This window comes from Theobroma cacao, chromosome 3 (assembly GCF_053813885.1).
Source record: "Theobroma cacao isolate CCN51 chromosome 3, ASM5381388v1, whole genome shotgun sequence".
NCBI lineage: Eukaryota > Viridiplantae > Streptophyta > Magnoliopsida > Malvales > Malvaceae > Theobroma > Theobroma cacao.
The window spans coordinates 34,433,800-34,504,433 of record NC_142641.1 but is presented as its reverse complement, the minus strand read 5'-3'; the positions used below and the strand labels follow the sequence as shown (position 1 = coordinate 34,504,433).

General features: G+C 35.1%; 5 protein-coding genes and 2 pseudogenes across 31 annotated transcripts in view; 3 read left to right on the top strand and 4 right to left on the bottom strand.

The window, feature by feature from the left end:
- The first annotated feature begins 20,126 nt into the window (after window positions 1-20,126).
- On the top strand, window positions 20,127-23,078 carry OBP4 (OBF binding protein 4). 5 transcript variants are annotated; one of them, XM_018118325.2, is made up of 2 exons: window positions 20,127-21,329; window positions 21,867-23,078. In XM_018118325.2, the coding sequence occupies exons 1-2, from the start codon at window positions 20,338-20,340 to the stop codon at window positions 22,018-22,020; spliced, it is 1,146 nt and encodes a 381-aa protein (XP_017973814.2). In that variant the 5' UTR covers window positions 20,127-20,337; the 3' UTR covers window positions 22,021-23,078. The 5 variants fall into 5 exon arrangements, with proteins under 5 accessions (XP_017973814.2, XP_088660873.1, XP_017973816.2 ...); XM_088804747.1 differs by lacking the exon at window positions 21,867-23,078 and adding an exon at window positions 21,551-21,737; XM_018118327.2 differs by having other exon boundaries at window positions 20,128-21,329; window positions 21,827-21,969.
- A 2,305-nt stretch (window positions 23,079-25,383) lies between these two features.
- On the bottom strand, window positions 25,384-31,008 carry LOC18604899 (uncharacterized). 17 transcript variants are annotated; one of them, XR_016025074.1, is made up of 8 exons: window positions 30,586-30,915; window positions 29,232-29,298; window positions 29,066-29,146; window positions 28,631-28,706; window positions 27,722-28,269; window positions 26,187-26,547; window positions 25,941-26,038; window positions 25,384-25,840 (listed from the first exon to the last, which is right to left on the bottom strand). XR_016025074.1 is itself a non-coding variant. In XM_088804207.1 (8 exons), coding segments are annotated over exons 5-8 (1,068 nt in total). In that variant the 5' UTR covers window positions 28,268-28,269; window positions 28,631-28,706; window positions 29,066-29,146; window positions 29,232-29,298; window positions 30,586-30,903; the 3' UTR covers window positions 25,384-25,838. The 17 variants fall into 17 exon arrangements, 16 of the variants coding, with proteins under 16 accessions (XP_088660333.1, XP_088660327.1, XP_088660331.1 ...); XM_088804207.1 differs by having other exon boundaries at window positions 26,126-26,547; window positions 30,586-30,903; XM_088804201.1 differs by lacking the exon at window positions 25,384-25,840 and adding an exon at window positions 30,993-31,008 and having other exon boundaries at window positions 25,930-26,038; window positions 26,126-26,547; window positions 30,586-30,628.
- Window positions 31,009-33,060: 2,052 nt separating this feature from the next.
- Window positions 33,061-36,555, top strand: MPB2C (movement protein binding protein 2C). Of its 2 annotated transcripts, none has more exons than XM_007037591.3 (5): window positions 33,061-33,416; window positions 33,625-33,708; window positions 34,694-35,038; window positions 35,605-35,823; window positions 36,165-36,555. In XM_007037591.3, exons 1-5 carry the CDS (start codon window positions 33,198-33,200, stop codon window positions 36,351-36,353), a joined length of 1,056 nt encoding a protein of 351 aa, XP_007037653.2. In that variant the 5' UTR covers window positions 33,061-33,197; the 3' UTR covers window positions 36,354-36,555. The 2 variants fall into 2 exon arrangements, with proteins under 2 accessions (XP_007037653.2, XP_007037654.2); XM_007037592.3 differs by having other exon boundaries at window positions 33,072-33,416; window positions 34,691-35,038.
- A 641-nt stretch (window positions 36,556-37,196) lies between these two features.
- On the bottom strand, window positions 37,197-39,023 carry BASL (breaking of asymmetry in the stomatal lineage). Its single transcript, XM_018118271.2, has 5 exons — window positions 38,801-39,023; window positions 38,196-38,533; window positions 37,974-38,072; window positions 37,496-37,662; window positions 37,197-37,395 (listed from the first exon to the last, which is right to left on the bottom strand). Exons 1-5 carry the CDS (start codon window positions 38,886-38,888, stop codon window positions 37,287-37,289), a joined length of 801 nt encoding a protein of 266 aa, XP_017973760.1. The 5' UTR covers window positions 38,889-39,023; the 3' UTR covers window positions 37,197-37,286.
- Window positions 39,024-39,134: 111 nt separating this feature from the next.
- Window positions 39,135-40,176, bottom strand: LOC18604896 (dirigent protein 22 pseudogene; annotated as a pseudogene).
- A 130-nt stretch (window positions 40,177-40,306) lies between these two features.
- LOC18604895 (D-aminoacyl-tRNA deacylase-like) lies at window positions 40,307-44,363 on the bottom strand (annotated as a pseudogene). Its single transcript, XR_016025276.1, has 9 exons — window positions 44,202-44,363; window positions 43,906-44,091; window positions 43,672-43,815; window positions 43,303-43,366; window positions 43,128-43,180; window positions 42,456-42,511; window positions 41,814-41,888; window positions 41,404-41,591; window positions 40,307-40,607 (listed from the first exon to the last, which is right to left on the bottom strand). The product of XR_016025276.1 is annotated as a D-aminoacyl-tRNA deacylase-like (transcript).
- Window positions 44,364-63,450: 19,087 nt separating this feature from the next.
- Window positions 63,451-70,634, top strand: part of LOC18604891 (UBQ, helicase-c and DEAD-like helicase domain-containing protein) — a 10,405-nt gene continuing 3,221 nt past the window's right edge. For 4 of the 5 annotated variants that reach the window (XR_016025494.1, XR_016025495.1, XM_018118263.2 and 1 more), the window contains exons 1-20: window positions 63,451-63,676; window positions 63,767-64,441; window positions 64,794-64,905; window positions 65,012-65,109; window positions 65,781-65,939; window positions 66,363-66,434; window positions 66,672-66,794; window positions 66,874-67,023; window positions 67,106-67,237; window positions 67,348-67,427; window positions 67,598-67,692; window positions 67,771-67,838; window positions 68,265-68,366; window positions 68,458-68,516; window positions 68,626-68,733; window positions 68,840-68,915; window positions 69,443-69,579; window positions 69,664-69,823; window positions 69,922-70,101; window positions 70,187-70,303. Coding sequence is in view for 3 of the 5 variants with exons in the window: in XM_018118263.2 (XP_017973752.2) it covers window positions 63,530-63,676; window positions 63,767-64,441; window positions 64,794-64,905; window positions 65,012-65,109; window positions 65,781-65,939; window positions 66,363-66,434; window positions 66,672-66,794; window positions 66,874-67,023; window positions 67,106-67,237; window positions 67,348-67,427; window positions 67,598-67,692; window positions 67,771-67,838; window positions 68,265-68,366; window positions 68,458-68,516; window positions 68,626-68,733; window positions 68,840-68,915; window positions 69,443-69,579; window positions 69,664-69,823; window positions 69,922-70,101; window positions 70,187-70,303 (2,850 nt within the window). In the remaining 2 variants the exon portion in view is untranslated. The remainder of the gene's footprint in view (window positions 63,677-63,766; window positions 64,442-64,793; window positions 64,906-65,011; window positions 65,110-65,780; window positions 65,940-66,362; window positions 66,435-66,671; window positions 66,795-66,873; window positions 67,024-67,105; window positions 67,238-67,347; window positions 67,428-67,597; window positions 67,693-67,770; window positions 67,839-68,264; window positions 68,367-68,457; window positions 68,517-68,625; window positions 68,734-68,839; window positions 68,916-69,442; window positions 69,580-69,663; window positions 69,824-69,921; window positions 70,102-70,186; window positions 70,304-70,634) is intronic. The other variant, XM_007037583.3, reaches the window with a different exon arrangement.

Below are 70,634 nucleotides of genomic sequence, written 5' to 3'. Positions count from 1 at the left end.
TAATTTGGGAAATGAAGAAAATAAGAAAGAAGTTAGAATTGGTATGACGTTGGTGTCAATAGAAAAAGAAAAACTAATAAAGCTACTCCATGAATATGTAGATGTGTTTGCATGGTCTTATCAAGATATGCCAGGACTCAATACAGACATTGTAGCCCATAAATTGCCTTTGAAACCTGAATGCAAACCGATTAAGCAAAAGTTGAGAAGAATGAAACCTGAAATGCTGTTGAAAATTAAAGAAGAAGTGAAAAAGCAGTTCGATGCAGGATTCTTGGAAGTAGCTAAGTACCCTGAATGGGTTGCAAATATTGTCCCAGTTCCTAAGAAAGACGGGAAAGTGAGAATGTGTGTGGATTATCGAGACTTGAATAGAGCTAGCCCAAAAGATAATTTTCCTCTTCCCCACATTGACACCCTTGTTGACAATACTGCCCGCCATTCCATGTTTTCCTTTATGGATGGCTTTTCAGGGTATAACCAAATTAAGATGGCACCAGAGGATAGAGAGAAAACTACCTTCATAACTATGTGGGGGACCTTTTGTTATAAGGTAATGCCATTTGGTTTGAAGAATGCCGGGGTAACTTATCAGCGAGCTATGGTGACTCTCTTCCATGATATGATGCACAAAGAGGTTGAGGTGTATGTGAACGATATGATTGTAAAAGCTCGCAAAACAGAGGACCATGCGACCAATCTTGAAAGATTATTTAAGAGGTTACGAAAATTTCAGCTCAGATTAAATCCGGCAAAATGCACTTTTGGAGTCACTTCAGGAAAGCTACTGGGTTTCATCGTCAGTGAAAGAGGAATAGAAGTTGACCCGGATAAGGTTCAAGCAATTCGTGATTTACCTCCTCCCAAGACGCAAAAAGAAGTTAGAGGATTTTTGAGGAGATTAAATTATATAGCCCGGTTCATATCACAGCTCACACTCAAATGTGACCCGATCTTCAAACTCCTTCGCAAACATAATCCGGGGGCATGGAATGAGGAGTGCCAAGTTGCTTTTAACAAGGTTAAAGAATATTTGTTGAGTCCGCCAGTATTGATACCACCTGTGGTCGGGAGACCCCTCCTCTTATACTTGATGATAAATGAAGGATCCATGGGATGTGTGTTAGGACAACATGATGAAACTGGTAAGAAAGAAAGGGCAATTTACTACTTGAGTAAAAAGTTCACTAAATACGAGTCCAAGTATTCCTCGTTGGAAAAGATGTGTTGTGCTTTAGCATGGACGACGCATCGACTCAGGCAATACATGCTATATCATACCACTTGGCTCATTGCGAAGTTGGATCCGATTAAATACATCTTCGAGAAACCTTCCTTATCAGGTAGAGTGGCAAGATGGCAAGTGTTATTGTCTGAATATGATATTGTATATGTGTCCCAAAAAGCTATCAAAGGAAGTGCAATCGCAGATTTTCTTGCAGAAAGGGTGGAAGAGGATTATGAACCAATGGAGTTTGAGTTTCCAGATGAGGATTTGATGTCAATATGTCAAACAAGTGGGGAGGAATTAAAGAAAGAGAATTGGAAGATGTTTTTCGATGGAGCTTCGAATGCCTTGGGGCATGGCATAGGGGTCGTGTTAGTGTCACCAGAAGGAGATCATTATCCCGTCATAGCTAAACTCAACTTCTATTGCACCAATAATGTAGCTGAATATGAAGCTTGTGTCATGGGTCTTCAAGCAGCAATCGAGAGGAAAATTCACATTTTGGAAGTGTATGGGGACTCTGCTTTGGTTATTTATCAGTTGCGAGGTGAATGGGAGACACGTGACTCGAAGTTAGTCCGGTATCACAAGTATGTTTCAAAGCTGATTGAAAATTTTGATAAAATTTGCTTCACCCATTTGCCTCGAGAGGAGAACCAAATGGCCGATGCATTAGCCACGCTGGCGGCAATGTTCAAAGTTGGTACCAACGTCAAGATCCAACCCATCATTATTAATCTTCAAGAGTGCCCCGCACACTGCTCTAGTGTAGAAGAAGAAATAGACGGGAAACCGTGGTACCATGATATTGTGCATTATCTCAAATTTCAGCAGTACCCAGATCAAAGCTCAGAAAATGATAAGAAAACCATTAGAAGGATGGCAATGAATTTCTTGTTGGATGGGAACATCTTATATAAGAGAAGTAGGGATCAAACGCTTTTGAGATGCGTGGATTCAACCGAAGCTCGGAGAATAGTCGAGGAAGTTCACGAAGGAGTTTGTGGAGCACATGCAAGTGGACATAAGTTGGCAAGACAGGTCATGAGGGCAGGGTATTACTGGCTCACGTTGGAAACGGATTGTATAGATTTCGCTCGAAAGTGTCACAAGTGTCAGATATATGCGGACAGAATCCACACCCCTGCTAATTCACTGCATGTATTGACATCACCATGGCCATTCTCAATATGGGGCATGGATGTGATTGGGTTGATAACCCCGAAGGCATCAAATGGGCATCGATTTATTCTGGTGGCAATTGACTACTTCACTAAGTAGGTAGAAGCAGCATCTTATGCCAATGTGACCCAGAAAGTGGTATGTAAGTTCATCCAAAAGGAAATAGTATGCCGCTATGGTCTCCCGGAAAGGATCATCACGGATAACGCTAGTAACCTCAATGGTTCGATGATGAAAGAGGTTTGTGCCAAGTTCAAGATCAAGCATCACAATTCAACGCCTTATCGCCCAAAGATGAATGGAATGGTGGAAGCAGCCAACAAGAACATCAAAAAGATAATTGAAAAGATGACAGATATATACAAAGATTGGCATGAGAAGTTACTTTTTGCTTTACATGCTTATCGCACAACAGTCCGAACTTCCACGGGAGCTACACCGTTCTCTTTGATGTATGGGATGGAAGCAGTTTTGCCAATTGAAGTAGAAATTCCTTCCCTTCGGGTCTTTAAAGAAGTACAATTGGAAGAAGCCGAATGGGTTAATGCTCGTTATGAGCAATTGAATCTCATAGAAGAAAAAAGGTTGACGGCACTTTGCCATGGGCAGTTATATCAAAAGAGAATGATGAGGGCATATGACAAGAAGGCACATTCTTGACAGTTTCGAGAATGAGAATTAGTATTGAAAAGAATTCTCCCGAACCAGCATGATCCTCGCGGGAAATGGACACCGAATTGGGAAGGACCATTTGTGGTGAAGAAAGCTTTTTCAAGAGGAGCACTAATTTTGGCGGAGATGGACGGAAAGGAGTTTTCCAACCCGGTGAATGCCGATGCTGTCAAGAAATATTTTGCATAAAAAAAAAAGAAAGAAGAAAAAGAAAATTTTCAAGTTGAAAACCGGAAAAGGCGGCTTGAATCTGGGAGATGTGTTTAGGGCGAAAATCCGAAAGGGCGGTCTAGACACAAAAGAAGTCCAAGTACTACAAAAGCTTAACACAAAAAGGGTGAAGATCATGATTCGAGATGTTCATACAAAAGACAAGGGAGCTGACAAATGTGCCTATTTCAGGATAAAATTTTGAGACTACTGTTAATATCTATCGAAACAATCATTAAGAAAGGACTGTATCCCCTTTGTATTAATCAATTTTCCCCTGTTCCTTGTCATTATACTTGATTGTAGAAACTTCACTTTTTTCTAATGAAAAGTAGCCTTTTGCTCCCAACAATGCCCTCATTTCCATTCTGCCAAAAGAGGAGATATGAGTACATTGCATTGCATTTGTCATAAAATCAGAATGATACTTAATAAAGAGCATGATAAAGTAAGAAATGTTTGCAATATTTTGAAAAAGGATCGTAATTGACAGGGAATGAAATGGAGTCTAATAAGAGAAAGAAAAGAATGAAATTAGCAATAGAATGGAGCAGAGTAAAAATGTGAAGAATGATTGGACCATGCATACGATAGAGGAAGAAAATAGTTATGAGCAATGAATTAGGGAAGACGAGAGATCGGAAGTGTGATCGATTCATCCCCCATTAATCAAAGAAAAGGCTCTAAGAAAACACAAAAAAAAAGGGAAACTGATGAAGATGAATTGACATGTTCAAAATTTTAAAACAATTGAAAAAGAGGGAAATTCATCTTTAAAATCATATGAATTTCAGATGAGGAATTGATTATTTTTCACTATTTCAAAAAAAGAAAAAAAAGTTTCGTTGCCTCAGTTTTGAGGAGTTCATTTTAAAGTTTCGGTGCCTCAATTTTGAGGGATTCATTTTTTAAAGTCTCGTTGCCTCAGTTTTGAGGAGTTCATTTTTAAAGTCTCGTCGCCTCAGTTTTGAGGAGTTCATTTTTAAAGTGTCATTGCCTCAGCTTTGAGGAGCTCACTTTTAAAAATTCTCATTGCCTCAGTTTTGAGGAGTTCATTTTAAAAACCTTGTGGCCTAAGTTTTGAGGAATTTATTTTTAAAAATATATATATATATAATAAAAATTGGTAAGATAATTAAAGAATTTAGTCAAATACAGTGTCTACGTCTTTGCACTATTTCGAATTTTCGAAAAGCTCAAAGAGGGGCAGCTGTAGACACTAAATTATAAACAAAAAAAAAAATGAATGAATTAAAAAATATATAATAAAATTTAAAAAAAAAATGAAAAAGAAAGGAGAGAGGTACGACTGGCAAGGTGAGGACGCACCCTGCCAGGCACCTCTCTCACCTGCCAGACGCGAAAAATTCGCGTCTGGCAGGGTAGTGGAACTTGCCCTCTGGTGCCCAGGGACAAAGCAGTGGAGCGTGCCCCCTCCAGAGCCTAGGAACCGGGTATAAAGGGGAGGGGGCACTGTAGCATTTAGAGGAAGGAAACGGGGGAGAAAAATCGGAGATCCGGCAGGCCAAAGCAACAAAGCAACCTGCAAGCAAAAAAGGGAGTCCGCCAGGTGGGGCCTCCCATTTCGCCTTACGCCATTTCTTGATCAGAGCCATTGGCTTTCTCTTCAAACCTCTCTGAAACCTTCGGCGAGCACGAGCGGGGAAGAGCTTGACGAGCTCATCAGTGGACATATCCAAGAGAGCGTCGAGATCGACACCTCTGAAACTGAACTTCTTGAATGTTCTCTTCTTCGGTATCCTTGGGGCAGCAACATCGGCAATCGCATCCGCCCTGGCTAGAGACGAAGCAGTGAACAGCACAAAAATTCCTAAGCCGCGGGAGTGAGGGAGATAGAGTATGCAGATTGGCGCCAAGGATCTGCTGCTGGCCCAAGGGAAAGAAGAGTTGAGCGGAGGAATAGAGAGAGAAGCGGCTGCCGACGCAAGGGAAGGAATAGTGAGCCTAGTGTCACGGCATCAGATCCGGTGAGAGGCGGACGGCAAGAACCTTAGATCCCATCGCCGGTGAAGGGGGTGGAGAGAAGAAAGAGAGCAAGAGGGAACAAAAAATGGAGATTATTTTTTTAGAGAAAAAGGCAACATAATAGTCAGGAACAAGAAGAACAGAGAGGAAAGGACGAAAACCATACCTCAGTGCAAAAAGAGGCTCCAAACGACACCGTTCAAGAGAGGATAAAGTCATTTCTTCAGCTACCCATGGTGCGCATGGCAAAAGGGTGCAGTGGGTTGTGATCCTTCCATCCGGGCTACCATCTAATTCCAAGTGAGGTAAAAAATCATATTTCTTTCATAATTTATTGTGTTTTGTATGAATTGGGTTTATTGTGGTGATTGATGATATATGGCAAAGTTAAATCATTTTAGTATAATGCTTTAAAATCTTCAAATAGCATTCTGTAAGTAGGGAAATTAGCGTGAGCAAAAGTGTAAAGATGCAAAGGGATAGAATGACAAGAATTTCATTTTAAAGATGATTAGTTAAAAACAAAAACAAAAAAAGTGAAATAGGTAAGAATAAAAATAGAATGTTTCATAATATAAAAAATGTAAAAAAAATGGAGATAGATAAGAATATAGGAGTGTATATATATATATATATATATATATATATATATATATATATATATATATATATGTTTAAATGTATAATAAGTAATAATAAAATTATGAAGAGGTAGATATTTGGTTACAAAGGTAAATGAAAAAATAAATAAATATATAACAAAACAAAGAAATACATCTAATTGCCAAAACTAAATATATATAATATGTATACATGTAAAATGTAATGGAATAAGATCGGTAAAATGACAAACAAATCAAAGGAGATAATTTTACGTAAGATGTAGAGTTGATAAAAATGGGATGAGATAATAGATTATTTAATATAGATAAAGAATCATTTAACTTGGTGCCGATGATGGGATAATCGATTGGGATGCGAGAAGTCGTAATCCCGAGCTTATGTTCCCTAGGCTCGGAATCCTAATCAAGGCTCCACCAGTACGATGGGAGGGCCTCGATTTCAAGATTTCGAAATTCTTAATAAATAAAAAGTTTGACTATACCAAAAAAATTACTTGATAAAAATAATAAATAAATAATAAATAATAAATAAATAATAAATAATAAATGATAAAAAATAATAATAATTCAAACATATAATAAATAATTAATTTGTGAAAATACAATATACATGACATTAAATAAATAAAATAATAAAATAATAAAAAACAACTAATTTAAAATTAAGCATTGAATATTAAATGGCATAAACTATAAAAAATGTAAAAAATAAAATAAAAAAATAGTAATAAATATATATATATATATATATATATATATATATATATATAATAAGATATTAGACATTAGGTTTGAATAAAAGATTGCTTATGAAAAATGTAATAATAAAAATATAAAAATAGTATAATAAAAAATATATAATTTTTGTTCACTAAAATAACATAGAATTATAAGCAATTTGTCTAAGTACAAATGGAAAACATAAGAACTTAGAACAAAAAATGTAAAGTATAAAAAAAATAATAATAAGAAATAAGAATAGAAAATATGATAATAAAATATATAATAAAATAAAAATAATTAATAATAACAAAAAACATAGATAATTGCATTAGCATAGCATATATGTATTGCATCATACATATCATTGCATATAAATATTTCTGTTTTCGAGTTTAAGCCCTGATGATGGGATCTTCCGGAGATCCTGCGAATGCGGGTATTTCTCGAAAAGTTCCTTAGGTGAAAAGATGTCCTCGGGTCCCACCAGTATGATGGGAGGGCTCGAGAACCATCTTTAATAAAAGGTTTTTGCCCGAATTAGGTTCATTATGCACAAAAATATTATTTTAAAAAGAAAACGTACGATGACCCCGATGACGGGAATTATTCGTCTAATTTACGAAGGCGAGTTTCTGGGATAATTCCCTAGGTGAGAGAATATCCCGAGTCCCACCAGTATGATGGGCGGATTTGGGAAAATATCCTCGATAAAAGGTTATTCGTCCGACATTTTTATCTCACGCCATGCACTTCATCTCGCCACCCATTTGCATTCCATTTTAAGTTAAATAGGAGATAAAATAAGAGAATAATAATTAAGGAAATATAGTGAAATTAAAAATTAAAGCCCAATAGGATAATCTAAAAATGGTACCGTTCATAGAACGGGCGTCCCAGGGGTGCTAATCCTTCCCTGGGCGTAACCGTACTCCCAAACCTAGAGCTAAAAAATCGCAGACCGGTTTAAGGTTCTTTTCGGTGGACTTAAAATTAATTTAAGTTTTCATCGATTAGAATCGAGCCATAAGGTGGCCAATCACACCCAGTAAAAAAGATTGGTGGCGACTCCTAGTTTAATTTTTTAGTGAGTTTTTCACGTTAGTGTCTGGCGGTCGGGTTCCCGGACCCGCACGTTACGACAACTGAAAGCAATGAAAAGTTGAAAGTGTGGAAAGATTGTTTTGAAGGAATTAAGTTTTAATTCAAAAATTTTAACTGATGAAATGGAGTGGTTGAGCAAAAGTGTTGTTGGAAGGTTCTGGAGTATTATGTTCTTCAAAGAAATCTAAGATAATCTCTATTTTGGAGGCATTAGTGTTTAAGTTCACCTGTTTGATTGATCAATGTCGACCTATGAACATTTGGTGACAAAGAAAAGATGCATGTCTTATTGAAAGATTATCATGTTGTTTTCTATGTATGGTATGATCTTTTTATTCTTTGCTCTGGTAATGTGATGAAGAACAAGGTTTGTGTGTGAGTTAAACTAGAAGAAGTTCTTTTACATTTATCGCATGAGAGTTTCTTTCGATTTATTAGAGATAGTGGAGGAAATTTTGTAAAGATAGAGAAGTCCACATCTATAAAGGAGATATATAATTTTGCCAAATTTTGATTGAAGTTTAGAGTAAATCATTGGTCCCTTTCTCTATTTGCATTAATGAAAATGGTAGATCAACTATGTTTGAGTTTCCATTATGAATATAAAAGACAATTGGAGTCTGATTCAAGTGAATGAAGTACGAGAGATGAGGGAAAACTCTAATGACTCTTCGAAATCTTTTGTGAATGAAGTATAATGGATGAGGTGAGAACTCCAATGACTCTTTACATTCCTCTATGAATGAAGTTTAGAAAATAAGAACTCCGATGATTCCTCAAATTCTGAGCGAAATTTAAACATGGAGTTGGAAGTTTTGGTCATAGAGAAGAATCTTACTAGTGTGATACAAGGTTTCGAATGTGACCCTTGGATTGTATTAGGATCTCAATAGCTGCACTCGGTGATAGGTATCTCATTATTAGAAGAGAGCAAATTGAAGATTCAATTATGTTAAAGTCAATTGCTCTGCAATCTTGACGGGTTTAGGGGTTGAATTCAAGTAATCAAGTGGATTCAAATCCTTGTGAAGTTAGGCTTTCTTTGGATTTCTCAACCCACTTTTCCAAGAACCTTAACGTGGTCTTATTGATGAGGGTAAAGTTATTTTGAGAGGGGTTGTTCAATAGAAGCCTAGGAAATGAGTGATTGTAGAGAAATTAAAGTGTAAGAAAACAACATTTGCTATGAGAATGAGAATGAATTTAAGAAGAGAAATAATGGAAGTATTGTATAAAGAAAGCAAAAATGAGGTGTGTAATTTTGGTGTTTCACCATCGGATGTGAACAATAAACATCGAATGCAATAATTTTCAAAGAGGAGAAAACAACTTTGGAAGTCGGTGTTAATTTAGGATTGGTGTTCAATAAGGACAAAGAATCAATGGTAAGGTATTTAAGGAGTTAAAGGAGAAAGATCAACAAGAGTCACTTGCTTAAGTGACTTTAGCTGCAGCTTGTGTTTTTGGGGTATGTGGCTTAAGGATAATTCTACTGCTTTGGATATTGTACGAAAACCATCAATTGCTATGGCTCCATTGTTGTTGAAAAAAGTTAAACCTACAATTGAGTGGATTAAACCTCCTATGGATGCATGAAATTTAATATTAATGGAGCTGTTAAACACTGTCCGAGGGAAAAAGGTATCGATAGTGCATTGAGAGATAATAATGGGAATATCAAGATTTTCTTTTCTTAATCTATTCACTCTGCAGATTCTAATCTTGTTGAAATGCATGCTTTAAAGGAAACCTTTCTTTTTTTAGCAGCTTTTTCTTAGGTTGGAACTCATGAACTTATTGTGGAATCAAATTCCTCTAATGTTGTTAAATGGATAAACAATCCTCTTCTTGCTCCATGGAAAATGATAAGTATCTTATGCTTGATTAATAGTTTAAAAAGCACGTTCCTCAAATGGAAAGTGATTCACACTCCAAGATCAACGAATCAACTTGCTGATCGTTTGGCCAAAGATGGGGTTAAAGAATTAGATGATCTCGTTAAGGTTTTTGGCTAATCCTATTCATTTTATGCTTTGTCATTGTTGCTTATGGACTACTTTTCTTTGTGTGCTTATTGAGTTTTCTTTTTCTAGTTTGTCTTCTACTATGTCTGGTATGTTTGTTATTGTTTCTTTTGTTTGCTGCTATTGTTGTTTGTCGAATTGTATATTGTGTGCGGTTGCTCTTATTTTTGTTAGCATCTTGTTTTGCTTTTTGGCTGATAGATCTTTATGGTTGCTATAGTAATTTTTGTTGGAGCTTAATCTGTTAAGCTCTTTTTTCTCTTATACAATTTTATGAGTTTATTCTTTTCTAGAGAGACTCATATGCTTATAAATTCCTTGCCATTCAAAAAAAAGTGTTTTCATATAAAGCTTTTATATGGAATGTGAGGGGTTTAAGTAGGAGAGAAAAGAAAATTGCACTGTAAAAACTTGTTGCTAGGGTACCAAAGATGTTGTTTTTATAGGAAACAAAATTGCAATTCACGAATGTGAGATTTTATGAAATTTTTCGAGGGAATGATGGACTTTAAAGGAAATTTTCAAGGTCTAATGATGTATCAAGTTGGTTTATTAGTATCTAGTTGGATTCTTTATTTGTTTTATAATTTTGCATGGTGTCTAAATGTTACATTTTACTTACTGAAATTGTGAGGAAATAAGATACAAGGTGTGGATTTGTAAGTGTTTATGTTTTAGATGATGATGGTGAGAGACAAAAGTTATGGAAAGAGTTAACTGGTACTTTTAAATGTAAAGTTATGCCATGATGTTGAAGAGGAATTTCAATGAAGTGAAAAATATGGAGGAAAAGGTGGGTAATTCATTGCATTGCAAAGTTATATTATATTTTTTTGAGTTCATGGAAAGTGTGGAGTTGATAAACTTTCCAATGGTGGGTGGTAGATTCATTTGGTGCAATCAAAGAATTGAACCATCTTATAGAATAATGGGCAAATTCCTTTTGATTGCTGAGTATTTGGAAAATAATCAAAACTTGATGCAGAAATGTTTGCCCAAATTTTTACATGATCACAACCTTAATTCTTTGGAAGAAGAAATGGCAAATTGGACTCCAAAACTTTTTTTTATTCTTTAATCACTGATTAGAAAATGATAGTTTCCAAGTTACTATGAGAAAGTTTTGGAGGCAATAGTGTTAAGGGGTTCCATAAAAGCAAGTATCTAGTTAAGATTCAAGTAGTGGCAAAAGCAAATACTCAACATTGATCAATTTTCGAATATGCAAACTAGAAAAGGAGATACAGAAGTTAGTTGTTGATATGCAAAGGGACATGTTCAATGAGGAAAAAAGATTGTTAATTGTGTGCAAGAAAATTGAACTTTGTCATTGGAAAAAGCTAAAGAATGGTCTTGGCAATAAAAATTAAGGGTTAAGTGGTTATTGGAAGGAAATAAAAATAAAAAAATTCTTATATTTGATGGCATCAACTAGGAAAAAGACTAATTATATTGAAAGAGTTATAATTCAAGTGAAGGAAGTTGATAGTCGTGCAATTTTTAAAGAAAAGGTGACCAAACACTTTGAATCATTTTATAGCCAAAAGATTGCTATCAAGCTAAAAGAATTCAATTGCACCTTTAAAACTCTTAAAGACTAAAATGCTAGATTTTAGAGAGATCTGTTTTAGAAATTAAAGTGTGGAGACCATTTCAAAATGTGATGGTAATAGAGCGACAGGATCTGATGGGTTTAATCTCAACTTTTTCAAAAATCAATAAGTAAGGATTAGAGGTGAATGATGAATTTCATGCATGAGTTTTTTAAGTCTAGTTCTTTTAATGATTCATTAGTTCAATCTTTATCACTGTAATTACAAAGTGTGTTGGACGTATAAGTTTTATAGAGAATATCCATAAGATCCTTGTTAAAGTCTTGGCAAATCGTTTGACTTGTGCTAGAAAAAGCTATTAAGTGTAATCAGTTTTCTTTTATTAAAGTCAGGTAAATTATAGATTGCTCTTTAATTGCTAATAAAGTCACTAATTCTATGAAGAAAGATAGGTTCGGGGATTATTCTTTAAAATTGATTTTGAAAAAGCTTATAATAGTGTCGATTGGAACCTTCTTGAGTTAGTCATGTGTAAAATGAGGTTTGAGAATAAGTGGTATATGTGGATGAGGGCATGTATCTTTTCAACCTCTATCTCAGTGTATGTTAATGGTGCCTCTACTAGACAATTTAGAATCAAGAGAAGACTTAACAAGGTTGTCCTTTGTCTCCTTTACTTCTAATTTTGTCATGGAGGCTTTTAGTGTCCTTATGAATAAAGTTGTCTCTATAGGTTTATAAAGGTATTAACATTAAAAGTAATGGCTTTGAGGTATCTCATTTTAAATATGAAGATGATACTATCATATTTTGCAAACCTAAATTGAAGTGTTGTTTGAATGTCAAAAAAATCTTAATGTGTTTTCATGTTATATTGCGATTAAAAACTAATTATTAGAAAAGTAGATTATTTGATAGTGGGGTGGAGCAACAAGCATGGGCAAACCCCAATTGAAAAGAGTGTTGTCACATGACATCGCTCACTTCTTAAAAAGTTTTAGCTTCTATACTATTTATCTAGAGTTTAGGACATTTAATATAATAATGAACTCATTTTTTTTTATAATTTTATAAGGAATGAAATCAAAGATTAAAGTTGTTAACCGGTAAGGTACCTAAACCTTAATCTTATAAGAAATAAAGTATTCGAACCCTATTAATTACTCGAATATTTTAAAAATTACTACTCTAACCTTAAACCTAATACATTCCCACTACCTTATAATTATTCTAATTTGTTTTAAAAACTCAATTATGTAAAAAATTATTAAAATTTTATTCATGAGTACCTAATTACCCAAACTAGAACCTAAATCCGTACCCATATTCATATATAATAATATTTCTCCTACATATTTTGTATAATTTAATAATAATTAAATTAATAAAAACACACAAATAATAAAATTTAAAATTAAATAATCAAAAACAAATATCTTAAACATAATTAATAATTTTATAAGTTATAATTTTTTTAATGTAAACATAAAATAAAAATTAAATATGTTTATATTTAAAGTGTATATATACTAAAATACTTTTAGTATACATATAACAATAATTATATTTCTTATAAATGAACCCAATGCACATAAAGTATATATATTAAAAGACATTACAAGTCAATTAATAATCATAGTTTCATTAATTAATTTACTTAATTATATGAGTTTGTCCTTAATTATTTTAAATTAAAAAGAAATAACTAGGATTCGAAATTATTCTAATCTCACAACTTCCCTTTAGATTTATATATTTTAAGTTTATATAAATAAAGGTATATATATTGTAATTAATAATTTTATAAGTTACAATTTTTGTAATGTTAACACAAAATAAAAAGTAAATATTTTTATATTTAAGGTACATATATATAGACATATATACTAAAAGTATTTTAATACATATAATGTAATCATATTCCTTATAAATGAACCTAATATATATGAAGTATATACATTAAAAGACATTATAAGTTAATTAATAATTATAGTTTCATGAATTTAATTATATAGGTTTGTCATTAATTACATGAAATTTTAACAAAATAACTAGATTTCAAAACTATTCTAATTAATCTTACAACTTCTTTTCAGGTTTGTGTATTATAAGTTTATATAAACAAAGGTATATATTATAATTAATAATTTTATAAGTTATAGTTTTTATAATGTTAATACAAAATAGAAAGTAAATATGTTTATATTTAAAGTATATATATATATATATATATATATATATATATATATATACTAAAAATATTTTAGTATATATATAATAGTTATTATATATCTTACAAATTAACACAATATAAAAACTATATATATATATATATATTAAAAGACATTATAAATTAATCAATAATAATAGTTTCATAAATTAATTTAATAAACTATATAGATTTGTCCTTAATTTCATGAAATTAAAAAAAATAGTTAGATTCCAAAACTATTCTAATTTCAAAAGCTTTATTTAAGTATATATATTATAAGTTTATATAAACAATGGTATATATATTATAATTAATAATTTTATAAGTTATAATTTTTGTAATGTTAACACAAAATAAAAAGTAAATATATTTATAATAAAAGTATATATATAGTAGTAATTATATTCCTTTATAATATGATATTCATATTATTTAAATATAATTAATAATCTAATAATTTTTTAATTTAAATATATTAATGTCATCACGTTAATAATTAAAGTTATCATAGTTTTCATATATTTGTTAGTTTTTAACAAAAAGAATTGCTTGTAAAGTTAGAAAAAATTGTATATTTTTAATTTAATTATTAAAATAATAATAAAATATTTATAAATGGTAGCTGGGTTTGGGTAGTGGGTACCCAAGGGGTGGTACTTGAATCAGATATGGATAGTGAAATCACTACTTAAACCCATTCTAAACCCGGTTATAGGGTATCTTAACTTTATATAATCGGATCGCGTTTTTGTGAGTATCTTGTAACATGATACTTATTGCCATCCCTATCAAAGATTCCAAGTAAAAGTAATTTATTAAGGAGTAATTTATATATTAATATTTAATTACTACATGAAAAGACAAAAAAAATTTCTATTAAAAAAGTCAAAACCTAAACTACTCATTCTAGCTAAAAATTCAAATCTTTGCTCTTCTCAGTCCTTGTTGTGTTTTTCGTTCTCTCAAAACAATTCATTTATACTTTAATTGTAAGTAATTTTCACCAAATTAAGTTTTTAAATGCTACATGTCTAAATATTTTTTTTATTAATTTGATAGTTTGGGTTTATAATTATAATCTAATTAATAGAAAATAGCATTGCATTTCAAATAATATCTTGAAATTATGATTTTTTATTTTTTTGATTTATTTTGTAAATATATTATTTGATTATTTGATTTTTGTATTTAAGTTCATATGGTTTGTGGATGCTTATATTTAGTTTTATCAATGAACAAAAAATTGTCATTGATAGTAATTTAACTTGATAATTTGCTATGTAAGATCATATTTTATTTAATTTTAATATCTTAGTTTATGTTAATGAGTAGTAATTTTGGATGAATAATTACTTGATGACATATATTGCAAAAATGTATTTGATAGTGTTTCTACTGATACTATCATACACTGTTTTCAAAATATGAAAAATGATCATAGACAATTATAGTTATCTTAGATTTTTTTTTTTACTTAGTTATCTTAGATATTTTTACTTTGAAATATTAAATAAATATACTAAATTTATAATTTCTTTAACTTAATGCTAAAACTTATAGTTTATGAATTTTAACATATTTATATTTTTTTAATTATTATTATTATTTTAATTATGATATCACTCAGAAATATTTTTAAGTCCGTCCTTGACAATAGGAAGGAGATTATATGGGAATGACATTCATATGGCTCTCTCAAGTTAAACATTGAAGGACCATTGAGGGGCAATCCTGATACTATGGAAAGTGGGGAGGCGTTACGTGATGAGGTAGGCTCCATTAAGCTTATGATTTCTAAATGTTTGATATTGGAGATTCAAATCTTGCTGAATTACTTACAATTAAAGAAACTTTTGCTGTCTTTGTTCCTTTCAAATGGGTAAATTCTCGTTGTTTAATGATTGAAAAAACCTCCTCTAATACAACCAATTGGGTTTTAAGCCTCACTCTATCTTGTGGAGTTGGAGGAAGTTTATTTTGCATATCGAAAGTCTTAAAATTCAATTGGGAAAATGGAATTATCCACACATCTCTCGAACTGCTAGCCACTTGGCAGATGACCTTGTCAAAACTAGTGCCCAACAATCAAAGGATACGTTGTTGGTGTTTAGTGAGTGCACGGTTGCTATCTCGAGTAGTTCTTTTTGTTTTGAACGGTGCTCTTTTGTGTTTGAGCTGTTTGTATTCTTCTACAAATAAACAAATGAAGTGAGCCTTGATTTTAAAAAATAAAATTGATGTTATGAAAATGATAAGTATGGAATACTTTTTTAAAGTCCACATAGATTTAGAAGTATTATCACCAATATTTGTATTTGACTCTGTTTTCTTGATATATTGACACCTTAAATATTCAAATTCGTTAAAGTTTTATGAAATTGTTTATATATGGTTTATCAATTCAGTTTTTTTTTTTTCTGAAAATGTTTTTTATATTATTATTTACAAATATTTTGTCAATTTTTATTTAAAAAGATAAATGATTGTAAATTCCCACCCTCTCTTCTCAACAAATCTGAATGTTTAAAATTTAGATAACCTCCAAATTAGAAAGTTTAAAGAATAAATTGCTAAGTTGTCTTCTTAAAAATTATTAACTCCTTTACAGCATAACGTTGTGAGTACATTGAGAGACGTTATGTCTATCACATTTTTGTTCTTTCATCAAGCTTTAAAAAGTTTGTTCTATCTTCAAATGTTTTACCCCTCTCTACCAAGCAAGACTTGATCTATAGGCTTGATCTATGCCTGTTAATGAGCTGCTGACATAGTGCCAGAAAGTCAAGCATGGATGGCATTAAAGCTTTTCATTGTGCCACCAACCAAAGCAAAACCTAACCTTATTCTATTCCGTTTCATAATTACATTTATTTATCTACAAATCAAAATATAAATATATTTCTATTTAGATTTTTATCTCTAAATTTTATTAAAATTTAATTAACATCCCTGTTCAGATCCCATCTCACCATCTTATCACCTATAATGAAAATCCTCTATCCGTTCTTCGTACCCTTTCTTGTTCTATCTATATTTTAATGCCATGTGTTTAGGATTATTAATCTTGTTTAATGGATGACCTTAAGGTAATGAAAAACTTTTTAGAGCCCTATCGGCAAAACGCCCTCACCAATCTCATTGCCCATAATAAGAACAAAACAAAATCTGCACAACGCAAAAAGGACTATGTAGTAGTAGCATTGCCCCTGACTTTTCTCAAGAAAATAGAATCTTTGTCAGGAACGAAGTTAGTCAATTTTTATTAAGAGATAAAAAATAAAAAGGAATAAAATTTAAAAATTTTTAAAATTAATATGTTAAATTTAACCAGTAACAATTAAATGATTTATAATAAATAATAATTTTACATAACAGGTAAATAAAAAAAAACTTATAATAGTTCTTTGGGAAAGTTTTGTTCAACAATTATAATATCTTCTTCATTATAAACCACTAAAATATTAATACAATCAACATCTAATATTTTTATTTTATTCTATTTAAACTTAAAATATTAAATATCATATTATAATGCATAAAATATAAATAGTTAAATATGATATACATAATTAATAATTTTCTCTTTTAATCAGGATTGTTTAAAGATTAAGTGCTTAAGATAATTTTTTTTAATTAAATATAAAACGTAAAGCATATTAAAAAGATATACTTAAGATAATTTCTTTTTATTTAATTTGGATTAATAAAAAATGATATATTAGTGAAATTTTAAGTAACAAACCAATAATGCAACACTAGAACTTATATTTGAAAATTATATAATAATTTTTTAATTTTTAAAAACTAAAATTATTGAAAATAAAATTCACATAATAAAAATAAAAGACTTAGCAAGTAAAAGATAGAACCTACATAATAAAAAAAAAAGAATATGGTTGATGGTTACATAATAAAAAAAAGAGAATATGGTTGATGGTTCATAAAAATTTATAAAAAAATTTATAAAAATTTAAAATATATGAGCAACAATATAAATAAAAAAATTTTAAAAATAATTTATGTCTTTGTAATTTTACAATGAAATGGCAAAAAGAAAAAAGAAAAAAGAAGAGAGAAAAAGAGGTGTGAAGACACTTAAAAAGTTAGAGAAAAATTTAAGAGTTTGAGTAAAATTTAATGAAACATTTATTTTATTATTTTTTTATTTATACTAATTATTTAATAAAAAAATATTTTGAGAAAATTATTAAAAATATATAATATATTAAAAAATTTTAAAAATTTTGAAAAGTCATGGCCCCTGTAACAAAGGGACGCTCCACCCTGCTCTGTGGTTTGTAATTATGGGAGATTTTAACATTTTGGACACTTGACATTAAAATAGGGATATGACAGAAAAGAGACAGGGAGAAGTTGACAATTTCCATTCTTCACCTGACTGATCTTGATTTCAATTATGTATGAAGCGGACAAGTACGTGTTTTGCTTAAAAACGTTGTAGATGATTGAGCAGTGAATTAATGATCTAGTGCAATGTAGGAGCTACATTGCGCCACTTGTCATTGCCACGATGCACCACGTTAGGGCCCTACTTGTGTGCTCTTAGTTTTGTTCCAAGGATGTCATTTGATGACTAATGCCTTGACCACTGAATTAATCACCGCAAACAGGCTTGGGGTTGGTGACAAAGACCAAAAATTGAATCATGAGATGGTTTGGGATCCAAGATTTTTAATTGATACAAGTTGGACTGGAACCTCTCAAAGCCGTGTTATAGGCGCCTACATTTTTATTAGGTCAAGTCACATTTTGGAACAACAACGCTTGTCATACCTATGGCGTGCGTGCCTCTCTGTGCTTTTGGCTTTCTAACAAGTGGGAAACCTTAATAATGGTACAGTACCCAAAAGCAAAATCAATTAACGACGATTAATGCATATGATCATTGTCAAATCTCGTTCTCCTCCCTCCCCTTTTCTTGTACTCTCTTCTATTCAATCCTTTATTGTTCAATTAAAAGAATAATCTTCTCCCATCTTATAAAATCTATCCATTTTAAGTTAAAATTTCAAATAATAACTATTAAGGTGTGCTTTAAAGACTCGTAAAAAATATTACAAGATTGATAATCAAGCTATTAGATACAATGAATACCTAAATATATGGTTAATTAGTTGATATATGATCTCTTGCTTAAAAAGTAAAATTCGATTCTTTTTTCTTTAATTTTTTTTTTTTAAAAAGAACACTATTAGATAAGATAATATCAAGAAACTTAGATGGTCTAGGGATATTGATGTATAAAGAAACTCTAAAATGTCAAAATCTTGGATGGCCTAGGGGATATTGATGTATAATGTGATACTGCAGAGTAAACAAGTGGTGCAATATTGCAGAACCAGATTATGGCATCCTTGCATCCTTGTCGCATTCATTGTTGGGGTTGAGATGTAATAGGGTTAGGGACTCTAAAGGATTGTGACCCAAAGTGGGGTTGAAGCAATATCAACATAGCCTTCAGTGAGACCTAACTCCATGGTATCTTGTGAGAGTGTTCTTAAATTGAATTAAATGCATTGTCAATACAAATAATTAATTAAAAAAGTTAGAAATATATATTTGAAAAATTGGAAGCAATTTTTGTTTTGTTTTGTTTTGAATATGTGAATATGAAACACACGTGAGAAGGCGTACTTCCCACAGCCTCAAAATATAACCTAGTATGAGATTTTCTCGGGATTTCTTTTTAACTCTTCATGGGAAAGATTGTGACAGAGCCTACCTCCAAAGGGTTCATATACTAGCTAGAAATGACTTCACTTTGTCTAAAGACACATCTGCAAATTAATAATGAACCATGAATGCCCCTTTTTAGCTTGCAAAATGGTACTAATAAAGTGATTAATGGTGTTAAAAAGAGGAACATGCTTGATTAGAAACTCATTCTTGATGGCATTCTAGTTACCAAGTTAATTTCAGCAAGAAGGTGGTTTGAGCTAGCAATGAACAGTCAGTCTATATTTGGTTTGATTACTGCTTTTGGCACAATATATAATTATTTTTTTTTAATTTATGTACAAGTAATTAATATACAGTATCAATATGCAACAAACATCAAATAAGCTTTTTAGCAACAAAAAGAAAAACATAAAAAAACCTATTCCAGTATCAGATCCGAAGCAACACTGTTACGGCGTCTCGCAATCTCAGGGGACTCACTGACTAGAATCACTGGATGCATGGTATAGTAACGTGGTAGTACTACACTATTAATTTTTTTACAACAGATCATTTACGTTGTGCAACGTGGCAGACTCTAGACCAGTTGTACTGACACCAGGATAGTCCCAGCAGATAAACTAGGGTGGCCGACAAACTCGACAACCTGATTTTGCGGACATCAAATACCCTCTCCTCCTTTACCCTCCACGTGTCTCCCACCAACGGTCCCGATCTCTCTCTTCGTACAGTTACACAATTTCCATATCCCTCCCTACAATTCTATTCTTCCTCTCACATCTCCTACTCATCTCCACAAGGTCAATTTCGTAATCAACTGTCCCATTCCAACATTTAGGTAATTTGGCTTTCTGAAAAGGCTAATGTGGTAATTGAGAAATATGATCTTGTTACTAGAAGATATGCAAAGGGATATTTGTCAGACAAGTTCAAAAACTATTCTGTGTGCTTTTTTCCTCTCACAAGCTCTTCACTGACGTGATTTTTTTTTTTTCTGGTTTCTTGCAAAACTTCTCTGGAATCTTTGTGTATATAAAAACTCAAATAAATATACCGGATTAAGTTCCGAGTTTCCGACAAATTCGCTTTCATTTTTTTTGTTGGAGCGAAATTGTTGTGAGTAATGCAAGACATCCACACGATCGGAGGTGGCCGTATATTCAACGGCGGAGGAGGAGGAGGCGGCGGCGGAGGAGACAGAAGGTTACGACCGCACCACCACCCAAACCACCAAGCACTCAAGTGTCCACGCTGCGATTCTCTCAACACAAAATTCTGTTATTACAACAACTACAACCTCTCTCAGCCACGTCATTTCTGCAAGAGCTGCCGTCGTTATTGGACAAAAGGCGGCGTCCTCCGTAACGTCCCCGTCGGCGGTGGCTGCCGAAAAGCCAAGCGCTCGAAAACCAAACCTTCATCCGAAACCACCACAGCAGCAGCAGCAGCAGCGGCCGCCGTACCGCCACAGCCACAGCAGCAGCACCGTGATGAACGTAAAGCGAATTCTCTTTCTAGCAGCGAGAGTTCGAGTCTTACTGCAGCCAATTCTAACGTTGCAGTGACTAATAATAATAACAATAACGACAACGACAACAACAACAATAATAGTTCTGCTGGTGGCACTGCTGAGGCGGTGTCGGCAGTGACATCTCATTCTAACTTGATAAATGTAAGCGAGTCGAAGTTTTATGGAAACCCTAATAATTTAGGGTTCGAGCCTGGATTGCTGGAACAAGGATCGGACTGCGGGATATTTTCGGAGATTGGGAGTTTTACGAGCTTGATTACTTCATCAAACAACGAAACTTTGTCGTTTGGTTTCAGTACGGTATTAAATGGGCAAGGACTTGAGCAAGGGCAGTGGCAGCAGCAGCAAAAGATGATGAATATAGGAGGGGAGGAAATCAGCGGGGGATTGCTTGATCAGACGGTGCAGGTTGAGCTATCAAATTTGCATAGCAGATCGGAGGGTGAGGGCTCTGGAGGATTTGGACCGTTGGATTGGCAAGGGAGTGGAGATCAAGGGTTGTTTGATCTTCCTAACGCTGTTGATCAGACGTATTGGAGTCAGAGTCAGTGGACTGATCAAGATCATCCTAACCTCTATCTCCCGTAAATTATCTTACCTTTTTTTCCTTTTTTCCCTTAAATTATTTATTAACTACAAAAGGGAAAACTCTCAGAAAGAAAACAAAAAAGAGAAAAAAAAAATGAAGGAAAGCCTAAATTGAAGAGAGTTATATGGATATAAGAATGTGACTGTTTCTTCTTGTGTAAATTTTTAAAATTTTATTTTTTTTAATATTGAAGTTTTCTTTTGGTGATTTTGGAAGGTGTTGCCAGTTTGATCTTCTTGGTGTTCATGTGCAACGAACTTTCATGTTAGTTTTTAGTATTTTCCTTTTCTTGTTTTTCGCTATTTTCCTAATTGTTTTTTTGGGAGGGTATCTTTTTTTTCTGATGTATCTGGAATTAAATTAATCAAAATATAGAGAAAATATAGAGTGTTTGTTTTCTTAATGATAGTTTTATTTGTAGCTTTGTGCATGGTAATGGTAATCATCATCCCTAATCTCTGTTCTATTAATTAATTAATTAATTAATTGTAGATAGTGAAAGAGATGACCAATCAGCGGCTTAATATGGCAGCCAAAACAGCATCGCTTTATGGCTTGAAAATGTGCCACGTCACCATGAAACAAGGAAAACGGTGACGATAATTGCAAACGGCGGTGTTGTTGATTTTGACGAAGAGAAGAGAGGGGAAGGGAAGGGATGGGGAAATGTACGGATAAAGAGGTAGTGTTGAGCGTACTACTCCTATGTAAGATGTTGGTTGGGAAGTTGTTTTTTTGGTGGGGCCCGGAAAGGTAGTGACTAGTCCCATGCGCGATTATGACTCCACGTGGCGGTGGTGAGACACCGGGGATTGTCTTAATGCGTAGGGCCACGTGGATTAAACCTCGGGGAGGGTCGGGTCGAAACTCTTGAGTGCTACACAGGGTAGATCGATGGGGATGTGAAAACCGGGATGTAAATCGGCGATGGTGATGGTGACGAAGACAATGATGTGGCCATTGAGGTGGGTGGTGGTGGTGGTTGTTACTGGCAAACTGGGGATGGGTGGGTCCAGGGCATGTGCAGAAGTGGTCTCGCCAGTCTCACCCCCGTATGGCCATACGAGTCATGTATCAGTTTGGGTTCTGGAGTCTGATGTGATCCTCACCATTTCCCAGGGCTCTTTGATTTTGAGCAGAGATTTTCTGGGAAGCGAGTTTGCCGTACCACATTGGCACATTGTTTTTAGTTTAGCTTTAGTTCAATGCCCAACCTCTAAATGGATGATGATTGATGATGGAATGGAATTCAGTGTTTTCTTCTTATCTTTTCATCATTGCTTAGATGTTTGCCCACATCAAATGTGGTTTTCGGACCTTGGACTCTAGGGTAAGGTGTGGCGGTTGGGGCGGGGGTGGTAATTTAGGTGAGGGATTTGATGTGGTCCTTTTGGGGATATTGATCTTTGCGATGTTAGGGCACTTGGGGGTTGAGCATTGGTGTGGTCCCTTTTTGGCTGAAACAATGATAGAAGCTTTCATGGGGCTTGATCTGAAGTTCTGGGTACAAGTTTGAAGGAGATTGGGGTTTGCTACAAAGTCTAAATGTAGGGGGTTGTCATTCATCAACTTGGCTACTAGGAGGGGTCAGGGCATGAGGCTGGACCACCACTGGTCCTGGTCCTCTACTGTCCTTCTAGTTTGGCCAAATCCTGCTACTGCTGATAGGGCCGGTGGTCAGTCAAAGTTTCCAGCTGAAAACTACCATTGCATAATCGAAACATACTTTTTCATTTTATCTCAATCTCGATTAATTGTAAATGATCCTTCATTATATGCTCTTCTTATCTGTTGTGCTTTGGTGTACTACAACATTAAAGTATTCCCATGAACTTGGAGGCCCTCCTGTAAATTCATTTGAAGAAAAACCTTGGCTGTTGAATAGTGATTGAGAAACCCAGTGTTGGCTTGCCAGGTTATATTCATGTGCGCTGCCAGTGACATTTAGCTTAACCAAATGCCCAAACCAGCACGGTATAAGACTATAAGAGACTAACCTTGAGGAGCAGCAAGCTTTACATGCTGCTGCAGTTTGTAACAATTAAGAGCAGAAGAGAGGAAAAGATTTTTTTTGTGAATAGTGGTCCTTGTTAGGAGTCTCTGCTGCCGCTGTTAAACCCTCTCTCTCTCTCTCTCTCTCTCTCTCTCTGCGAGACTGTGACTGTCAGTGTGATTTGATGTTGTGTTGGATTGATCTAGAGATTACAGAACCTGAAAAGCCCGATCAATCAAAAGTTTGGCCCCGTGCGTTGACAGGGACTTTGCCTAATAAATTCTCCAAACAGGAAGGTCCAGACTCCAGTAGGCACTCGCACAGCACTACATTCCCGGACCATTTAAAGGTAAAAACATGAACGTCTATACCATCAGAAAGAAGTGAGAACAGAATATATAGCAGTTGTAAAACGGGAAAATGTTCCTCTAAGTGGGCACGCCAAGAATTCTTAAAAAGGCATTGTAGTCATGAAAATGAGACAATTATGACAATAGTCTTAACCCCGTTTTAACTGGTTTTACTGGCTCGCTCTTTGTCTTCATCAGGATATCGTCGATTATTCAGAGGCAAAGAACCAAGTTCTCTATTTTGTTAATTCAAATGTTCCTCTTCGAGTTTACTAGTATTGGGTGAAGGACTGTAGGTGAAATTTTAGTTAATTCACGCCCAAATATCTTACTCGTCTGCCGATTGAAGACTAACGGAAATGGTCGGCCATGGAATGGTCTAAGACGCCAGGAATGGTCACGGCTAGCGAACGTGAGCTTAGGCCACATCTGACCAATGAGGCTTCTGGTTTGCCCATGCATCATATTTGCCTTGATAGCCAATGGAAGGATCATTTAAAGATTCACTGGCAATGGACCAGACTGTGTCCAACATTGCCTTGGCATGGCCAAAGCGACACTGTGGCATGGATCGCGACTGAAAATTAGCACCTCAAAGTTTGCACATGGAGGTGGTCCTTAACTCCTTGCTGTGTGGTCTTGGCCATTGGCCCTCTGCTTTGGTAGCGCTGATTTTGATGTGTGCAACTGGTGAGCCAATTATGGTTGCCAAATTGGGTTCCACCAAACTTTTGAGAACCGGGGTTGAGCAATTTAAGAATTAAGGTCACCAGAAATTAGTTGAACATCCATTGGATTACCTCGATGGATACGCTACACTTGCAGTAAATGGTGATTTTACTCTGATTCAAATGATGGCATGAACTTGAAATGGTATTTGTGGCCTGCAAATTTGTGCAAATATTCGAAATTTGCTCCGAGATTGATTTCTTGTCATCAGACTGGGATATGACCTCCAAAAATTGGTCATAGACATGATGTTACAGATTTGAGAATTCTCGCAACCTGGTTTGGATTAGGAGGGCCATATAACTAAGAGGTCAAGTGGTCCTCCAAGGAAACAATATTGACAACGAATTACCCGTCCCAATACCGGCTAATGCTTTGCAGATTTGATGTCTGTGTCAAGAATCCTTGATTTTTGCCTGTCCATGCCCAAGGTAGCTTTGCTTGGCCCAAAAACAGTTCCATTTGCCCAATAAGAAATCACCATCCCAGAATAAAAAAGCAGTTAAGATTGCCACCTAAATTATGTCTGCAATAATCCAATGTGCGTAAAGTCTGAAAGGGAAGACCCGGCATTGATTTACTTGTCACAGGCGACAAGATCACTGTGTCTTAGCTGGACATGTGAGAGGAAAGCTGTTATGGCATGAAAGGGAAAGAAGGTTATGGGATTTGGGTCAATCAACTGCATAAGGAACGCCGTAAGCACCAAGCGACCATCAGCCCTCGCTATGCACGTGTTTGTCAATGTCGATTTTCATCAACTCAAGCACAAGCACAAGTGCCAGTTATCTGAAGCCACCCATGATGAAAGCCTTGGTATCTATACCTTGGAATGAGCAACAACACCAGGAATTAAAAAGCCACTTTCTAGGATACTGCTTCACAATCTGATTCTTACTGGACCATCATCAGTTGCTTAAGTGAAACAGATAAGGTCATCACAAGGCACAATGCCTATCTGTGGTTAATCCAATTCATGATAAAAATGGAGGAATATTTTTCACTGATGTCAGGTGAAACTTGTCAAAAATATGCAACTCTGGAACAGCAGATGAGAAATGGAAACTAACCGAAATGACAAAAATAGAGCCAACCTTCTATCAGTCATTGACTGTATATCAACTCACCAATGATTCAAAAGCATTTATTGTCAACTGAAAGAATTATAACCTAAGATTATTACATCTTTGGAAAGCAAAAAAGGGAATTTGAGAAGGCTTTGTCTAAATTATTGACTGGCTGGAGCCAAATTTCTGTCTAATTGTTTCGCAACCAACAAACTTCACAACTTGCTCACTGAGAATGCTGGAAGGTATGAATATGAAAAGCACACATTCCTAAGACTTCCAAAGGCAAAAAATCGTATGACAAGCATCGTTGCTAGGTTTATCATTTACATTACACCATGAACCCATAAGCATGATTTTTGGAATCCTGCACAGCATAAATATGAATACAAAATCAGGTAGGAGGAAATATTAGTGTTGTATAAGCAAGCAATGATGGGCACATGTAGCTAGCATTCAGAATTTACAGCAGAGAAAACAGGTTCTCCAACTTTGCTGCTTCCTCGGCTGTCTCTGGTCAGCTTCCACCATTCTTACCGGGCTGCCACTCCATTCTGATGGCAATCTGCTCATAAAAGCCAAACAATGAGCCACCAGTTTTTTACGGATAACTGTGAAGAGCACAATGAAATCATGACGAATAAGAAGTTACATGGGAAAAGCAAAAGAATTAGAGCTGGCAGTGCTACTAGTTGACCGCAGAGAAATGCTACCAGAACATGGTATTGGTCCTGAATATGTTATTGGGCCTGAAAGAGGACCAAGTGCAAAGGAACCACAATCTCCATGAGCAAGTTGATTAACAAAGCTTTGACTTGGACCTGTTAGACTTCTTGACGTCCTATCTTCAGTCCTGGATAAGCGCTTAGTGTTATAAGGCTGTTGACACTCTGGACCTTCTAAAAATTCCTCAAGGCTACTCATGGTGGTTAAGGATGAATCAGAAAGATTGATGGTGCTTCCACTCTCCACTCCACTATTGGAAGAGACCTCATTTAAATATCTATTGTCTTCAATTGATTCAGTTGCAGATGGTTCCACAGGGTTCAATGAAACGACATCTTCAATTTGAACCTGCAGATGTGTTCAATGAATCAAAATCTGGAAATTCTTCGGTAAACTACTATTGCATATTGAAAAGATGATGCAGGGGAAATCAAGTAGAGGCGAAGTTACAGGTTGGAGATGCAGTACTTAACATAGATACTAATAATCTTCAGCTGGTAAAATAACACAAACAACATAGCCAGGCATACCAACATACTTATACGTTAGTCATAACTTTGGCCGTATCTCTCGCCGGAACCCAAGAGAATACCTATGGTGGTTACCACTATTCACCTTAGCCACCATTGCTGCCAATTCAAGTTTCCATTTTAGCACAAATTTCCCCAAACACACAATTTATGGTGACAACTAAAAGTATGGCTGATGAAATTTGGAAACCTATAATTACTAACCCAGAACAAGAAACATGTTTCAACTTCACCCGGAAGGTTTGAGATTAGAACCTCTCACCTCCTTGACAAATCTTGAAAAGCACATCAAAAATGGAGCTTTATTAAGGTTTCTATCATCTTTTCTGATACAAGGTAATAAATGCCAATAATAGTTGAACACAGCACAAAAGCATAAGCAATCTTGTTAGAGAGACTACGTTTTTCCACTTCCATGTACTGGCAGACAATAGAATATGAAAACCTGAACACAAGAAGTTCTGGAAACTATCCTTTGAAACTCTTTTTACAATGCAACCAATATTAACTCCTCTATAAGTTGGGACTTCTTTTGTTTACATTTCGTTCCTTTTACTTTTGGCTTTTGTTTCTTCCTCTTTCTTTTCCAGAGAAAAAAGAGGGAGGGTGCAGGAGGGAGTTTGTGATAGATCATAGGTGAGAGGTTTCATGGTGGGAACCGCACAGTACTATGAAGGCCTCCACCATGCTTTCTCAGCCTGTAGAACCTGAATCCTAGATAAAATGCAATTTGCTTCTACAGAACAGCATAGACAAAATAGAAGATGGCAGAAATAACAAATCCTTCCTTCTGAAGTAATGAAATAACAAATTCGCTGGAACTGCTGAAAACAGCTTGTAAAATGAACTGTTACTGTCTTTTTAAAAACAACTAAATGCTGCAGTAAGAAAGTCAATTTGAAATCATTTGCATGAAGATTGAGCTATGAAATTACTATTTTCACTCATCTTAGGTGACAATGTATTAAGCATGGGATCATGTAGCTTCTTACCTCTTTCACGTGCTGCATCTCAGGAATCATCTTCTCAGTGGACTTATAAGGTAAACGATCATCTCTTCCATCAGATTCTTCTTCACCATCCTTCATTAAAGTATTGAGAGCATGCTGTTTCCTTACATAATTCTGGAAGTCCTGTTCAATCTCTTTGGAAATGGATGACGTTAACCTGAGAGTTTTTCTGGGTTCTTCACCGTCACCATTGACATCCGTGTGAAACTTGGAAGAGATATCTTTGTAGTTCAATCGACTCCGTGAAGTAACTTCCCTATCTATGAAAATATCCTTGACAGACTGATAATCACTCTCTTGCATAAATACAACCAGCTCTGGCGCATCAGATGCTAAAAAGGTGTCACTGGTATTAAGGAGTTGGTTCTCTTCCTTACTTCTTTCCGCTTCACCAAGACTTGCAGGGTATGATGCCCCTTGTGTTGGATTCTTCCAAGCCATGAAATCATTAACTCCGTGGTCCTTGACTCCTCCATCTCCCCTCTGTCCGTTGACTTCTATATTGGTCTTTACCTTAAATGCTCTCATCCCTGCAGAGCCTTCAGAGTCAAAAGCTTGAGCATGGATTCTATATGACTGCCTCTGATGTGCATAGATTGGCAGTATGAAAAGGAACAGTGATGAGATTACAAATTTCCAATATAAATGTATAACTGAAAAGAGGAAGGAAAAGGTATTTTCGAGATCAGTAAAAGGTTAGAAAGGATGATGGAATATGTATTCTGAAATCTGAAAAGAATTTGTGATCTCTTCTCATATAGAAAATGAAAGTGAGCAATTAAGTTTCAATCTAATGCATAACATTAACAGTAAGATATGGGAAACCTTCAATTTAAAATGCTTGTGTATGGTTTCAATTTTCCTTTTCTGCTAATGCAGAGTTTATTGTACCTTTTAAGATTTACAAAATTGAATGGATTGGAAAATCTGATAGTTGGTATTGCGTAGATAGCCTCATCACAAAGCACTGTTGCTTCACCACAACTATTGGTGTTAGTAGAATTTTTGAAACCATAACACAGTCACACGGTAATCAAAAGAGTATATCAACATAAAAAATACAAATTAAAACCATAATCAATCCATCACTGAGGATCAATGCAATCGCATAAAAACCAACTTCTATAACATCCATGGCTGTAAATGAATATGAAAGTATTTGAGAAATCTTATCTGCTCCGTCCATATAGCATTCACTGGCAACCAAACAAGGAAAAACGATGCTGGGAACTTGGTCAAGAAAGGATACTTTATATTAACATGAATGCCTCATTGGTAGTAAAGTTTTCATAATATAAAAGGTGCTTATGTGTTGTACAAAATTACCAAGGTAGTATTCTTCTGTTGGCACTAGTTTTCAGCAAAAACACATTGCTCTGTTAAATATCTGCATCTACCTGAACCCAGCTGCCAAAATAAATAAAGGTCAAATTGCATAACATATTTGATGAGATGTGCAGCATGTTTGCAGATAGTTTGTGTACTCACCAACCAGTCCGCCACATCTCTGAGTGAAGGTTAATTTTCCATCAACTGAAAATTAGAGGCTGGATCATCCACTGCATGATGGTATAGAGGACAATTGTCTAGTTACAGTCAGTGACAAAAGAAATCAAACATTGGTGACGTCTGTATTTACAGAAAGCAATCTTTCAGCAAAGTCTGTATAACAAACTCTACTTTCTCTGCATACTTAACAAAGAGGCAAACAAAATTGACATAATAATGAAATTGCTGTTAATAATTGTTTGCACGAATAAGAAAATCTGATTATGAAGCTAAATCAGCACCATTTCAGATTGCAAGCCAAATTCTTGGATACTATCCACATCAATTTTCAGCAAACAAGCTGCACTCAATACTATAAAGTGAATATCTTTGGTGACATAGAGCACTAACAAAGTGAGGAAACCTCAAAGCCTAAAAGCTCAACTTGAACCACATAGCCTAATTCATCATTAGAAAAGAAAATGCCACCTTTAAGTTGCTTACCTCAAGAGTCAAAGAGAAAGGGAAGCAATAATCATGAACCGCAAAGAAAGTTTGAAGGATCAATGAAACGACAGCATATCAGATAGGAATGAAATAAAAAAGTAGCTGAATTTGGCTATTCACTATGATGAATGAATTAGAAAATTGATCTCCTTGGCACAAAACTTTAAAGATGCCCAATGGAGAAAAGGCACATAGATAGCCATAAGAACCCAGCATAAGGAATTTGGCAAATTTTATGCTAGTGGATTTGTGTATTTACCACTTTAGAATAAGGATTTTGCAAATGCTTGTTGACAAATTTCTTTACTCCTTATATAAACTAATCTTTTAGGAGACATAATCTCTCTCCATTTTCAGTCAAACAGTTATGTCCTCACTTGCCTTAAATGGTATTCCTAAAATCTTCAAGCTAATTTTTAATTTCATTAAGTGAAAAGAAAGATTCCACCAAAACCTCCATGTCCTTTGAACCTTTCAAGCTCCCGCGGGCACTCCCCTTTGTGCCTCTTGCTAGTGGTCACATCCTCCCCTTTGTAAAATACTCCATTATTTCAAACAAAAGATGCAATCGAAATTAACCCTTTTTTCCATTTACATAAAAACTACAGAAAGCAAAACAAAATTCTATAACTACTATCTTTCTGTGCATGTGAAGTTCACCTAGTAGGTCAAAAGATTAATAAACAGTAGTCCTTTTCCACCTTAACTATGAAATTTCTCATCAAACAGATGAAGCACTTAAATAATGAATAACTTTACAAAAAATCATGTTAATAGTTCTCATTTCCATGACAAAAGAATAGTTCCGTAGGGAAAATTAAAGAAAACAAAATTGATATATTGCACGGTACCTTGAACCAGCTACAGAAAAACTCATAAGTTGTGCGTTTTCTTCTGCAAATATATAAGATAAACTAGTCATTGATCAAAAATACCTATGCAAGAGAAAGAGAGAGAAGAAAGGCAACAGCACATGTAGGAAGGTAGGAAGCCAATAGAGGTTTGGCGAGTCCTACAAGTTATAGGGATGGCTAAAGTTCATGTTTAAGGAAAGAGGGTGGTACAGAGAGAGAAGTAAAAGAAAAGGTGAATGAAATGGACAGTTCAGAACATTAAATATCCATTAAACCACAAACTGAAAACTTCAGTTACAATAAAACTGCAAATTTGTCAACATAAACGTTATGACTCCATCACTATCTTACTACTTCCTCATTATCATCAATCATTTTTCTAACCTTCGTTATACAAAATTTACCCAAACACACAGCTTTTCCATTAACTGCAGCTCGTAGCTCTGGGTGTTTAAGACTCTTTATTAATCAATTCAATGCCACAATTAATAATTTGGAGTTTGAACCCTCATGGCCTTTATCTTTTGTTAGATTATATTTCACCATTACTTAAAAAAAAAAAAAAGATTATATTTCACCATCAGTTATAAGTTCGCATGTGAATAAAGGTCACAAGGTCAAGCACTCAAGCTAGAAAGTACTTGTGTTTAGCTTTTTTTTCTTTTAGTATTTATATTTTGACCCTGTCCTATTAGATTTGATAATCTTATATACTATACGAAATGACGCTGATTTATAATTGTGTCAACACAATTAAAATATAAATAAATTATATTTTAACTGTTTCAAATCCGCTTAACCTATTTAAAACGTTATTAGTTAATCGTGGTGTCGTTTATCCCTATGACATGTAATCTGTTTATTATCCATTTATTTAATCGTGTTTACATGTCCTGTAAACATGTTTAGTACACGATTAAGACCCGATTATTGATCTATACAAATATTAATATTTTTATGATAATTTAGATTTATTGATATTAAATTTTATTATATTTGATAAATATTATGATATTTATAATTTTCAATTATATATTTGAATAATAGAAGTATGTTTTGCGTGTATATATTTTGATTAGACGTTTGAATTATATTAATGTATCAATTGTGTAAATAGATTATAAATCATATAAATTATAATCGTGTCTTGTTGTATAAAAGTTAACCCAATATGTTTAATAAATATATTAATCGTATAGCATCGTGTTACATATTTATTAAATTTATTCATATACGTATTTAAGATTTTAATATAATTAATTAATCGAGTGTTGTATTCATATTGATTGATATACGTATTAATACTCTATATGTTACTCACGAAGGGGAAGGAATGAAATATACCTGATTTCATCCATGTAAACTCTAATAGAAAGCTCAACAGGGGATGATAGACTTTTAATTTGTTTTTCTTTCTAATTTTGTTTTTTGTTTTTGTTTTTGTTTTACGGAAGTGAAGTGAGGCTAAAGGGTTCAATGAGGCTTGGGCTTGGGCATATATCTGGACTATAGAGACAGGGTTTGGGTCCATTAGTGGTCCATTTGAATACAGTTGGACGGCTTTGGACAGACATGTATTTAGCCTAATTGAATCAACAGCCCTGAGCCCTCAATTTTGTTTTTCTGTGTAAAAAGAAAAAGGACATTCATTTTGTTGACAATAAAAGACACTAGTCATAATAAATGCAACGATGATCAATTTAATCTTACAACATAATCACAGTTTTAATTTAATTCTATGGTGTAAATTTTCTTTTTGCATTTTAGAACATGACCAAAGTGATCCATCACTTGCAATTTCATCCATTTTTGTGTCTTTGTTTCAATGGTTAAAGCATAAGGATTGAAGCTCATATTAAAGCATTAGTAAAAACAAAAAACAAAACCCATAAGGAAACAAAAATTTACTTGATTCATTTAAATCTTGTGGCATTCTCCCCTTTGTACATGCTAAATTAATTAATCAGAGTATTTAGGTGGTTAGTGAAGGTGATTGGTGATTTATATTATAGTTTTGTGACATTCACTTTATGAGAAAAGAAAACAATTAAAATAATTCAATCATCTCGAATCTTAACTTGTAGCCTCATGGAGAAACAAAATGTTTGAAATATTCTTTTTTTTATATGAACTTTTTGTATAACCTTACAAATTAGTTGATGTCCATTAACTTTGATCTTGCATATTAGTATAGGTATAGCTTAATTTCGTTTAAAAAAAATTAATTTCTTGAATTTTTATTAAAAAAATACAGCGCACATAATCACAAAAAGTAAAAGGGAATTTTTTTTATTAAAAAAAAAATCCATTTTCTTTTCTTTTTCGTCTGCAAGTTTAATTCATCTGCCGGCTCTTACTATTCAGTTATTTTCATGGTGGTTCAGGGGTATTTTAGTAATCTTCGAAATTACCTTCCAAAATACGTTTGGAGAGCCGTTGCCCGTAAAAGGAAACGAACGAAAACGATTTAAAGAAAAAAAAAAAATCAAATCGTTAACTCTCTCTCTCTCCTCTTCACTCTTTCAAGTTTCAAAATTCCACTTCTTTTCTCTTTGTGTGTTTTCGATTCTTCGTCGTCTTTTTTTTTTTTATTCTTTTTTAGAAAGAAAATGTTTGAGCCGCAACATTTCGTAGATTTACAAGACAATTCTGGCTTCGGGGACCCCAAATCCTGGCTTTCAGGGGATAACAACATTAACGACAACTCGTCCCCGACTCACCATCGAACTCAGTCCTCACTCACAAACTCAACCCCCTCTAACGGCAATGTGGATCGCGTCCTCTACAACGATCTCGTCGAGATGATCCCTCTCGTTCAATCCCTCATCGTAATCTCCCTCTCTCTTTACTGAATTTACTTTTTCTTTATATTTGATTCATTTTTTTAAATTAAAGAAGAATAGAGAGAAAGTGAAAAGAAAATGGTATGCAAAATTATTCTATTTCCCTTGCGCTATTAAAAAAAAAAAAGAAAGAAAAAGGATTTCTTTTTAAATTTAACTTTCTTATTTCTTTTGTAAATTTGTATTTGATCAGGAGCGGAAAGCAAACAGTTCATTTACAAGGCGTGGTTCGATGATATATACTAAGACGCCTTCAAGGGAATACCTATCCCGGAAAGTAAGATTCTTTTGTACTTGTTTCAATTTATATGTTGTATTTAATTGAAAAAATTGTAGAATTATGTATTGCTTGCATTATCCAATAGCATCCTTATACTATTAGAGTGAAGTAGAGCTTGTCACCTCATCAAAACTTGCATTTATAAGTAAGGGTTTTAAAAATTCTCCTGTCAACGTCGCGAGTTGTTGTTATATACTGATTGTGTAAGTAATTATACATCACAGAGTGAATCAAATATAAATCTTTTATATGTTATACATATTTAAGTGGAAATTATGAGTATATTATTGTATTATGTGCTTTTATATTTTTACGATGAAAAAATGTGTGTCATATCTCCTTTCTAATTCTTAGTACCTGCTGGAAAAATTTGTACACACTCTGCTATACCTTTATTACGTATAAGCAACTGAAAGTGGTGCTTTTTCGTAATATACTATAATGCCTCATTAGACCAGCTCTGACCATTTTCAGTTGTCTAGTTGATAACTTGTTACTAGTCTATATTGACTAATCCTTGGTGACATATTGGCTACTCGGATCAAATTGATGTTTTCTTTCTGTTTGATTAGCAATTGTTGTTCTTGTATATAGCATGCCACCTTGCCAATTGAAGTTTTAATCTCACTATGGTAGGCATGGTTGGCTCTGCATTAGATATTTCTGACCATTCAGAGCAAAGATGTTAAGCTAGTTCCTATGAGGAATGAAAAAGAACAGGACAGAAAACTGTATCTCAGTGTTTGATAGGTTTCAATTACTGTATCACAGAAAACTGTATCGGTTTTAATCAGGGTTATGAAATATCCAGTGTTTGATAGGTTTCAATTACAATATTTCATTATTTTTAATATGAAATTGTTTTTTACTGTCAAAATTTGCTCATGTTCCTAGATTTTAATTTGATAACTTTTCTTCTGTGAGATGATGTTTATGTTCTCTTTATGAATGGGCTATAACTGTGTTCTTTTCATTCAAGAAGGCTACTGATATGAAAGGGAGGAATGCAGCTCAGTCCATTCCAGTGAGAAAGAAGAAGGACCAAGGAGACAGGAATGGTAGTAATAACCAAGATGGTGACAGCTTTTCAATCTTTTCCTCAAGGGCTTTGGCAGCAGAAAAAGAAGATGAGGAGTTAGTTGCTTTGAGGGAACAACTGGAGGATATGCAAAGAAAGTTACTGGAAACAGATGAGCTTCTCAAAGCAGCAGAGATTTCGAAGAATCAGATTAATGATATTCAGGCAGAACTTGATAAATTGAAGCAACATGCTGCAGAAAAGGACTCTTTGGTCAAGTCTATACAGCTACAACTCTCTGATGCCAAGGTGTACAATTGTTATGTATTTCTGCTAGAATTTTTTTTTTATGCATTTCATATACAAATAGTTAGTGCATTGTAATTACCTTCTCAGTATTTATCTATGAAACTTTGATGGAGGCAGCAAAATCTGTTTTCTTTTTTGAATATAAACTTGGAGCTTATGTTGATTGAGATTATTTTGTTGTAAGATTTACATTTTTTTTAGAGAAAGTTAGGATGGATATTATTCCATAATAGACATAGAAAAGGCTGTTACAACTACAAGCATTAACTGCATTGCTGGAAGAATTTGAATGATTTTGTAATTATTGTCTGTTGAAAGGTTTTTAAAATACGAGTATCATTAAAAATGTTTAGTGTGTGATTTAAATATATGAGTATCATCCATTATATAAGGTTTCAACATACCTGGTTCTCATTTTCCATTTTGTGATTTCTGTTTATCTTTGAGTTATTTGACTGCTGAATAGAGATGTGTATATATAATGTATTGATTGTGAATTTCTTCTTGCTCAATTGTTAGTTGTGAAATTATCCCAGATCATTATTGATAAATATGCTTTTCCTCAGATTAAGCTTGCAGACAAGCAGGCTGCCTTGGAGAAGACTCAGTGGGAAGCAATAACATCTAAGCAGAAGGTAGAGAAGCTGCAAAATGATATAGACTCGGTGCAAGGAGAATTTTCATCATTTATGCTGTTATTAAATGGTTTGACAAAGAACAACTCCACTAAACATGCTGAAGATTATGATGTAGCTTCGTACCATTTCGATCATCTCCCTTATATAGTAAGCTCTCTATCCTCTGCCTGGTATCAAATTATTTTGATATGACTTTTCCTGTTGCACTGTTCAAAAATATCAAATGGTTTTATATGGTAGAAGGGAATAGAAGTCCAAATATCTGCTGTCTTGCATTAATTGCCAATATCATTTATAAGGGCTTGTGTCTCATAACCTTTTCTGTTTCTATTCATGGCTCTTCATTCATTTGGATTTTCTGTAAGACAGAGTTGAAAGTAAAAGTATTTGTATTTAGGCTATTGTTGATTTGTTTAATAAAGATCATTACTTTGTGGAACCATTGTTTGCCATGTTTAATCATGAAACATCCACTTTGGTGTAAGCAGGATGATGCAGATGACAACGAGATACAGAAAATGGAAGAAGCGAGGCAAGCTTATGTTGCTGCTCTTGCTGCTGCCAAAGAGAAGCAAGATGAAGAATCCCTTGCTGCTGCAGCCAGTGCAAGGTTATATCTTCAATCATTTCTTTTCAGATCAGAAAGTTTGGAAGAAAGCAATATAAGCATTTCATAAGCTTGAAGCATTTCATAAGCTTGAAGCATTTCACGCAAGCTAATTGATGTATTGGTATTATCGGTTTCACGCTGTAGCATTTATTTACTGTAACTCATCTCCTCCTTCACTTCCCCTTTTTTTTGTTGGTGGCTGCTTCTGTATCCTTTTCCTTACTTATTGTATGCCATTCTTGTATGTTTATATGGCTTTTTAGTTTCAATTGTTTGGCATCCAATTTTTGCACATGTTTTATATTTAAAACTGGAATATACTATCTCCTTGGATGTTTGACTACAATACGTATTGAACGCTTATTATTGCTCTCATTAAAAGGCCGGCAAGGAATCTTCCCTGATTACTATGGCTGCCTCTCCATTTGGCTGCAGTTGGTGCAACTTCTGGCATAACTTAAATCTTCATATTTCTGTCGTTGATCTACTAGCGGAAAGGTTTTGTTTTCACTTGGGAGGAGGATCAGAACTTGGGATGTTCATTTTGATTTTCAACTGCTTCAATCGAAAGTTGTCACGCCACCCCCCCACCATTTTTTTATTAACCCGGATGAAAAGTAGAAAGAAAAGAACATCAATTTCTTATTTTCAACCCAAATCTTGCAAGGAACCGGCTCAAATAGACCAAAAGGACTGTTCAAATAGGCATCTAATTGGAGTGAAAAACACCAATTCTGTGTCCTAGCCCTTAGAATTCGAGTCTTGATTTTTTAAGTTTGTTTCAGGTTACTTCTCATTGCGTAATAAAAAATAGTATGTAAAAGGAAACTCCAAGTTGGCGGAAGGGCGTAGACGCGAGAGAATTAATTGTTGGAGCAAAACCAGCGGGAAAGGGGAGGGAGAGGAAGGGTGTTGTAACGCTAGATCAGATGCAGTTGTTATTAAAAGAATGATAAACATGGCTACTATCTTCATAAATTGAGACAAGACACAAGGACCATCAGAATCTGAAACATTGGAAACGCACAGAGAGGGCCTTGTTCTTCCTTGGGTTCCTGCCATCAGATTTCGGCATTTGCACTGGACTTCCCATCCACTCCCATCCCAGCCTGTAATAGCAGCATTCACCAAAGATATCAAAACATAAGCTTCTAGGACCAGAAAGTTATTGAATTTACAATCAATGAACCAAACTTCTCCTCAACTTACACAGGAAAGGCAAATGATCCCGTGCTGCCATCAGATTGGTTCGAGTCACTTGATTCAACAGAAACCATCCCGCGGTTAAGTGTCTCCTCTACCTGGTAATGTCTTCTCCTTATGCTACCTGAAGCTAACTCTACCTCCAAGCAGATGCTGCTCCCTTCTCCATCACCCTAAATATTAAGCGAAATGCCACCTTTGAAAATTCCTCCAAGGACAAGACTCTCAACTGCTACGCAATAGTGGATATGGCCTTGCCTTTCTACTAAGTATATATTAGCATCTTATTTTTCACAAGTTACTGTTCTATGTTTATGTCACTGTTTCATTAATTCGTAGGTCTCCAAGATATTTTAATTTGCAGATAACTCACAATAATTGTAAACGGATATTCAACAGAGAAAACATGAGAACTTGGATTCCAACATTGTATTTTGGTGTAAAAACTCGTATGTCCACTCAGAATATAGCTACACAGCCTCACCTCTATAGCAGGAATGATCTCTTCCTCTTTTCCATCTTCATTTGATCTTCCCTCATCGCTGCTTTGCTTATCTCTTTCTGCATCCTCAGCATAATTAAGCTGTTCCCGACCAAAAAACAGACAAAGGAAACATTAACCCAAATTGTAATTTGGTCACGTTAAACGAGGGGAAAAACCAGCCAAAAGAGAGAAAGAAAATAAATTCAAATCGCATGGTTAAACCTTTCGATTAACAGGCCATGAACTTCTACTCGAGTGATTGGAATCTTCGGATTTGCTATCCTTCACAACATCAAAGGCTCCATCTTCTCTAAAGCAGAAGACTATATATTCTTCATCAGAAAAACGTGCCCAGCTTGAGTTGTCACTCCCATTTTCTACTGAAGCAGTATTCCTAGGCACTGCTGGACTCAGGTCTAGCTGTCTATCCTTGGTGCATCTGTTTTGCCGTGACAGTCTTTTGTTACTCTTCTTATCTCCGGTGTGTTCCTTGGTTTCGAAAACCGTGTTTCTGATTGGCAGTTGAGGCGATGAAGAGCGATGTGTCTCTGATTCTTCTTCTGCAAATTTAATACATATAAAATCAACACAGATTATTGGACAGGAAAATTGGGCAATGTTAATAAACTTTTATGATCGCCAAGATTTCAAGTATACCATCATGCAAGATTGTGATGCATGTTTTATCATTCTATAGAAAAATTTTATATGGTAAGGTTTACTACAATAGCTTCAACCCTCCTGAAAATGGTATATAAAAACTTTCACGAGTTTTGAAAAGAAAAAATGGATTAAAAGCTAACCAGTGTTTTGTCAATCTGTTTTACCTAAAGGGAACCGGCAAGCCAAGAAACATGAAGCCCAATCCCTTACTCTCCATCTAACGAACCTTGTCAGTGTCCACGGCGTGGACATTCTTTTTGTCCTTTTTTATCTTCCTTGCTGTCTTTGCTATGCTTCTGTAACAGTAGTTTGAAAGGGGGAGAGAGAGAGGTTGAATTGGAAGAGGGAAATGACCATTTGAATTTGAAAATTAGAGAAATGCATGGAATGAATAAGGGAGTTACAGTGCGAGGGCATGATGATGACTAGAAGGGTCGGTTATGGTAAAAAAGGAGAGAAATTTGTGGAGGTAATAGTATAGTTGGCAACCTGTCTTAATTATGGCTAACAAATATTTCAACTTTTTACTATTCCCTTTATTTTGACAAATTACAAAAGAAACTGTTACAAGGATTTTGACTGAAAATCTCCCATCCAAAATTCCAATACATGACTCTAAACACCAATACTCTACTCTTACAATCATATTCATATGGCTACTAGTGTAGCAATGTTACATTATATCCGATCACTGCATCCATTTCTTTCATTGAGTAGGACCTGGCAAGGCAATATCCACGAGCTAGCCTAAACTTTCCGGTGCCTCCAACCACCGGCATTTCTCTTACTTCATTCATTACTGGATTGCGGCCGAGGACGCTGAAGGTGCTACCGTTATAAGGTCCGCTAGTAAAAGCGTAAGTAAGGGTCATAAGAAGGCTGAACTCCTTTTGTTGTGATGACATAGCATACATCCCTTGAGCACGCCCAACTAACGTCGAGTTTATGTTTGGGGTGACCGTCAGAGGGTTGTCCATCATGACAATAGACCCAAACGTGGCTGCGATCGGGTCTTGACCGGTGAAGTTGGAGCGGCTAGCTACCCTGACAGCAGTTGGCTCTGGGCCTCCAACGATGTCATGCATGTAGAATTGGATGCGAGTCACCTTCTGCTTCAAGGCATCTGTGTTGTAAGCAGCTGCAACCAACGCTATGAGAAGCAAAAATTTGCTTGCATAGGCCATGCTTACCACCCAAGATAAATGCCTTGCTCGTGCAACTCTAGGGAGAAGGAAGATGTCTTATAAAATGGAGTGGTCTTCCTAGTTGACTGAAGCTTTGCCCTGATTTTTAAAGTAGAATGGAAAAACCTGTCGGGCACGTTTAGGATGCCTAATTCAATGTTCTTTCTGCCACTTGCCAAAAATCCAGTGAAGATTAGACCCTGGGGTTCGGAGCAGGTAGAGAGTTTCTTGGGTGGAAACTTCCTCTGCATCCATTTTTCTTCTAGATTTCAAACCGAAAACGCCACGGCAGACCAGGACAAATCTAAAACGAAACCAATAATCACGTTTGCTGAAAAGTCTATTTTTATGGGCTTAGACTAGTGTTTAGGTAGAAGAAATCTTTAGAGTTGAAACATCTCAACAAACACATCGTCTACCTCAAAATTCCCATTTTGCAAAAAAGATGATTTGCTTTTGACCTGCAAAACCCTCAAGATGTGAGCATTTAGGCCAATAATATATCGACTTATGTCACTTTCATAAAAGAAAACAGTAGCATCGTAGTTTGACAGAGCACTCTGTACAATCGAAAAATAGAATTAACTCTAAATCCATTGTTAATTCAAAGACTTTTATATTGCCCTAGGCTGTAATTTTGTAGTGCATTATCGGGAAAAATCTATTTTTCCAAAAGTCAACCATAGGCAGCGTTTAACAGGGACAGAAGTCGCCGGGTTTGCCAATCTTCATGTTCTGCTCTGCCAAAAACCCTTTAACGGCATTTCTCTGCCAACTCTTGAAACTCCTGATATCACCAAAGAGTAGCAGCATTAGTTTTTTTTTCCCCCTCCTTTTTTGGACTCGAAAACTAGAGTCCAGAGATGATATAAAATCAATGTGAAACCATCTTCCCCTAAATAACTCATCATCTGTTGAATCAAATAGAACATGCTTATTTACTTTACCTTTCATTACTATGACTGGAGCTTGGCTTGTGGCTTACATGGTGGTTATAGGTGGCGACAACATAAAATATCCCCACATGCATGCTTAAAAATAGAAACAAAATTCCTAATATCAAACAAGTGATGTTCTTGAATGACCCTGAAATATTTATTTTGCTAAACCAAATTAAATATCCTTTTTCCATATCTTACTGCAAATTGAAGATCACAATTGTTTTGAAGAACCAGCTTAAACTGAATATTTCACATGCTGATCCCATCAGAGAACTTGTCCTTTATACCCTGGCAAGAGTACGACTTAATGCATAACATATGTTAGCACAATTTATCCTTCAGTTATTAGGGTGACGTTTGCCCCAAGAGTTACTCCATGAGTAGTAAGTTCTCAATGATCAAAAGCATCAGTGCACAGTTTCATTGAGAAGATCTTCTGTGAAAATAAGCCAGAAATTATGATAAATTTAGGAACTCTTGCTATGAGTCCAGATTTACTTTTCTTTGAAACATGGATATGATAGTGAGGTAGCCTACTTGTTTTTTCACCTCTCTTTTCTGGTAGAAATTTAAGGTAGATTCTATTAACAGTGTCTATCATATTAAGTTCAAACAAAAAATTCTATAACACCAGTGACTAACTTGTGATCAAGATGGGCTAGAACTTCTCCTCCAGGAAAAGCCAATTGGTGGTCTCAAATGCAACTTTGATTGTTTCTCTCCGTGTTCCACCAACACCCACTGAATTCATTGGTACTTTTGCTTCTCCAGGATCTTCCATCAACAGAGAATAGCCAGGCAGCAGATGTCCTGCCCAAACACCATCTTTCCTAAAAATTTTATGAGAATAATTAAATACGCAAAGTTCAGCATCTAGATTTTATGTAAAAAAATCCAAACAGGTTCAAAAATGGGCTTATATGAGAATTTTTATAACAAGTGCTACTTGTCAAAATCCAAACAAGTACTTTAGGAATCCAATTTCTCAATGCCTAACAAAATGAAAATTAAAACTAGCATAGAGGGTCCCAGAAGCTTGTGTTGTAACTTACTGCACAATATCCATATGCCTGGGTACATAATGACCACCACCTATGCCAAGAAGGATTTTGTTTCCATCATTGTCCCTGCATCATTTTATTCTTTAATGAAGAGGGGCAAAAGTAAGTGAGTTTCAGAAACGATTATAATATTTTATTGAGATTAAACTGCCGTAAAAGTTTAGGTAGAATGAAAAAGCAAAAGGTTTTTTTCCATCTATTTTTTTGACTTCTTCCACTATGTCCTTTAAATTTCAATCCCATATGTCAGTCTGACTTCAATGTCATTGTTTTACCAAGGATTGCTCCCATAGTTTTCATCTACAATACGAAGTTCTTCTCATTATTTATAAACTAAAATTTAGACAGCACAAAATAGAAAGAAGATTTCATACAATGATGTCAATGTCATCAAATCTTCCAAAGCAAATCAATCACAAATACACAAAATGATGAAGAATTTAGAAAAGCCATTAACTGGGGTTAGAAATCCTTGCACTTCATTTATTTAATGACTAAGCAGCAGAGATAGAGAGAGAGAGCCATAACAAATTGATGTGCTGAGGTTATTTTCAAAAAGAAAATGTCCCCTATTATTATTCATATCGGGCAGCTCCTCACAACAAAGTAGGTAAATGGTTGGCAAGACCATACCTGCTCCAGTCTCCAACTGCCATTCTTCCTCCGAGACCCAGTCCTTCCCACACTAACTTCAAATACCATATTATTCAAATTCATTCGGAAAATGAACAAACATCTTTAATTACTAGATGTCACCATCACATGTACATTAGCATTCCAAATTGACGCTAGTTCAAAGACAGTGAAAGAAGGAAAAGAAGAACATGCTATAGGAAAAGAAGAAGGTTAGTTTTCAAAGTTAACTGCATGAGATGATCAGAAGACAAACAAGGGTGACTGCTGACATGCTGGATATAGTCAAATGAAATTCCTTCTGGTAACCTCAATTATGTATACAATACATACTCATGCAGTTCATGCTGATGAGGGTGCACAAGTGCCCTCATGATCATATTGAAGAGATATGATAAGTATGGTAAATATGGATACTTAAGTAATGAGAAAGGCCGCATTTAGTTTGTACAGCGAACTCAATCAAGTATTTTGCTTTAATAAAACAGTTGCATTCCATTTTAATGTTTGATTGCAGTCAATTTGATTAAATTGAGAGAATTATTTGGATTTTAAACAATTTTGTTTCAAACAGGTCGTCTTTACAAAATCTCAATCAAATTAATTTTCTTCATATAAACAGGCATAAATTAATGTAAGGTAATTCGACTATGCTCACAAATAGATACCCACTAGAGCAATGGCTTCTGCAGCATCCTGTCTCTTCCAATATTCTTCTGCACTACCTCATAAAAAGCAGAAATGCAAGTTTCAAAACCGAGTGAAAAAAGAGCAACAGCAATAGCAATTAAAAACAGAAAAATCAAACGGTCATTGAAAGTAACACAAGCAGTGATAAAGATTTTACCAATTTCCACAAACATAGTTGGTGAATTGATTTCAGGACCATGATGAGTAGCCTCCAATGTGACCTACATTATGATAAAATATACTAAAAACAACATAAAAGAAACAATTTAACCTATTTATCTATACATATTCATAATATCTGCAATAATATTCCAAGTAATTCACAAGTCAAAAAATATAGATCATAAATAGACTGTAAGTGTATAACTTTTATATTATCAATAAACCACAAGTTATTAGTAATAAAGATTTGAAAAAAATCTTGGACTAGGAGGGGAGCTGTAATTTAATACAACAGTGTATAGAATTGTACACTTAACAATACATCAATTAATATAAACTTTTACAAGTTCTTGCACTGGATTACCTCAAATTCAGGAATTAAATTATGTGAATGAGCAATGTTCTTCAAGATTCTAAACCATGGCCCTATCCGCCGGTTCGGTGGTGCAGCCCATCCTGGCTTTCTGCCGGCAGACTAAAGCCTCACCCTCACGCACGTGCGGCGTGCCTAAAACAGTATAAAGTTTAGGGGAAAAATATACTACTAATAACAACGTAGAAACAGAAGTTGTAGCAATAAAAAAAAAAAATTGAATACCGATGGGATGAATGGTAAGTGCAGGTCTATTAGAGGAAGCGACATGCTTGCTGAGAAAGACGACGTCGTCAACAGTCTCGCCAGTGGCTTCCTCCCAACGCTTGTCCAAATGGTTCTCTACGACAAGTCGTTTGTCGAGTTTTATTAGCCTCACTTCCTTGTTGACATAACTCGCTGCATCCCAAATTCGATATTAGACAACAAATGTAAGATTAGGGCATAGTTTGGGTGGTTTTTCTTGTCTGTGAATATTCAGAGAAGAGAATGGAAATAGAGGGGACTTGATTGAACCTAGAGGGAGGGGCCAGGATGCCAGCCGGGCATGGCTAAGAGAGAAGAGGCTGGGCCGATGGAGGCCGGGTCCGCGCTGGTTGCCACCACCAGTGTCACCATCTGTCCGCCTGTCCAGGCTCCAGCCGTGGAGGCTTCTTCGGGTATGGTTGTTATTTATGGGGACTGACCCGCCAAATGAGAGTATAAAGAGGAAATTGTGAAGCTCACTTTAAAAATTATTTTCATTATAATTTTTATTATTTTTAAATAATTTTTGATATAATTTGATAAGAATACCTTTTAAATTATTTATTTCAAATTAAATAATCTCGATTTCTTTCCCCTCTCCCACTATTCAAATAAAAATTTTAAAATTAAATCTCGATTTACCTATCTCATCATCTAGTTCTTTAACGCCATCGATGTCTATATCGTCATTCAACCTTCTCACTATCCCAAAGAACATAAATGACATCAAAGTATATATAATGGGTTCTTAGATTTACTTTTTTATATTCATAGAATCCAAAAGTTGGTGGGTAAATTATACGACTTTGGCAACTTAAACCTTGCTGAGAGTAAAGAAATCAATTAATTATTAAGAAAGTCACGAATATATTTTAGGCATTGTGTCATAAGATATTAGGGTATGTGACTAGATATAAGGCATTGCATGAATAACTTTGGCAACTTAAATCTAGCTAGAAGTAGTGAAATCATTTAGTTATTAGGCAATTCATGAATATTTTTTAGACATTGTGTCACTGTATATTAAGGTGTGTGATTGGATATTAGGCATTGCATGATTGATTATTAGAAATGCTTAACTTGTTTATTTGGCATTGCGTGACTGAATATTAGACAATGTGGGATTAGATAGTAGGCATTGCGAGACTAGATTTTAGTAATTGCGTGACATGTGCATTGCTTGACTAGATTTTAAGAATTGCTTGACTAGTTTGTAGGTATTCCATGACTGATTTTTATATATTGCGTGACGTATGGCCATTACGCGACTAGTTATATTGGTATAATGTGAGTAGATATTAGGCATTGAATGACTTATTTTTAGGTATTGCAAGACTAGCTTATAGGCGCAATGTGACTTGTGCAATGCATCTCTTGTTTTGAGACATTTCTTGACTAATTTTTAGGCATTGCGTGAATGTGTATTAGACATTGCGAGATTGACTTTATGTTATTGCGTGACTTCGGCATTGCGTAACTGGTTTTTATGCATTGAGGGGCAATTTTTAATAAATTGACTAAATGTGACACTAATTTACTTTTAATTTTCAGCAACATGCCAAATGTGAACCTTATGATTTAATATGGTAGTCATTGGATCGATGACACTTACAAAGGTGATGAGATACGAGTAAGGGGTGTTAGAAGTGATTTGTCATTTTCGGTCCTAATGAAGCTGGTTGAAGAGGTTGTTGTGGTCAACTCACATAATAATGAATTGAGCTACATGCATTGCTCAGTCATGCCACAAAGGTTTCGCATGCAGTTATTAGGGACGATGAAGATGTAGCAAGTATTCTACGAGATGAGAGGGCAGTTGTAGTGTTTGTGATAGTTAAGGCACGACATGCAAATGTTATTCCACATGAACATGGTGTCCAACATAATAATCACCTATTATAGAATTTTAATGATTCAGACATACTACACCATGCATTTCCTAACAAACAACAATGGCAATCACCATTGACAGATGCACATGAGTTTGAATAGCTCAGTACACACATAAGGTGTATACAAATGATGTCTGCACAATTTTAATCAGAATGTGCATCGAGCAAAATACTTCGTTCTTGGCAACAAACGCAACCATCGCCTGAAAATGCAATGGGTCCATTGCCATTCACAAACGATACTATGATAGTTGTGAGTGATGACGATGCATCTTATCAGATTAACAATGATGGTGAAGAAGAGGACATTGCATATTGGAATGATGAGATTGACGATGACTATGAAGACGACTATGTTAACGGACATGATGACTGTTCAAAGGATGACAGGGGTAAGGACAATGACATTCTAGATTACAATCTTGCATATGGTAGTATAAATATGCCACAACTGTTGTGTTAGGAAGTGTTTAGTGCAATGACCATGCCATAACTGTTGTCTTAAAAGATGTTTAGTGTGATGACCCTATTTACAACAACCCCATCGCTGATGAGATCGGGATTCGTTTGCCTGATAATAGTGATTAAGAAAGGGTAAATGCAAGGGTATCTCGTCAATGGATTGTTTCGGTGTAAATATGATATCCTTCCAAATAGTTGCGATTGAGGAGCTTAGATCAATTAACGACCACTTATATCGCAAAAAAATGTTTCCATTGAAGGCTGAATTGAAACGAGCTTTGAGCATGTTAGCATTAAAAGAGTATTTCGAGATTAGAGTTAAAAAGTCATGTCACGCTCATTCGAAGGTTGCTTGTAAGGAGAAAGCATGCAAGTTTGCTTTGCATGCAACTAAGTTGCTTGAAGGAGAATATTGGCAAGTTCGACGTTCCACAAGGTCCACACATGCACTATTGATGGTTTACAAGGTGGGTTTCGAACTACGAGCATGAGGTTAATTGGTGAGCTTATCTCCCCTAGGCTACAGGAAAATAATGTAACACCATTGAGACCTAAAGAAATAATAGAAAAGATGAATCGTAAGTGAAGATTGCAATGCCTATATGGTAAGGCTTGGCAAACGAAGAAGTATGCGAAGAGTCTTGTTTTCGATCCCCTAGATGAGTCATTCCAACTCTTCCCCTCGTATTTTCATATGTTGGAACTTGAAAATCCTAGTATTGTTGTAGTTGTTGCTACGAACAGGGAACAATGATTCAAAATATTGTTTTTGGGCGTTCAGGGCATGTCTCTAGTGGTTCAGTGCTATAATGCAGCCTATAATTGCTATCGATGCTACACATCTGAAAGGTAGATTCAAGGGTATTTTGTTTGTTGTAGTATGTAAAGATGCAAATGAGCAAATATATCTAATTGCATTTGGCATTGGCCACGTGGAGGACGAAGAGTCTTGGTCATGGTTTTTTACCCAATTACATCTTGCAATTGGTTGTCCTGAAAATACAATGTTCATTTCTGATCAATATCTTGGCATTAAGAATGTAGTTGAGAAAGTGTACCACGACGCGCACCATGGTTTATGCAATTACCACTTGGGGAAAAATGTTAAAAATAAGTTCAAGCACAAAGATGTTGCCGCAATTTTCACCCTCGTTGCCAGCTGTTACAAGCTCATCGATTTTAACAAACATATGAATCAGTTGAAATAGCTTTGTAAACCTACTTCGACCACCTTATGATATTACGCCCTAAGAGATGGGCCCGTGCACGGTCACTAGTAAAGTGCTACAAGCTCATGACATCAACATTGTGGAGTGTATTAACTTGTGTTTGATGCAGGCAAGAAAAATGCCAATAACCATCTTGATTAAGTGCATCAGAGGCATGTTCCAAATTGGTTCCATGATCGGCACAAAGAGGCATTATATTTGACCACGCCTCTTAGCCTTTGGACTACCAATCTGTTGAATACATGATTCAATGAAGCATGTCACTTTTCCACACAAATAATCGATCGAGTAAAGTTCCAAGTTATAAGCGAGACTAAGGACAAAATCGTCAACTTGTCTACCAAGCTATGTTCATGCAGTGAGTTTCATATCAATTTATTCCCCTGCACGCATGCCATGGCAACAATAAGGTATGAATATTCATGTTTTCTTATTTGCTTTGTAATGAATTAAAATATTAAATTGTTCGTCATTTGTGATTTCATTATCTTGGCAGTAAGTGCAAACGTGTAGCCATTGAATTCTGCTCGGACTATTACAAGACTCAATCTTGGGTGGAAAGATATGCGGTTCCCATTCGCCTGGTTGGGCATTCTAATGAGTGGGACATCCCCCATGATATTCAACAAATTGTCGTTTTACCACTAATTTGGAGAGGCCAAGCGGGAAAACCTAGGAGGAAAAAGATTCCATTAGCTAGGGAAGGCAGTCAACGACGTAGATGTTCACAATGAAAAAGTTATGGTCATAATAGACAAAATTGCCCGACGCCATTTGCAAGTCTATTGACAAATCTGACACCATCATCGACTTAGCCGACGGCTCCATGACGATGACAACTTAAGGAATGTTCAATTTGTAGACAAACTGGGCACACACGAAATAGCTGTCCAATGCGAATGAGAAACTCTGAGAATGTATGGGGTGTCATAGCTGAAGAAAGTGGCTCTGTAGACATGAGTTGTTAGGGATTGTTTCCACCCTGCCATTGAGTTTTGCATTAAACAATACTATTTGAACTTGAGTTTGACCTAGTCTAGAGATGATACTTTGATGTTTGACAACTTCCCCACCAAGATGTATGCCTCTCAAAATAATATTATGGGATCATCAAATGCGTTGTACATGTTTATAATTTGTTTATCTTTGTAAATAATTAAATAAAAACACGATAAATTTCATATGGCATAAATTATAGGGGAAATTTGGTTTAGGAAAGACATGCTGGATCAATCTATCAATAAGGAAGTGAACTTTTGATGTTCTCAGCTTCTTTAGTGTTTCACATAGCTCAGAAAGTGTAGATACAGTTTATCATTCTCAGTTTAGCCTTCATGCCAAGATTTATTTTCAATTTGAAGGTTATAATTTGTTCAACTGAAACATGAATGAGAGACTTAAAGTCTTCAGTCCAATCAATGGGTGTTTTGGTAAACTTATGCGTACCCATAAATTAAAATAGCCTACCTCCACTAGGGAAATCACATTGCTTCATTTTCTTTCATTATCCCATTGTACTATGGTTTCAAACATGGAACGATATTGTTAGCAAGAGACTTGGCTTGGTTGTTTAAAATTCAACTACACAGTCTACCATTGATCTTGCTTTGCAATCATAGATGGAAGCCAACAAGCTTTGGTCTAAGTCACGCAACGCAGTTAAGGACGTGGGTTCACGCATACGCAATTCTTTTAACACCATTCACTGTATTCAGGGTTGAATTGCTATACATAAGAGCTAGTCACGTAATTCGTAATATGGGGTCACATAATGCCTAATATGGGGTCACGTAATGCCTAATATTAGGTCTCGCAACGAATGAAAATAAATCACGCATAGCTTGAGTCACTTGTCTCATATGAAATCTAGTCACGCGATGCACTATCTGAAGTTATGGTCGTTACTTGGTTTAAAATTGTAAGGGAGAATTTGAAAGGGGAACAATTATTAGAAGTAAGAAGGGTGGGAAAGCCACCATAAACCCAAAATCTTGGGCTAATGAGTTAACATATCACACATCAAAACACATCATATTCAACACGCATAATATAGAAAAACCCTAACTTATAATTCAAAGGAAATCTTTCAAACCTCTTTTTAGTTCGAAGTTTAGCCAAGAAGCCTGAAGCCTCCAATATCATCGAAATCAATGGCCGCATCTTCTTGCATTACCAATGTTAGTGACAATGTCCAAGAAAATAGGTGTGATGATGATTACTCTACTCTACGCTCCAGGAAGAAATGGAAACTATCTCTTGAACTGTCTGCCGCATCAATCGATTTTTCCATTGAACAAGGTAACGCTCCGTCTTCATCCTCACGATTTAGGAACAACACATAGGGTAATAGAGAATGCTGCTATATCATGCGAAAAAGTAGTAGATTGGGAAAGCGTTAATGAATACGTAGAGCTTGAGCATGAATTAAATATGTTTTTTTGACATGAGTAAACTTAAAGGTCTAAGTACCTTTCCAAATATGAATTATAGCTTGATCTTTGTCTTTGTCTAGGAATTTCACTCCAGTATAGCCTAAAGTAAATATGACTTGGACAATCCTAGTGATTTTGTAGAGTATAGTTTGAACGTGTTTTTGGAAGGAATAGAGTTTACAGTGACTGCCTTCTATATTGGGAAGCTCTTGAAAACGGAGTACAAAATGGACAAGACAAACTTCCCCCATTTTATGAACCGCCCCCCATGTGGGGCCTAGTCATAAGAAGAACATAACCATTCATGATAAATTCATGTTCTGCCTGTCATTTTCAATCTGTAATGGCTAGGCTGTTGCATAATTTTTTGGCCTCCATAGTACAGAGAAGGAGCAGTCATTTAAGATATAGTAGCACTGAGAACTTGTGGATGATGGAATAAATTGGACGCTAGTTGGGTGTGAATGTTGCACTATATATGATTTAAAGAATGAGAGGCATAGCCCTATTGAATGAGACGATTCTACCATATGGAAACATCATATCAACTTTTGTTAAGAAGAAAATGATCTGGAGTAATAGGTAAATAGCTGATTGGACCAATCGCAAGCCTTATAATTTCTTTATTGGATGGCTTTTGAAAAAGGGATATGAGATTATTGTTGATGAGTCATTCAACTCTATCGAAGGTAGCCTAGTTCCTCCTGCCCATCATACTCTTTCCACTAGTCCATCTAGAGTTATTCCAAATCCTATTTCAAATGATGTGATGTATAACATGCTTATGAGGATTTATGAAAAACTCATTAACCAAACTAATAGAATGCAAAAATTGGAAGAGAAGACACAGAATGTTGTGAATCTTCTAATGCAAAGAATAAATACAACTGATCGAGTAACAGAAGCGAGGCAAAAAGAAACAAATAGAGAGAAGTTTCTCCGACAGAAAACTTAGAAAAAAAAAAGTCAATTGTCATTAGTTCTAGCTAAGTCAAGCATAGCAGATGAAGATTCACACTTTGTGTTTAGGGATGAATAATTTGTTAACTGGTTTAGGGTTTAGGCTTTTGTCTACTAAATAATTTGTGGTTGAGTGTTTTTTTTTTTTTTTGTAATATGTGGTTTAACTTTCATATGTTTTCTCATACTTTTGGTTGAGTGTTTAGGTATTTAATTGGATATTATGTTATGATGGTTTTTGTCTGTTGATGATGGTTTGATATTGTCCATCATAATTGTATTTTATTATTAAACAAGAATACAATATATGTTTATCTTAATTGCCTTACCCTACTTCAACAAACATGTCACATAATAAGTGAATGACGCAATATCTACCAAGTAGCCAGGTGATACCATATGAACTATTCATGCGTTTCATAACAACTAGTCATGCATTGCATGTGTCACGCAATGGCTACACCTTATTCATGCAATGCCATATCAACCTTTGCACCAATGAGTATGGACTAGTCACCCATTGCTGACCATGCCTATATCACGCAATACCTTATCAACCAATCACAAAGTCACGCGATACCATATCAACCAGTCATGCGATTCATACACATCATTCCTGCAATGCATAAGTCACGCTATGACTACACCCCATTCACGCTATCAAGACCCAATTTTTGGGCCATGATCGGTGCATGGGCTCAATAGGCATAGCCCACCAAGCCCAAGCAAGCCTATTATATAATCTTGCTCAACATTCCATCAACTATTCTCAAGTCACCTTTCATAAGTCCAACTTATAATCACTTTAATAATGGGCTATATCAATCAAGAATTTCATTGATATAAACCTAAAATGATGTTAACATTTCAACTCATGGTGGCATTAATAGTTAAAATATACATATTTTGTCTAAGACACGTATCTTAGTACTTTACATCACATGAACGTATTCATAAAACAAAATGACTCCTGACTTCCAGCGAAGTGACCACAGTGAAGGTGCGGCTACTGAATGACAAAATACGTACCAATGAGACGAAACTACGTGGATACCTCGACCTAGGTTCTAACTGCCTTCTGATATGAAAACATGAAATTGAAAACAGTGAGTACAAACTCAGTGAGTGAACATAAAAAGGGAACAAGCAATCGATAGGAAGAATTTGGAAATCATGATGCACTTGTTTCAAAAACAATGTAATTGATTTAATTTCTTACTAAAAACCCCTCTTTCCAAACTTTGATTAATAACCTCATAGTGTTGCAAAAACCCATGATCAATCCATGAAGTTAAATGGGTGAAAAATATGTCAAATCAAGCAAGGTAGCAAGCATGGCAGCAAGTTTCTCGCTGCAACAAGAAATAGTGTCAGTTTGCATGTATTTTAGTTTTTCTATCATATCTCCCACTACATGAGTTTAATTAACCTGATTTTTATACTATTAGAAAGATACGAGGAAGGGCTACAACTTTTATGTTTACCCCTTTTCCTAGTTCGGACAAAAAAGTGGTCAAAATCTTCATTGAAGTGAAAGCACTGCATTAAAACCCGAGAGTTTCTCTCTACAGCGAGTTGTTGGCTGCCAAAACAGAATGTTTTTCGCTGCAGCGAGAAGCAGAGCACCTAAGTGTAAAAATGACCTCATTTGCACTAAAAATCCATTTAGTGTTGCAATAAAAATCAATTTGCAAGAAAATGGGAAATTCTCAAGATTCATCATGCCAAATTTCACATGCATTACAATCACACACATTCTATCACATATCTATAGATATAATCATATATAACACCTACACCACCCCGCCTTCCTTAGCTCTTGTGCACTCCCTACACGCACAAGGCAATACCACCATTTGTGCACTCCCTACTCACACATTTTACTGTCATTATGTGTGCACTCCCTACTCGCACACCTCATTATCATCATACAACATTATTTATCATTACACAACATACATTCAAATATGTATACCAACACAATATAGGAGCACATGAATTCATCATCTTTTCACATTTCACACCTTTTACAACATCAAAGCATTTATCAAGGGCTTGTTCCAAGGCACTCATTTTTAATGAAAAGTTGGATAAAATCATGCAAATAATTAATCTCAACACAATTCTATTTTCCAAAACAATTTTGAAATACAAGTTCACTCACTGGTATTGTTGAACCTCTAATCAACTCTAACCTCCACTAATGGTTCAAATGGGACTGTGGGGCCTCGTTGGAACTTATCACGCACAAAAACATCGCAACCAATCCAATTTACATTAATATCACTCCAAAGGTTAGTTTCTAATTCAAGTTCTACTAGTCATTCCTAATTGGCTTCCAACTATATCAAATGGTTATTCCTTGCACTACTCTAATCACACTAAAAATGAATAAACAACCTCAACAATAAAACAACTCATAATCCTAATTACTAGCTATTATCAACAACTTAAAACCAAGCCTAGTTCATCACTCACCTTAGGGTTTCTTTCTCATTCTCTTTCAATAGCTTCCAAACAAATGTGAAAAGTCTCTTTCTCTCTCTCTCTCTCTCTCTCTAGAATGTCCAGCTAGTGACAGAGTGTAATAAGGAAAGGTTTTTAAGGGTTTTATGGTGAAAAAGTAAAAGAACACAAAGACCTTTTGTGAAAGGGTGCACAAAAACATAAAAATCGAGGTTAACTCTAGGAAATATATGGAAGTTTCAAAGCAAGCTTCCATGGGGGGTGCAAAAACGTGGGAAAGGAAGAAGAAGAAGAAGAAGTGCTGAAAATTTAAAGAACCTCCTAGAAACTTAGATATTTATGCTTTATGTTTATCCATTTCTCATGAAATTACCAAAATACCCTTAACAAGGTCATTTTGTCTTCCCATTGCCTTTATACAATCTTTTTACTTCTTTGACACTGAGACAAGGTCCATAAGGGTCTAGAAATGCTCGGGTTCATGAAAAATTAAAAATTTCAACTTAAGATGCAAAATGACAATTTTACCTCTACCGTGAAAATTATTGTTATTTCTATCTTCTTCATTATCTTACCCTCATTCATTCATTCCTTAGGCGTACTTGGACCTTAATAACAGTAGAAAACTACTTTTAGGGGCTCACCAGGAGAATTGACGAAATTACTCCCGATTCGTGTTATCGTGTCTACTTCTAGTTACGGGTCTCTAGAGGTTGAGATCTCACACACGCAATGCCATATCAACATGTGATGCAAAGGGTATTGACTAGTCACGCGTTGCGTCACATGCTTATGTCACACAATTCACTATCAATAAGTCACACAATCCATAAAGTCACCTTGTTGGCATATGTAAATTCATAAACTCTGGCATGTAAAGTGCGTAAAATACAAATAGAATATAAGATATGAATAAGAAAAAAAACAAATTTATTCCCAATAGTGGGTCAATATTGGTTATGATCTCAATCATCTGCAACGTGTATTTTCCTCACTTTGAGTATCTTGAAGCCTTAAACACCATACATATATGTTACATTGAAGGCTTCGAGATATTAACCCAATGTAACATATATGTATGATGTTTCATGTTTCAAGATAGCAACCCTACCCTGACATTAACTTAAAAAATTAATGTAGGAAATACATGATGTAGATCATCAAGATAAACATTACAGTGATACCCAAAACAAACCAATATTGAAAAAAACAAGCTAAATTACACTCGATAACATCAATCAAAACCCAAACAAAATAAAATGGACAAACATCCGATTTTATATATCTATAGTGAGATTAACACACAATTAATGGTATGATGCACGGAAATCACCATGGTGGTGGAAAGTGGGAACATATACCATCCTCCAAGTCTCGTTGGCGCTGTAAAATTTCAAGGGTTTGCTCTTCTAAGACTTTTATACGCACAGTCATGCGTGATTCCATGGCCTCCATGAATGACATCAGCTGAGTGAAGCCATGCACAACGTCAATGAGTGTTGCCATATCCAGTGCACTAGGTTGAGCAAATGGCCAAGCTAGCAGGATAAGCACTCTGTTCCCCCTCATTGCCCTTATCATGAACCAGAAGCTCATCAACTACCTTCTTGGCTTATTAGCCGTTCTTTAACTGAAATCCCAAATTCAGAATGGTGATCTCATCAATAGGGTTAAAAAGGGCATGGGACTAGGGTGGATCACATTGAGTGTCAATGGAAAATAAGTTAATTATTTCACTTACCAACATAAGAAAAATGAGGTTTTTTACACCCCCATGGATGATACGCAACATATCATCCATTATGAACTTCGCGAGATTAATCTGATGGTTGAATTTGATGTTGAGGATGAACCAAAGATCCTCTTTGGTGATCATGGAGTAGTTGGATCGATTAGGGCAAATGGTATGGCTGATGATAAAGTGGAGTACATGATCAATGAAACAGAGCCTCATGCGATTAGAGTCGCCTTGGTCGTTAGGAGGAGGATAAACAAAAGCGAACTGGAGTTGGCCATAATCAATAACACGAGTTTGATCATCGATACGAGTGTGAATTTGAAGGATGTGATCAATGACTGCATGGGTGATAAGAATGCGTTTGCCCATGACGTGAGTGATAAACCTATCATCATGGGATACTGATTTATCAAACTCCGAATCAGGAAACTTTCATCTCACATTGAAATAAAATACCTTAACCAAGTTCTCATAATACATCCGATTAAATTTCAAATAATGCGTCCAACTTAAATTATCGAAATTTTTAAGGTAAGGAAAATTAATGGATTTTAGGTACTCGAAGTCAATAATGCACCCCGGCATTACCTTTCGTTTGCTATGCATGAGACATTTTAGTGACATTGGCAAGTAAAGAACTCCTTTCAGGGGAGGAGGAAGAACCAACTCCAACAGAGCCACCTGATGCCTGGTTAAAGGTAGATTTGGTTCGTTTTGCCTTTTAACTCATGGTGGGGTCTTAAGAAATGAGAGGGATTTGGGACAAATGCTTTGGTCAAAATCGATTTCGTCTAAGGATTTTGGGATTTAAGGTTTGATGAAATGTTTAAGGTAGGGGGTCGATAAATGTTGAAGGATGAGGTTTGGTTTAGAGGATTTAGGAGACAAATAGTAGGTGAAATTTTCCACCTTTTATATGTACGAACTAAACGTTCTTATTATTGAGCACACAATACAAATTTAATTCGTATTGCGCAATGCCAAATGAAAATTGCCATGCATGGGACTATCAAAGTGCTGTACATGAACTCCTTAATACCGGTCATGCAAACCATAAGTCACGCTATGATGACCAACATGCCATACATTGATCTTTTTACTTAGTCACGCAATCTCTAAAAACCAACCTCGACATGCATGCCAAAAACGTAATGCAATGCCCTCTCAACTACGCACACAATGTAGTTTTAATTAGTATCAAGCAATGCCATATGAAAATTGCCATACGTCACGGGACTATCAAATTGCTGTCCTTGTTCTCCCTAATACCAATCACGCAAAACATAAGTCACGTTATGACAACCAACATGTCATGCATTGACCTTTTTACTCAATCACGCAACCTTTGAAAATAAGCTTGGCATGCATGCCAAAAACGTAATGCGATGCCCTTTTAACTACACATGCAATGCAGTTTTAATCCGTATCATGCAATGTCATATGAAAATTGCCATATGTCACGGGATTATCAAATTGCTGTCCATGGTCTCCCTAATATTAGTCACGCAAAACATAAGTCATGCTATGACGACCAACATGTCATGCATTGCCCTATCAACTACACACGAACTAAATTAAAAATAGTCATGCAATCCATGCGTCACGTAATTCTTTCAAAACCGATGACGCAAATCCTTGCACATCTAGTCACGCGATGCACTATATCAACTTATGATAATTATTTTATGAGAATATTGCAACAGATGAATTGCTAGTTAAAAAGGGAAATTTAGACTTAAAGGGATTCGAAAACAACCCACTTTTAATGTTAATCCAAGGTTCTACTGATTAGAACCATCCTAAGTTAGTCCCATGATATGGTCATTATAATGTATAGAACAAATACAATATAATAGATAGGCCATGCCTAATAATGTGCAGCAAATAAACAAAACCAGATGGGGAAAAGGTTTTGTAAATGCACAAGATATAATTTATTCAATTCTTTGTATATAAACATTATTGATAGTACATTTCTAGTGTGAAATCAAATGCCGAACTAATACCGAACTATTCTTATTACCTTTTTCTTTGTTAAATGATAAAACAAAGAATAATTTAGAAATGAACAATCAAAGAATAATTTAGAGATGATACACAACAATGTTACTTTACATATTAAGATAAAGAATAAACAAATTTAAAAAATTAACTGTACACACTATTTGCAAAAATCTCTAGGATAAAACTTTTTCGAAGGCTTTCTATGGCCTTTGCCTTCAAGGTTTACTCTTTCGAACCGATTAGCCATTGCAATGAAGCGATAACCCAATCCTCGCAACTATGCAAATCTTGTTGTACTAGGGTTTTTACATTAAATTTAAACGTCATTTGTGTCAAAGGTCACTTTTGACGACCTGAACGGTTAAAGTACCTAACCCGATGGCATACAATGGGAACCAATGTCGTTTGTGGACCCATCTGCTTATCACGCAAGCTAAACTTCATTACATCTGTCTGACTGTGAGATGAGTCAAGTAATGTCATACTTCATTTCAGTAAGTTGATGTGTACTGCCACCTAGTGGCATTCGAAAAGGCACGATACAAGAATAGAGTCCACCTCATACACAAGACTCTCACCCTTCACATATTCAAGCAGATGTTTTGGAAAAATCACCTGAGTCAGCTTGAATGTCTTATTAGTTGAGGGAGGCTTCATTTCATAACTCAGACCTAGCAAAATAAGCTATCAATTAAGTTACGCACAATAGTTAGATTCCATGAACTAATACACTGAACATACATTTTAATAATTACAACTCATTAAAATATATTTACATAAAAGTAGGTGTCAACAATATATATTTCTGCTTGTAGGGTTATGGATGGTGCTCATGCATCTACTTACACATGACACTGATACATGCGTCAATGTATTGGTTGTTTACCAACTCATGATTTCTCTAATCAGTGAAAAAATCAAGGCCCTCATACACTATGATGCCCAGAATGTTAACCCTGCATATAAAAATTACCAACGTCAAAAGGTCGATGGAATCAATAATCTAGAACCGTTAACTTTAATATCATGTAATGTTATCATTTTACCTGGCTTGCTCGTTTTTCATGAAGGATTTATATTTGTCCTTCAAGGCATCATTCGCTTTACGCTGAACTAATAGTGATTTAACGTATGGGCTTCGAAGGTATATGTTGGCATGCTTACATGTGCATCTTCGATCTGAGGTGGAGGTGAAGCCTCAAGAGAAGGTGCGCTTTGACCATGTTGGGGGTGCTCTAGTGGAGTTGGGATAAGAGCTGTATGTGGGGAAGTTGTAGTTGGATTACTCGTAGGATGAGGTGCCTTAGTTGCATTTATGATTTTAGGATGATTTTCAATTTGGGTAGCGGGAGGTGAGCTTTGAATCGATGCAATTGCTTGATTTATGCCAACTACCTTTTCAAGTTCAACCCCATTACTGATGCCCTATTTGTTGCATGCACCATCCTCTTCATTCATCGATTGACTCTACATAGTGACAAAAATCAAACACATTAAAACATCACGTACATCGTAAATATTATAACTCATGTAATGAAAAAAGTTAGAAGCTCATACTTCATAATGGTCGATCAGCCGACGAACAATCCGATCCTCTAACCCTTGCAGTGACTGCTAGATATCTAGTTGCATTAACTGCATCTGCAGGTGCATTTACTGCTAGATCTCTAATCGCATTGACTGCATATGCATTTGCATGTTTCGCTCAACCTCCGTCCGTAACGACTGCATCTGTATTTGCATGTCCATTTGCATCTTTATCTGCATTGACTATAGGTCCTTCTTCCATTACGTCTTCATCCTTTGCATCTCTTGCTTAAAGCTTGTAGTTAGGTGAGAATGCAACGACGAGTTTGCGAGCCTGAGCAAAAAGAGCAGTATGAGGAGCAACAGTAGGAGCAGCAAGAGGAGAATCAGGCACCTCAGCAGCACTAGAAGCCTCAACAACAGCGAACTGGGCATGAACCTCCTCGTTTGTGGTGTGATTCCACTTAACACATTGTCTTGCTATACTTTTTTGTTTGCGGTCCATTATCTTCCTCCTTTGTTGGGGACCAAATTCTACCCAACCCTCAAACTTCCATAATGAAACATATTGTTGTTGTTCGGAGATATTGACATCAATGTCGACCCAATATGCGATCAACATCTTTTCCATAGTTGACTCCAACGTCCTGACTGTAAGCAATTGCACCAAAATATACATTGCTATTAAATTGAAAGGTAGTTAACTTATGACCTCAAAAAATTCAATAAAATAAAAGTAATATGATTTCTTTACTCACTTTTCCTTCTCTCTCCATATTTGCAATATTAATGTAAAAGCTTATAGGCCTTTCATCACAGTGACATTTCAGCATTCTTGGGCAAACTTGTCCAAACTAACGCTACCTTTAAAACAAGCTTTGAATATCAGGAATCACTTCCAACGCCCAAGACTGCACGTCAATTGTAAAACATTTTACTTATCTTATAAAAATCTTATGTGAAAAGAAAAATAAAAAACCTTAGGGTAAGGCACACTGTTTGAAATGGCCATATAAATCCGTATAAGTGGTATCATTTCTTATCTTTCGCTCCCACCACTAGAGGTTCAAAACTCCTCAACAAGTAATCGACGATCAGACTCCATATGTATGTGCCCCAAGAGAATGCATTCCACTATGCAATGTTCTCGACCAGCGACAACAACCATGAAACCACTAATCTTTTGTAGTCTTGACTGAATAAAACATTACTCGCGATCAAGACAAAGGTAATTTTGGTTGCGTCTCCTTCTTGTTGTATCTTCACCTCATTCCTCGCTCCCCAATATTGCTAATGAATTTCGCCAAGGACAGCCTCGTAAAGATTAACAATAAGAGCCGATAAGGTACCAAACTTCAGTCTTATCACTAGGTAGAACTTTCGCTTCAAGAACCGGTCTTTGATTACCTATGGCAAACCACAACTCACCCTTGATGGTGCTGGGTTGATTGATTCTGCCTAGCATTAGGTTTTGCATGAGACTGGTATAAAATAAACTCTTGTCTAATTCAACGATCATCATATGCCCGAAGCATGTTCTCTTCAAAACTTCCAACCTCATTTACTTTACGCAGCATCTCAGTATCAAATGCAGTTGTGCCCACTTACAGTGAATATTAATGCCAACATTGAAGCCCCACTGGTCCCTTGGCACACAAAGTAAAGATTCCACATTCTCTTTTGTTCCTGCTCTGGCCATGTGCAACATAAAACAGATAAATATCACATTTCCATTTTAGTTAATATGATCATTGTAGATTAAAAAAACAATAACTATTTTTTAATATATTTACATACCCAAAAACAGAATAATTAATGCACATTAGGAGCATGGATTATTAATTAAATCAACATATACATATTAAAGCATTACAATTGACCCAAAATAATATAGAATGAACACAATGATGGTCATGCAATGCCATACAAATAAATTTCATGCAATGCCATACCTATAACACTCACGCACTTTCATACAGATAACAGTCACACAATGCCCTATCAAGCAGTCACGCAATGACTTACATTCAATCACACAATGATCTATCAACAAGTCACGTAATGCTAAAAACTCCAAAACCAATCACGCACACCCTAAGTGACGCCATGCCTAAAACCAGTTATGCATAAGGTGTTTACCACTTATGCAAACCCTTAATCACCTAAACCCTAAACCCTAAACCCCTAAACCCAATTCTAATTCTTATCAACCAGCACGCATGCCTATCAACCAGTCATACATGTCTTGTGACAAACATGACATGCTTTTTGTTTTTATGCATTGAGATTCTATCGTGAGTTATGTTGAAAGAAATTTTTTTAGAAATTTTTCTTGAAAGATCTTTTCTGCAATATGTCGCCATATTCTCAAAGATTTTGTGATCATTCATAAGGGTCAGGGATACATTTTTTGTATTTTTCAAGGCTTGCATGATTTTTTAATGTTAAGGTTCAAGTGTTTGAGGAGAATAATCCAAACACATTTCAACATTTGGTGATGGTCGAATATGATCTACTTCCTATGATGATGAGTTCTTTCCAGGGTGTTAATAGGAAAAATCATTGTACAACCTCAACAAAATTAGCTATCTAATATTCCATGGACTCTATGAACCAGTCGTGCAATGACCTATCAACCAATTACACAATGCCAAACCCCTAAACACAATGCCTAATGCAATCATGCATACCTTCAGTGATGCCATCCCTAAATCTAGTCATGTATAAAGTGTCAACCACTCACGCAAGTCTTCAGTCATGCAATACCTAAACCCTAAACCCAATTCCTATTAACCAATCACACATGCTCTCTCACCTTCCAACCCTAAAAACACCAACAATACCAACTTCAAATTTTTATTCGATAATTTCAAACAACAAAAATATCAATATGAATAAGCAATATGCTTACGTTTATGCTTGAAAATCATAAATGAATAACATGAAGAATAACAATAGCCTTAAACATTTCTCCACATGATTAAAATTTAAAATAAATATGTATGCCTGCTTTTCTCTGCGTAATGTGAACTTCCTCTCTTTATTTAATATGTGAACTACCTTTATGCGAATGACCACTCCAAAATGCTTTTATCAGTGCTCAAAATGCTTGAAAGTTGAATCGGCGAGGAATGCTTTCGAGAAAATGCTTTGTAAGGAGATGTATGGTTTATTAATGAGAACTAAGGAGTAATACAACTTGTAAACATATTTGACCTGTTAATACGATTCTGGTTGAGGCACGAAGCCAAACATATGAGTCGGTTTCATTAAAAGTAATTTTGTCGTAATTTTAATTCTTTTGGTTAAAAATAGTTAAAATTATGAAAAAGCCTATTTTTAAAAACGCCTTATACTTGGGGCCTATTTGTGAAAAAGAACTCTAACTATAATTAGATCCTTATAGTAAAAAACAAGGATTAAAAATGCCTCAGACTAGAATTCAGTTTCATAATCAACTTCGAAAGAACAAAAACATTTCTAAAGCACTAAATTCAAGTCTTTTGGATTTCTCATCATAAGGATATGGGGTGTTGATTCACACAATTTGGAGGCTTTGGAAAGACACCTACTAGTTGCAATGTCAATTTTCAGAATTACATTAAGTTTAATATATTTATATTTATTATTATTATTTTTATATAATATTATCTTTTTATGTATTTTTTATATCATATATTTTATTTTTAATATAATTTTTTATATTATATATTTTATTTTAATTTTTTTAAAAGATAATAGTTAATATTTTATTTGAAGTGGAAGGGTAAATATATTTTTAAACAACATTATAAAGTACAATGCAATCTAATTGCATTGGTTTTGAATTGTAATCACATTATATTCGTTGATTATAATTTAATTGGATACATTACAAGAATATTCTCCTATTTCCTTGATACCAATCACTGCTTAAATTTTCTTGATTTGTGATGTATTTCTAAGCTTATAATAATTAGAAGTTTTCATGATTCTGTTTAGTCATTGACAATCCAATCACAAAGTTCATGGTAATTCACAAAATTAGACTAATTATCAACGATCACTTAATTTGAATTATCCTTGAAATTCACATTAAATGATCTCGAACAAAATTAGATGTCTACATTTATTTTTAAAACATTTTTAAGAATTTATATACTAATATAAAATTACACAGTTTTTAATCAATCAATTATAATCTAATCAAACTGAATGTATTTTAAGGATCACTTAATACAATATTGTAATAAAAATAAAGAAAATGATGTTACATATATTTTTTATTTTATTGAATCTTATCAACAACTAGTTGATTTTTCAAAAAAAAAAAAAAAAGAACTACGGGAATGTCATTTGAAGCCCATAGCTTTCGATGTTTGAAATTGAGTGTCGCACCATATCAATTGAATTTTACCTAATGACACTCTTGGTCTTTTGGCATTGCAAGCCAAAAAAAGAAAAGATAACACAAAAATTAAAGGTCAAATTTTGAATTTAATCCTTATACTATAAGAAAGAAGAGAAGCAAATGAAGGTTGAGTTTTGAATTTAGGTTTATAAATTTAGCATAAAAAGGGTGAAAAGTTCCACTAAGCAGCACATTAGCCTAATTAATGTTAAAATTGTAACGGTGTTAGCAATTGAGTTGAAATTAACAAATTTTTAAAGAAGAAGAACTTAATTTATATAAAATTGTAATACATGGATTAAATCCAGCATTTTCTTATAGTGGAGGGACTAAATGCAAAATTTGTCAAAATAAACAGAATCCCCGCCAGGGCGCCTGCCCCGCCCTGTATATACATCTTTACAAATAAAATTGTCGCAAGTCCCGAAAATCATAACCCCTTTACTTTCCCAACTGTTCCAGATGATGAAAATTGGAAGTTTGAAAGAGAGAAATAGAAACTAATGACGGAAATCCAAGTCCGAACACTGAGCAATGAATCCACCGTCATAACCACATCGCCAGAAAAAACAATTAACGATCTCAAGCTTCTATTGAAACTCTCTTTCCCTCCCGCCTCTTCTTCTCCCAATTTCCACCTTTTTTTCAAGGTAAAAAGCAACAAAATAGAACATTTCAAACATTTCTTATTCTCACAACACATTAATTTAATGTTTTTCCTCCAAATTGTTTTGTTTCAGGGTACTAAGTTGAACTTGCGAAGCAAAGTGAGCAGTCTCTCGATTCAGTCCGGTGAATTCTTTGTTTTGATTCCATTTACAAAGAAAGACAAGCCTCGAATTGAAAACCCTAGTTTTTCCAACAATGCAAGCACTGCCACAAGCTTTGCAGATTCTACTTACTCTGATATGATGCAAGAATTCTCATCTTTACGGGACGAATCAGGAAATTTTTGTGAAGATAATAGTAATAATAATAATGTTTATTTTAAGAGTAAACGAAAAGAAGGAGTGACAATTGATAGGGATGAGAAAAAAGAGGGGCGTGCTTATGACTTTTTATGGAATGTATTGCGGACGTCTGATGGGGATTTGTTTGAGAAAAAGAATTGTGAGATGTTTGTTGAGGTTTTGCGGTCGGTAAATTGTTTGTCAAGTCCTTATTCAGGGAAATGTATGTTGTTAAGTGAGGCCAAAATTCGGAGTCGTGATGAACAGGCTTCGTGTTTGTGTCCTGTTTGGTTGAAGAAAATCGTGGAGGCGTTTGCTTTCTTAAGCATTTTGTCCGCGTTTCTTCAGCTGCGAACGGAGAGAATGACTTCAGCTTGTTTGAAGGAAGTGCTGGAGCGTTTAAGGAAATTTGGGCTTGGCGTTTGTATGGAGGACATAGAGTGTCTTTCTGTTCTTTGTCCCAAGGTTTGTTACTTTCTGTGATACTAATAAACACCTCCTGCTTAAGTTTCTAGCTGATAATAAGCCTATCTCTGAGCATTGTATGTTAGTGACTTGTGATATAACGCATACTGCAATATTCATTATATTTGCTTTTATATCACAAGTCCTTTCCACTTAGGTTTCTCTAGATGGTTAGATTGCTGAAAATTATAGCGTTACTTCACCATATTGAATTCCTTTGATTCATCTGTTGTCCCTTAACTTTCTAGGACAATGTTCTAGAAGCAGTTTTAGTTCTTCACCTGTCAATTAGTGCTCTTATAGATTCTCTGTTTCATCTGCTTGAGTGAAGTGTTTGATTGTGCCTACTCAGGTGGTATGTTTTGTAAATAATGATATGGAGCCTAAAAATTTTGGTGATGCACTTGTTATCACCCTGACTTCAACAAAGGAGGGAGACAAAGTTGACAACAAACTCAGAGCTGGTATTATTGAGGATATATACATTTCCTTCCACTTTTTTTAGTTAATTTTAGATAAGCTTCCAAGCAAGTATAATTTTTTGAACTGGTTCAACTTTCCTCTTCACAGGTAAAAGTCGCATGTCTCTTTCAAAGATCTTTAGCATAATGAAGAAATGGGAAAGTTCATTCAAAACTAGCTTGTGGGAGACTATCAAGTTGTTAATGGTAGAACTACCTGCTTCCAATCCTGCATTGTTTCTTCACAGCATGCATACATTTTTTTACATCAAGATTCTATTGATTCTTAGGATGTTCGAACTCTACAAGGACTTGTTTATTGGAGTGATTTCATGAGCTCTTTTGCCCTCTCCTCACTTTCTGTGGGCAGTCAGTGTTGTCGTTTCTATTGTCAAACGTTTCCAAATTATCTTCCGTCCCTATTATAACTCACAACTTAACCCAAACCAAGAGCTGAGTCTGATCCATCCAGGCTCAGATTTTTGTCAGCTGCTCCCAAAGAACAGATAATATGAATGACATGATTTTCTATTTTGGGCCAAGGGAAGCTTATATATGTGTATATGTTATTTTTTCAACCACTGGATTTTATTATTGAAAAGTTATGAATCATTTGCAAAAATTATGTGCTTCAAGATCATAACTGGTATACTGGAACAAGTTCTACAATTTTCATTTTACATATTCAATGGGAAAATATCATTATTTTCCTCAGGGATAGTCTTGAAGAAGTTTCATATTATTGGTTGGCCTAAATTCATTTTCTTGACCACCCCTGCATGATGGTTTTTTTTTCCTTATGGCATGCTGCCAGTTGTAGGCATTTAACTCTTTTTTCTATTATGAATTGCTGAATAATTATATTTTCTTTTGTGCAGTCTAAACAGAAATATGAGAATCTGACATCTTTTTCCTTAGAGGATTTGCTCATATTTTGGAAGGAAGGTGATAAGGTTTCAGAAAGAAATGAAACAAAACGGGCGAGGAGAAGCTGGTCCTCTGCTTCAAATTCTCATTCAGTCAAAAGACGATGTCATGTATGTGTATAATCTTACTTAGTAAATGGTTAAGGTGCTTTTTGAAGATATAATCTTATCATTGCATAAGATAAATACAGGAAAAGAAGGAAAAAAAAGAGACATTAGATATTTTCCCCTTAAACTTATTGGAATAGTATTTCTATGCCATATTGGAGTTAAATGGTATGCCAAATACTTAAATTACATATGATAATTTCTCTATTGATGCTGTTTGACTATCATAGTTTCTTTAGCTCATATGTTATATAAGCATTAGAGGTTATTATTTGTTAGGGATTTTAAAATCTTTTATGCTAAGAAAGAAGGCCATATTTAGAATTCACTATGTGGGCTCTTTCCTTAACCTTTTTGTTATTAATGTTATAAGACAGCTTTTGAAGTCAAAGGGGCCTATATCATTGTAACACCTTGTTCACTCAGCAGGATACAAGTCAATTGCTACCAGCAGAAATGGTTGAGCATCTCAGAAAGAGCATTGGATTGGATAGACAGGTTTTTTCTACACTTAGTTTGGGTTCTAGGAAAGAAAATTTACTCCTATTGAATTTTGTAGGAACTAGTTGGAAAGCTGCTGTAAAAACATACTGAATTTATTTTCTCAGAAACTCCTGTGGAATCATGCACATGTCTTATGCCATCACTACCTAATGGCCCTAACATGCTAGCATTTTAGCATATCTTATTTGAAATAATTTTCCTAACACTTTACTCGATGTATGACTGATGCAGATGGTTCATGTTGAAAATATTGGTGCTAGAAAAGCTTCCTATGTGGAGATCCCTAAAGAACTCTCGGACAATACAAAATCTGCCCTTCAAAGTATTGGAATTAATAAATTGTACAGCCACCAGGTATGGATGCTTTCCTCTACTTCTATCTTTTTAAAGTCAATAGATCTTGCATGTGTTTGAACCCTCGTTGTCTGTACAGGCAGAGTCAATAATGGCTTCCCTTTCTGGGAAGAATGTTGTTGTAGCAACAATGACATCTAGTGGGAAATCTGTGTGCTATAATCTGCCAGTGTTGGAGGCATTGTCCCATAATTTGTCATCATGTGCACTTTACTTGTTTCCCACAAAGGTTTGTTGCAGTTAGGCATTTTGATTTTATGATCATTGTGCATGAGCAGTATCTCTACTAGACAAATTGTTCTCTGATGCAGGCCTTAGCTCAAGATCAACTAAGAGCTTTGCTAGCTATAATAAATGGATATGATTGTAGCATAAATATTGGGGTATATGATGGTGACACTTCTCAGAAGGAAAGGACATGGCTTCGAGACAATGCTAGACTGGTATTTTATTGAAAGTGTTAGCTGTAACAAATGTATAGGCTTTCCCATTCCCCATCCCAGTTGGCTATCTAGCCATCTTTTATCTGAAATCCCCGTCATTGTGCTTGCAGTTGATCACAAATCCTGATATGTTACACATGTCAATCCTTCCATTACATAGACAATTTAGTCGAATACTATCAAATCTTAGGTGAGATTCATCAGAACACAATCTTTACTTTTACTAGTTATGGACTAGTTCACTTTGGTTATTTGTTTTTAGTCAATGTTTGATTCAAGTTGTGGCCCTTGTTTGTGATATTCCTATTCATCATTTGTGGTTGTGATCACCAAAGTTCTTTCTATCTTCTTATTTTAAAGTTTTGTAGTGGTCGATGAAGCTCATACTTATAAGGGAGCTTTTGGATGCCATACTGCCCTTATACTAAGAAGACTTTGCAGGCTTTGCTCTCATGGTACTAAGTAAGATTTAGGAAAATTCCTATTATCATATCCTTTTGTTTTTTCCTGACTCGGTGAGGTGGGTTCTATAGTGTATGGCAGCGATCCTTCTTTTGTTTTCTCCACGGCAACTTCTGCCAATCCTCGCGAGCACTGTATGGTAAGATTTCTATTGAGTAATCTCTTAATTTGCTTTTGCTTCTATTACTGTGTGTATTCTGTCATGATGGTGTCTCTACTTTTGTATTCTGGTGGTGCTTCAGACCTCCATCCCACCTCTACTTCTTTCCCAGATATCTATTTTCCCGCTTTTTCAGAAAAAGAACCACCATAATTGAAGGGTGACTATTTTCCAGTTGAGTTACTTTGCCAGATTGTTGGATTTGTTTGTATGTAGCTTGCCTCATAGTCTGGCCTGAATTTTCAGGATATTGAAAATTTTAACTATTTGCACATTTTGGCACTTAGATTTGAGGTTTATAGTAGCTCTCCCAAGTGTTTTAATTTATTCCATTGGATTGCTATAGTAGGTTACCTTTATAGTTGTTTTTTTTTGGATTTGAACATAATTTTTGTGATGCTTCAGGAACTTGCAAATCTGTCAACATTAGAGCTGATTGAAAATGATGGAAGTCCTTCTTCTGAAAAGCTTTTTGTTCTCTGGAATCCTGCTCTATGTCTGAGAACTGTGGGTGTTTTTGTAAATATTGTTGTCTTTTCCATTGAGCTAGTGCTTGAGCAGCTTATATGATATACCTACTGACACTGTTAGCTTACAGGAGCTGGATAAAAGTGACCATGACATAGATGCTAGAAATGCTTCAGATAAGAGTTTGAGGTATGATGAGAATAATCTTTCCTCTTCATTGAAAACAATGATATTTGGGGGTCCTAAGTTGTTATGCATTTGGCATATCATAACTATCTTTATCTTTCTTGCTCTTCAGCCCAATTTCAGAGGTTTCATACCTTTTTGCGGAAATGGTTCAGCATGGACTTCGTTGTATTGCTTTTTGTAGATCTCGTAAACTTTGTGAGCTTGTTTTATGTTATACGTATGTCTGACATCATGATTTCTGGCCTGTACTAGTCGTTCTTCAAGCATTTATACTAGGGAAGAAAACAGTGTATAACTATATCGAATATCTATTATTGTATTAGGCGCGAAATTCTTGAAGAGACAGCTCCCCACCTTGTCAATTCCATAAGTGCCTATCGTGCTGGCTATGTTGCTGAGGTCAGTTGTTTTTGTTGTCATTTACTGTCAATAAATTTTGGTTATGGTATTAGTGACATGCCTAAGTTACAACCTCTTGCCTCGGTGAATTCTGTTTTGTGTTTCCTAAATTTTTCCACCCCTTCAACCTTCTTAATGATGGATGTCTAACATGACCTACCATTATGAAGTCTTGGTTTGGATGTGCGACATGGTTTCTTGTCTAAAGGCTAAGATTATTATCCTACTCAAGTCTTGTCCTTGTTGGTTCCTTAAAGATTGGTGAAAGTTTATTAATTTATTTAAACAGTTTTCCTAGTTTTCTGAATTGTTCTTTTAGTGCACACTTCTGTATTAATTGTTCCAATTAAATGCGTTTCATTTTGATATTTTCATTCATTTAGCATTCTTAATAGCCTAATGGAGTATTGCCACCACTGGATGTTTACATTTTGGGCCTTTTGTTTGAAAACACGAGTTAATCATGTGCAAAACCTACTTTTAACACATGATTTTTTATATTTTAATATTTGTTGACCGTAGAGCAGGACCGGAGGAAAATAGAGAGTGATTTTTTTGGTGGAAAGCTTTGTGGTATCGCTGCAACAAATGCACTTGAATTGGGAATTGATGTTGGACACATTGATGTAACTCTGCATTTAGGTTTTCCTGGTAGTATTGCAAGGTATGGTGCAAATTCGTCATCCTGCTGTCTGTATGAGTGTTATTTTCATAATTTCTAATTGAGGGGTTTCTCTTCTGAATATAGCCTATGGCAACAGGCTGGTAGGTCTGGCAGAAGAGAAAGGCCATCTCTTGCTGTTTATGTTGCATTTGAAGGACCTCTTGATCAGTACTTTATGAAATTCCCTGAGAAATTGTTCAGGAGTCCAATTGAATGTTGTCATATTGACACTCAAAACCAGCAGGTATTAGGTTTTCTATGATGGAGATATCCTCTATATCACTTTATCTGATAGGTTCTAGCAAATTGGCTAATCTGTGCTTAGATGCTCTATTCATTCAGGTGCTTGAACAGCATCTGGTTTGTGCAGCTCTTGAACACCCGTTGAGTTTGCTTTATGATGAGAAATATTTTGGGTCTGGTCTGAACAGTGCCATAACTGCTCTTAAAAGTAGAGGATACTTAATTTCCGATCATTCAAGTGATCCTTTGGCTAAAATATGGAGTTACATTGGGCACGAGGTAACAATTTAACTGTTTAGGTTGGATAGCTTATTTGCTTCTCACTTCCTAAGAATTAAATACTTCCTTATATTTTTTCTTTCAGAAAATGCCTTCACGTTCAATCAGTATACGAGCAATAGAGGCAGAGAGATACGTAGTCATAGATACACAACTGAATGAAACCCTTGAAGAGATTGAGGAAAGCAGGGCTTTCTTTCAGGTGTAACTTCTTGATGCACGACAAGATCACAAATTAAAGGATTAAGATATTTAGTTTATTAATTATGTATATATTTTAAGTCTCAATTGTAATTTACATATGTTTTAAGGTGTTTAGGTTATTTCAATGAATTAGACTTATTTACCTGGTGCTTGGGTAGGAAGTTGGTTATGCATACTTACTTTATTTTCAGTCTTCAGTAATTTATGTTGATGTTGAATTTAGCTATTGAGAATTGTTGTTAAAGAAATTGTCAAAATTGTCCCTCTCTTTTGCCTCATTTCCTTCCTCTCCCTAGATTTCTCTGTTTCTCCCCTTTTCCCTCTGATTT

What these genes read in the sequence shown, in the direction of transcription:
- OBP4 (XM_018118325.2), top strand. Translation starts at nt 20,338, where the DNA reads ATGCAAGACATCCACACGATCGGAGGTGGCCGTATATTCAACGGCGGA. An exon ending in CATCCTAACCTCTATCTCCC is followed by an intron (nt 21,330 to 21,866) that starts GTAAATTATCTT and finishes TTAATATGGCAG; the next exon opens with CCAAAACAGCATCGCTTTAT.
- LOC18604899 (XM_088804201.1), bottom strand. Translation starts at nt 28,267, where the DNA reads ATGAGAGCATTTAAGGTAAAGACCAATATAGAAGTCAACGGACAGAGG. An exon ending in AGATGCAGCACGTGAAAGAG is followed by an intron (nt 26,548 to 27,721) that starts GTAAGAAGCTAC and finishes ACACATCTGCAG; the next exon opens with GTTCAAATTGAAGATGTCGT. An exon ending in AATTCTTTTGCTTTTCCCAT is followed by an intron (nt 26,039 to 26,125) that starts GTAACTTCTTAT and finishes TTTTATGAGCAG; the next exon opens with ATTGCCATCAGAATGGAGTG.
- MPB2C (XM_007037592.3), top strand. Translation starts at nt 33,198, where the DNA reads ATGTTTGAGCCGCAACATTTCGTAGATTTACAAGACAATTCTGGCTTC. An exon ending in CTCTCGTTCAATCCCTCATC is followed by an intron (nt 33,417 to 33,624) that starts GTAATCTCCCTC and finishes GTATTTGATCAG; the next exon opens with GAGCGGAAAGCAAACAGTTC. An exon ending in GGGAATACCTATCCCGGAAA is followed by an intron (nt 33,709 to 34,690) that starts GTAAGATTCTTT and finishes TTTTCATTCAAG; the next exon opens with AAGGCTACTGATATGAAAGG.
- BASL (XM_018118271.2), bottom strand. Translation starts at nt 38,888, where the DNA reads ATGTCCACGCCGTGGACACTGACAAGGTTCGTTAGATGGAGAGTAAGG. An exon ending in GGCTTGCCGGTTCCCTTTAG is followed by an intron (nt 38,534 to 38,800) that starts GTAAAACAGATT and finishes TTAAATTTGCAG; the next exon opens with AAGAAGAATCAGAGACACAT. An exon ending in AGATCATTCCTGCTATAGAG is followed by an intron (nt 37,663 to 37,973) that starts GTGAGGCTGTGT and finishes CTTAATATTTAG; the next exon opens with GGTGATGGAGAAGGGAGCAG.